Here is a 72089-nt window from a genome sequence, read left to right as displayed (position 1 = left end):
CAGGTTTAACAATAAAGTCAAAAGATAGTCAAAAGGTTCTTACATACTCCTTGAGGTCAGGTTGAACAATGAAGTCAAAAGTTTTCAATATGTATGATATGATACAACAAAGTATGTTTAAACGAAATTTTTTTAATTTATTTTACAATTTTAACCTAGTTAAATGTATTATTTTTTATTTGATTTTTTTTATGGTAAACTTATTTGGTCAACCTTATCCTAGTTAAAGGGGTTGAAATACTTATTTCATTTGTTGAATGACTTAAAATAAGATGTTGAAAACTAAGATGTTACAATATATTACTTCTAGAAAAAAAAATTAGGATTAATTTATTTATTCCTAATCTAAGAAGATTTGTGACAAAGCATTAATTATATAATATATAATCCAAAGTAGTTTGAGGTTATGCTATAAGATATGTGAGAACCAATTTTATTTCCCTTAATTTTTCTTCTCTCTGCCACCCACACCACAGGACAACATTACACTTCACTTGCACCCTTCTCCCTCTCCTCTTTCTCTGCCTTCTCTCTACCAAAAATTTGAATCACTCTCCCTCTGTTGCAGAATCCAAACTTGAAGCCAGTTCAGGATCTCCCCTCTTAGCTACAATTCCTCCTTTTCCTCCATGTAAGTTACTCCTAACCTTTACATTCCTCTTTAATTCGAAATTTGTAGAACCCCATTCTTGCTGAGTTAATTTGGGAACCATTCTCATACTTTGAACCTGCATTTCCAGCTCACTAGATTGTACAACTGAAATGCTCTTGGGTGGGAGGATTCTAGCTAGTTAGAAATATATAGAGGTAAGGGAAACTAACCTCTCTTCTTAAATTGTATAGAAAATTCGTGGATGAGCTTGAATTACGTGTTTGATTGAAGAATTGATGTTTGAATTACATGATTTGGTGAATAATTGATTTGTGCTTGAGGAAAACTGATCCACTGCATGTGGGAACATGTCCGTGACCTGGTATTTTCGCCTAGGCGAGTGACGATCGCTTGAGCGAAAACACCAGGAGACGCACCTCTGTTCCTGCGCGAAGTCTCACTTAGGCGAGTTGGAGTCGCCTGAGCGAGAGACGATCTCGTCTAGGCAAACCAACCTAGCCTGAGCGAGTGTTCGCCCATGTTTTCTTTTTTTGCCACTGTTAGTGTCTCGTCTAGGCAAGACTGGCTCGCCTAGGCAAGACTAGCTCGCCTGAGCAAGATGACCTCTTGCCTAGGCTAGACTTTTTAGCCTGAGCGAGAGCTACTATAGTAGGGGTGTTATAGTTCTGTTTTCATTAGTGAGAATGCATGTTTTAATGTAGCCTTGTGCAATCTAGACCCTGTATGGTTGGAATGTCACTATTGATGTATTGTATGACGAAATTGGATGAATATAAATTATGAGAAGTTGAGGTTGAAATGGAATTTCAAGGGAAATTCAGGTGGAAATGTAGTGTGTGTAAGGATGTGAGGAATCTATAATGGTTGGTATCCTGAAACTCCAATAATCATTCAAGCTCAGATAGAGCATAATGGATTATGTCGTGAGGAGTAGCAGGAGGTCCTCGTCGTTGAACTTGATCCAGTTCTAGACGTGAAGGGGACTTACCTTGGGAATGGTCGGGTGAATACTCCATGTGTCCAGACTCTGCAGAGTCTGAGAACCGTTGCAGGTGCAAGCCACCAAGAGCTCCAACGTCGCTTACACAATCCGGATATTGAGTCTAGAACTTATGATTGAATTACATGCTATGAATGATATTTCTAATTGTGAAGTGTATCGATGTTTTCTCATTTCAGTTAGCTTACCATTCTTGTTTGTGTTTGCCTGCTTTTGCATATTATCCTTTTGCAATGATCACCTATGGTTGGTGTAAGCAGAGCAGAAACCAGATGGAGATACCCCCTCCTGAGTAGGAGTTGGAGCCTTGCTGGGAGTGTCCGCTATAATTATAGGTTGCTGCTGTACATTTTGGGGTTTGTGTAGTTTAGTATCTTTTCCACCTACTCTTACCTTGTATATATATAATGTGGCTTTTTGGAGGACTGTACTAGATTTACATACTATGTGTGTATGACTGTTATCCCTACTATATGCTATGTTTGATTAGGATATAATGTTTTGTTTGATAGTGTGAAAAACTATTAAATGGGATGTTACAAGATATACCTCAGTTATCCTAGTGTAGTCAACCCTACAATATAAAAAATTCCAAGAATCAAAGGTTCCTAATATCCAAGTCATACAATTTCTGTTTAAAAAGGAAAATTGAACAAAAATGATACGTAAGTGAGGATTGATACAACTATACCAGCTAAGTAAAGAAAAGAAGATGTATAAAACTAAATTTAATTTTTCAGATAATTTATTTCTGAGATCTAAATTTGTTGTTGTTTGATTTAATAACTAAGACACTGTAACATCATTTGGAAATAATAAACTGTAGGATTCAAAGTTGTTCACTTTAGTACATTATTCAATTAAATTGGTGATTTATTTATTAGAATATGTCTGTCAGTACAAAGCAATATTTTTATTTTAGTATTTAATATGAATATTACAAATGTAATTAATATTTTGAATTTTATTGAAAGTATTATGTTCATTACCTTCCATTTCTTTTATTCATTATTCATTCAATCCTTTTGCAAGTTATTAGTTAATGAATCTAGAATTTTATGTGCCTAAAATTATAACATTTCTTGTATTTTCCTCCATGGAAGAAGTATGAATATAAATTGTACTTAAAAATATCATGTTAAAAGATTTAAAATTAACTAAATAGTATACCCTTTACTTATTTAACTACACAATTTGTTCACAAAGATATTTTGATATGAACCAAACTGTACCTCATTATTACAAACGGTACAGTAAAGGGCAAATGCATGTTGAACAAGTGGAACTTAAATTTGTATAGAATAAATATACAACGTTCATATCCTATATATGCAATCAAATCAATTGTTTCTTTATTTAATCCCCTTGCCTTTGGAAACTGTCGTTCTCCTCAAAAGTAAAACCCCACAAAACATTTTTGTTTTTACTAGGAAGACTTTGCATTGCTCGATGAATATTAAAGGGCATTGGTCATTTTCAAAAAGCATAGAAATACACACTTATAGTTCCTACGTAAATGTAATTGGCGTGAGGTTGTTTGATTGATATATATGAAAATGATAAATGAATAAAACAAAAAACATGCATGTCGTTTATGGACAATTATTTGAACTTTTAAGGATTGCATGTCCAAGAGTATTGAAAATGAAAGTATGACAGTGGGTTAGAGATGGGATTTTGTGCTATCTTGGTGCACTAAACTTTGTCCGAAGTCATGCCAATAAGATAGCATGCTCTTCTGAGTTCGTTCATATCTTTATTGTATCATTTACGATGCATCCAAAAGTAACTTATATAAATATCTCATTTCGTGCATTCCCGATGGAAGTAAACTACCATCTGTTTATGTATAAATAAGAAAGGAAGTTAGACATATTAAGAAAAATTAATCTACTTGGAGTGTACGAAGGTTTAGTTTAGAGTGATCTTTTCAGAAGATATAAGGTTCATTTAATAATGGGTTTACAATGATAAACTAAGAGTAACTTCTTCGATGTTAAATGTTATTTTGGAGGATTTGGGAAAGAAGAACTTGTAGGTTTAATTTTTTCACTAATAAATATTAACAACTCAACATTATCTATAAAAAAAAGGAAAAAAGTGATATTTTGGAATGTATACAAATATTAAAATATATAAATAGTACCATATTAGATAAAAGTTAATAAGATCACAATATATAAAGAAAAAAACTCACAAATTTATTATGAGTTTTATATAAAGAAAAATACTCACACATTGATTATGAGTTTTAAATAAAAGCTAATAAAATCACAGTATATAAATAAAATTACTCACAAATTATTTATGAGTTTTAGATTGAAAGTAATGTTTTAATATATAAATTTAATATATAAATTTGTTTGAATATGAAAATCTTTGGTGTCTCTCGTAGAAAAGATCAAATAACTCATGCATTGGATTAAGTATTCTTAATTATTTATATGAGTTTGTTATGGTATTTTAATTCAAAAACTCAGGAATATTTCGAATACATCGTTTAAATATTAGCAAGAACCCTTTAATCTATTAATAAAAAAAATACAATGATTAATATGTTCAATTCTAAGAAAAGTCATAACTCTTAGATATAATTATTTCAAGTACATGATAATTATCATAAGATAATAATAGATTCTCATATTCATTTAAAAAGAAACATGTTATCACTAGAAGGGTCAAATAGATCTCAATAATTTCTCACAATTTTTTCTTTCTTTTAAAAAATGGTGATTAAAAAATGGTGATTAAGAGGTCACATTTACAAAAGCTAGCCAACACATTGTACATCTATTATACAACGGTTGAAATGTTGAGATTTGTAGGATTATAAAATATAAGATATATGTGATATATGTTAGGAGTTCGATAGTTTATTTTATTTTATTGATGTATTCTATAAATAGAGTAAAACAGGACAAAATATCTAATATAGGTAATATCTCAATTTTTATTTTTTAAATTTAAATAGTAACTAAATATATTTTTATTTTTATATATTTTTAAAACTGAGATTTTCTAAAATCTAATTTAAATAAAAGATATTAACCAAATATTTGCAATTACGAATAAGTGAAATATTTAGTCTTGACCCCAATGCTAGGTTATATTAAATTTTCTTTTACAACTTAAAAGGTTCTATTAACAAGAAATTGCTTACAAATATTTTCAGGACCATTTCTGACATACAATAAATATACAAAGAAAGGGCATTCTCTCTATTGTCTTATTAGACAAGTTATATAGAATTTGCACTTTAGTCATATTTGAAAAAAAAATACATGCACAATGCATTCATCTTTCAGGTAGAATCACTAATTCATTATACATGGTATACCCTTTATTTATAGACATATATATAGAATGAGATGAAAGACATGTTTTCTCTAGAAAATGGAGTTTTGAATAATGCTATTAAAACACTTATGGCAAATTGTTAACAAATAGCTTCTCAATTTTTTTCAGGGTTGCTGGATAATTTTACAAAATACATTCATAAGCTTATCGAAAGGGATAACTAACAAAAAAAATGTTATGTGCAATAAAAGGATTAACAACAAATTTTTCTATTGGTTCACTTTAACTTTTTTTCTACTTCCGCTCCAATGCCCACAAAAAAAGTTCATTAAGATTAGAAGTATTATTATTGTCACTTATGACTTACAAGGAGCATATGAACTCGTAGCTATTTGAATACAAGACACCTCTCTAAGTTAAGTACACAAAACATCTCTAGTTTCTTGTCTTAGCCAATCACAATATACATACTTGCTACCTATTGTCTAAAAGAAATGCTCCATTGCCCTTTTTGGTACTCAAAGGTATATGTGAAAAACATTCTCGTGGATATTTTTTATTTTTATTTTTTAATTTTAAATAATTTTTTTTTAATTTTTTAAATATGAACTCAAATAATATTATCACAAATATGTTTGATCATTCTAAAAGTAAATTCTACTTCAGTATAAGTTTTAAAAATTAATCTTTTTAAAAATAACTTTAATTTTTAGGTGTAAATAAAAATAAAAATATATAAAATAAATTTCTAAACAATTCTTCAATATCTCACTAATAACTTTATTTTGATCACTTGATTTTTTTAAAAGTATTTAAATGCAATTCACTAACGAGGATTAATGTGTAATAGGTATTAGTGGGTTAGATACCATCACTGGTGCAAAAATAGGATTTAACTTTGTCTAATATGCTATGCTTTCAAGAAAAATGAAGTTTGTAATGACATGATGATATTTTTAAAAATATTTGTACAACTATAGGTAATGGTTCAAAGATAACTGAAGCCTATACCTTGATCGCATGAATATAGGCCTTAGTTCTTTAAAGCCTATAATGACATAGTGACATTTTTAAAAATATTTGCACAATCATAGGCTTTGATTCTTAAAAAAACTGAAGCCTGTAGTTATGTAAGTATTTTCAAAAATGTCAACGTGTTTTTAAAAGTCTTTTACCTGGATGTCAAAGTATAGAATTCAGTTCTTGGTTAGACTCTGAAGCCTATATCCATTTGCATAGGATAAATTTGTGAACTTTTAACTTGCGAAAGGTCTTGTTGCATATTGCCACTTCCTTCTTTCTCCTTTGTCGTTGTAATTTCATGTTTTTCCTTCACTACAGCCTTCAACAAGGTTTGTTTTTATGTTCATTATCATTTATCTTCCTTATTTCTCGTTTATCTCTTCCTTCCGTTCTTATTTTTCTCTTCCTTCTCCGAACGTTGTTTTTCTTCTTATTTTGGTGTTGCCACTGCATTTTGAGGTGTCACAACATTGCAGGTTCGTGTTGGTCTTGGCCTATTGCATTTGGGACACCATAATATTGTTGTTGTCATGGTTGTTCGTTAGCTTTTAAGCGTTTGGCCTTAGTCTCTCTCGCTTTTGTTGTCACTCTCGTTTTTGCTCATATTTGACTAAAGTCTGTCGCTTTTATTTTTTTAATCGTTTTATGCTTCGATTGTGATACCAGTCGAAGCCTATTCCTAAAGTATAGACTTTGATTAGGAACTGAAGCCTAAACCTCCCTTTTCTCACTTTGCTTAGATATGCTTCAGTTGTAGAACTAAAGTATAATTGCGAAAAAAATCAGTTCCAAAATCCTTTGTTGCAATAGTGCATGAATTATATCCATCTAATCAATAAGCAGGTAATTAAAATACCTATAATTATCATCCATGATTATTCATTTAGTATCCATTATGAATTTTACACATAAATTCTACAAGCATGAATTTTTTGCCATGTACACACATAAAGAAGGAGACACTATTAAAAATTTTCATATTACATGGAATTTTTCTTGCAAATTTGTTAAAAGAATTTGTAAGAAAATACTTTTTTATACTATTTCTTCTAAGAATCTTAATTGGCAGGTAATTCCTTCGTGGGTAATTATTTCTTACAAAATTATAAAATTCGTAAGTATTTCTTACAAAATTTGTTGTGAAAAGTATTTTATAGAAAATATTTTGGAAAAAAATTGGCAGCAATTTCTTGCAAAATTTTTTTCATAACAAAATTTATAAGTATTTCCTACGAAAAAAAATTCAAAACAAAATTGGCAAGAAATATGAGTTTTTTTAGTAGTGAGAGTTGAGTTGTGTATTAAAAGGTTTTGCGATATTTTGAAAGATCAACATTTGACAAGTAGTCAAACAAAGTTTTAATTTGACAAATTCACTATTTATTGGAAGTCCCACATCGACTAGAGATAAGGCCAATTTATAGCATAAAAGTGGGTGCAAACCCACTTTACAAACTAATTTTGAGGGGTTGAGTTAGACTTAAAGTTCACTTTTTACCATGGTATAAGAACCATGAGTTAGAGCCTATCCTTGCGAATTTTTCTTTGTTGGGTCTATTGTTCCACGTGCTATTGGGCCGCTATCGAACCATCCATTAATGTCTAGTCCAACGATCAAGATGTATATGCCTCGGCGTGAGTGAGGTGTATTGAAAGTCCCATATCAACTAGAGATATGACCAATTTACAATATATAAATAGGTGCAAACCTTACCTTATAAGCATATTTTATAAGATTAAGTTAGGCTTAAAGTTCACTTCTTGACACTATCAAAATAACTTTCATAAATCTTATTAGGAAAACATTATTTCTTTAATGTTAGATGTCATTTAATAATATGTTGTATGAAAGAGATAAAGGTAAAAAAAGATTTACTCTTTATCATTTAATAGTTATTCGTTTGGTAATAAAGACTATGTCTTATTATTGGTCAAAACGATCAAGTTCCTTTCACTACCCCAAAATTATCAATAGACAACATCCCTTAAAATATACTTATTTAATTAAGCGCTCTAAATCAAAACACGAAACAAAAGACAACACTTTATTAAATAAGCTCTTTAAAATTGACTACCCATAGATAACGCTTTATTGAAAAGGCGCTATCTATATTCTTTAAGTGCTATGTGTTATGATATCAATAAATATCGTTTAAGTAAAAAAGCACATTTATTCATTAAAAAGAAACTTCTGCGCCCATATACTCATTCGTCTTTTCTTCATTAGCATCCGTCATGTAGAGCTTTCAACGTTAATTGCATCCATTAAAGCCATTAATTTTTATTCTCAACGACAAATGACAAACGTGTGTTTCTTTCGCAATTGTTCACAACTCCTATTCCTCTGTAATTTGTTTCATTTGAGCGATGTTGTTGAAAGCTGCAACGCAAGGTATGTTGCCATGTATTATGATTTCTTATGTTGAGAGATTTTTCATTGAGTGGGTCTTTTATGTTGTTTGTTGTTTGAAAATATTTTGGGATTGAAGCTTATCGATTAAGGGTTTGGGAAACTCATCCTTTAGCGATTTACGATCCTTTTCTCCCCTCTAGCCGACGATGTCTACTTCCACGATGGACCAACGACAACAGTCCAGCGGCCACTACAATGGCCCTTCTTTCGTCTAATTACATTATCTTCTACAAGAACCAAAGTCTTTTCCTTTCTCCTTCTGCCTTCTGTTTTGTTGATTCTTTATATTTTTTTTTATCTATTTTGGCCACTAATGTGAATATAAATATGCACTCTCGTTGAAAGAAAAACATGGGTATCAAACTCTTTGTAATTTAGGGCATAAAATTGGGTAGATTATTATACTACTAATTAGTAACTTTTGTCAATACTTATTTTATCATTTGTATGTCATTTCTAATATGTGCACTACAAAAATTTTATATATTAGCTACGGAAAATTTTGTAACTGATCCGTAGTTGAACCATTTTGCGACAGATTAACTATCAAATTGCTAGGGAATTTTCTGTAGCTAAATACAGGTAGCTAATTAGAGAGGGATAAAATCCGTAGCTAATATGTAGCTAATTCATAACTAATCCCTCTCTATGCCCTCTCTAATTGAAGTAAAAAAGTTTTACAATTTCTAGCTAATTCGTAGCTAATTCATAGCTAATCCCTCTCTATTCCATCTTTAATTTAAGTGAAATAGTTTTAAAATTTCTAGCTAATCCGTAGCTAATCTGTCACAATTTTATTGTCGCTAATTCGTAGCTAATTTGTCGCAATTCTGTTGTCGCTAATCCGTAGCTAATCTGTCATAATTTTGTTGTCGCTAATCCGTAGTTAATCTATTGCAATTCTGTTGTCGCAATTATGTTCTCGCTAATCCATAGCTAATCTGTCGCAATTCGGTTGTCGCTAATATGTAGCTATTCTGTGACCAATTCCATAGATTCTACCTTTCCTATTTTCACCACCTGTTTTGATCCAAACACCAGAGTCAACTATAGGATGCTTTGACGTGTCTTTCCCATATTTTTCAGTCATAGCATTTTCATATGATTCCTACATCAAATCAATATGTTAGCAATATTATATAAATAAGTAGTTTAACATTTATAAAATAAACACATTCTTACAATGAAGCTTTTTGCTTTGTTGGACACATATTGACCATCTTTTCGTTTGTGAACTTTGTTGTATAATTCACCATAAGAAATTGGGCGTTTGTATTCTTCTTCCTGTAAAAAAATGCAATTTATGTATAAAAACTTATTACTTTCCTTAATGACAGTAAAAGGACATATTCATCTTACTTTCTGCCATGTTAGTGTGGAAGTTGGTTTATATCAAACAAGTACAATATAACTCCATCTATCTGTATCATATCTCCTTTTAGTAAGTTATCAGCTAACCAATTCCAAAATATTTGTTTCTTTCTATCAAGTGACCAACTCATTTCTATCTGATAGATAATTGCTATCTGATATTGCATTTTGAATGTGACAAATCCATGGTGATACAAGTGCTTTTCCACATTAAATGATATATCCCAATAATGATTCCTACATTTTCCACATGGACAAGGAATGCGCCCTGTTACATAAGCAAACTTCAGATCTCTTTTAGCTACTTGAATAAGCCATCAACGACATTTCTAAATTCCTCAGTTATACTACCAAATTGATCTTTTCTTCGCAACATCCATCCTTTATCAGGTCTCATTGTCCTTGTAGATAGTTTAAATATTGGTCAACATTTTGAAAAGAATGGATTGACACTAATTGAAGACATAATTAAAATTAAGAACACAAATTACTTAAAATAAAGTAAATACAAGTAAACACTCATTGAGTTTATTATTTACATGCAAATAACTACTCAGTTGTACTATGGCACTTTAGATATATTCGGGTTGAAACCTTGCACTTCACTTTTTCTTTAATATATTTTATCCTATCTTAAGTAAAATATTAAGTTTCACAAAAATTGTACCTTTAATAAACAAAAAGATGAATTAAACTTTTCGATCAATTGTGTTTTTCGGTTGGAGTTTTTTTTTTTATCATTACTGAATATAAAGTCAAGGTTTACTATACCTTCTAAACTAAGAAAAACTATCACATCACCCTATTAATTTAATGAAAACAAATTTTTCTTTCCACGGGCATGTGGTGACATGTTTTCAATCATTTGAAAAACTAAATCCAAAACAAAAAAGACTTAGATTTCTTCTAAATTTAACTCTTATAGTTTCTATTTGCAATTTTTCTACGTAGAAATGAGACTAATATTTCTGTTATAATTTTTTGACTAACGAAATATATAAAAAAAATAATATTAATTATTATGTAGTTGGAGTTGTATTATTATTATTATTATTATTATTATTATTATTATTATTATTATTATTATTATTATTATTATTATTATTATTATTATATTAGCATAAAACAAGGCATGGCCAAGTAAGCACACCGAGGCTAGTAAAATGACTTTAGCACTTTTTTGAAATCAGCTATTAAGATAATTTTCTTACCTCATAGATGGTGATCGTTGATTAATCAAATAAAATAGACATTTTGATGGTTGAGTGAACTCAAATGATGCAAATTCTATGGTTAATAATAATATGTCTTAATATATTATTAAATCTCTCAAATTTCCAGAACTTCTTAATAAGCTTTTTGAATCAAAAAACTAAAATTCAGTAATTAAATTTTGAAACTAAAAATCTACTCCATCTGAAAGTTTGAATGAAGTACTCTTTTCCCCTAACAATTAGGTTATAGTCACACCAGCGTATAATTATTTCAATGTTAGTTCAGGTATTTTGGGTGAGAAACAAAAATTGAACCATATAATCCCTAAGCCAATACATTTAAAGACAAGAATCAATCTAGACGAAAGTCATCCGCATGAAATGGAGAAGAAACCTAACCTTTTTATTGAAACAAACATTCGTAAAGATCAAACTTAACAATGAAATTCCAAGCGCCATGATGCAGTACAGTTGCGACGGAGCGGAGCAGTGCAATTCCAACGGTGCAATGCAATTCCAACGATGCAATGCAAGTCCGATGTGATGCAATGTATGGAGATGGGGTTGAGGTGCAGTGGTTGTTTCTGTAAGACCTAAATTAAGGGTTTAGAAATAAGAGAGGAAGGACAAGAAGAAATGGGAGAAAGAAAAACTTCCAAAAAAGACTTCTGGAGCTTTAAAAATTGAAAACATTAAAATATATAAAATTTTCACATATTACTAATTTTTATTTTTTCTAGTGAAAAATAAAATAATATATATAAAACTGTTGCAAATATTTTAAAAAAAAGAAATACAAATAAAAATAAGTCAACATAAACATAAAATTAAATTTAAAGTATAAATATTTATATTCTGTGGTTAAAAATAAAACAATATGTAAAACTACAAAAACATAAACATATGCAAAATCTTTATGTTTATGGAACTGGAAAATAAAGTTTTAAACAATTCTAAATACAACAAATATAATTTATAAATAAAAAAATTAAATTATATATAAAAATAAAGTATATTTTTATAATTTGTTAAAATATCGATAGCTTTTTAATTTTTTTAATAATTTTTTTTTCTTTAGATAGTTTTATTTTTTAAATATAAATTATATTTGTTAGTTACAGACAATCTCTTGTCTTATTTATTATATATTTTAATTAAATTATTAATATTTATATTTATCATTAATATTTCAATATATATAATTATATTTAAAAAATTAATTTTAAAATATTTAAATTAAAAATAATTTTAAAATATTTAAATTAAATGTAATTTTAAAATATTTAAATTAAAAATAGTTTTAAAATATTTAAATTGAAAGTAATTTAAAAAAATTTAAATTAAATATAATTGTAAAATATTTAAATTTATATATATATATATATATATATATATATATATATATATATTAAAATTTAAAATAAATTTAGTATAATTTTAATTGAGAAACATTAGCTACAAAAATATTTTTTAGTAAATTTATAGCAATCTTGCTACGAACTAGGTACAAATTTATTTCTTCGCTATTTTATCACAAATTAGTTAGAAATTAGTTATAGATATGTGCTCTAGTAAATTTGTAGCTATTTTACTACAAAAAAACTACAAATTGTTTCCTTCATTATTTCCTCGCAAATTAGTGAGGGATTAGTTACAAATATATATTATGATAAATATGTAGCTATTTTGCTATAGATACACTACAATTTTATTCTTTCACTATTTTCTCGCAAATTAGAGATAGATTAGCTACAAACATTTTTTTCTCCCTAATTTTTCTAGCAAAATAGATTTTTTCTTGTAGTGGTGTAGTGTGTTGTTAATTTCTTGTAGCATTATTTATGTCAAGACTTCTTTTATTGAAGTTGTGTTGATGCTTTGTATATTTATGGTTGCTCCTTTATCTTATGTATAGATCATATGAGTTGTCATAATTTGGATAAGATTAAAGCCTCCTTCCTACTTAGAGTATGTGAAAACTGGAGATGTTTTTCTTTCCTTGGGTATATTGTAGTTCAAAGTTTAGTTTCTACAATTCTTCCCAATTCTTAAGCTTCATATAGAATGGTTAATGATAAGGTGTTAATAAAATCATAGTTGGTATATTTTATATGTGTCGTACTCAAAATGTCTTGGAGAAATGAAGTTCGTAACTATTTGGAATTGCTTTGTTGCATAGGATCAAAGTTCTTCTATAATATGAACATATTTATACGAGAAATATATCATGTAAATAGTTTGTTTTATGGATTTTCTTACATTTTTCTTACATAAAAGATGATAAAACATGTCTACATCTTAACTAGAAAGGAATCACTATTGATCTTAGAAAATGATAATAACTCACTCTTAGTAATAGTTTTATTATTGGCTTAAATATACATTTGGTCCCTATTTTTGTTATTTTTATTCAATTTAGTCTTCATTTTCGTTTTATGTTCAATTAGGTCCTCATTTTCGTCAAATTTTGGTCAATTTGGTCCTTTTGACTAACAGCGTTTAAATAGTTAACGTTTTTTAACCGTACGTGTCATGTGTCAGCTCTTATTTTTTTGATAGCATTGACACGTGGCACAATTGTGACTTAACACATGGACAATTTTTTTGAAAATAAAAAAATTAAAATTTTTTTACAAGATTTTGAAAAAAATAAAAAAAAATCAATAGTTGACACGTGACATGTACTATTCAAAAACGTTAACTATTTACACACTGTTAATGAAAAGGACCAAATATACCAAAATTTGACGAAAATGAGGACTTAATTGAACACAAAACGAAAATGAAGACCAAATTGAATAAAAACAACGAAAATAGGGACCAAATGTATATTTAAGCCTTTATTATATTTGTGTGTGTGATATGAGAATAAGAGTGATATGTTTGCTTATTTTTTATTTTAGGTGATACTGTCAAAAATTTTACATTCAGAAGAGATGAGTAATACTCGCTCAAACATTCTTGCTCAAGCTTTATGTCTCCTAGAGTATCCATGTTATGTTAGGGCAATGCGATTTGGAGTCAGTCACAAAGATTATTTCCCGCCCATAAATTGTTATACACAACAAGAGCATGATATATTGTCTGCTCAAATGAAAAACATGATTGAATGAACGACACAAATGGAGAATGAGATTATTTCACTTTGGGAAAAGGACACATCAAATATAGAAGAACCTGATATTGGTGTCAATAATGGCCAAGGGAGTTGCATAATTTCATCAAATAATTTTCTGAGGTAACTAATTTTTCTTCATTAGTTTTAATATTAGTTTAATTTGCTTACTTAAAATTTTTTATAGCTCTCCATATTTACTCACATTAGATATTCTGTTATAATTATATTCTTTTTAAATATTTTATCTTATAATTATATTTTATAATGTAAGGGGTCTTAAGTTGTAAATTTTTTTTATCATCACCATTATCTTGCTTGGTTGCTCATTAAAAATTGCATAATATTAAAAGTTATACTCTACATGGTAGATCTCTACCTAATGGACATGTAAAAGTTAGTGTACATATTGCTATGAAGCCAAATGTATCCTTGTCCATACCTAATGCTGACGATGATATAATGACATTAGGACAAGCAATAGGTCCATTTGTGACATGGCTAATCAATCTCTCACATGTTGTTGATATGATATGTTTATAATATTAATTCATAATTATTTATGAAAATATTTTTTCTATTACCTAACTTGTTTAATAGATGATATTTTAGGATTCCACTCTATCTATAAAGAAAAAGACCAATACAAATGAATTTGTCGAAATTAAAAGAAAATGTCAAAGGAAAATTGACCATTCAACATACTCCTCATAAAGTGATTCATCCAAATATTCCTTAATGATGCAACTACCTCTCTTCATACATGAAATTAAAGTCTATAGAGTCACTTTCCCCAATAGAAATGGAGAAAGACATATTTGGACTAGATGAACATAAAGAAATCGCTAACGCAAAATTTATTGGAGAAATCATTGAATGCATGGTTAGGTGCAACTACAATTTACAATATACTACTTTTTATCATTAACTTTAATCTTTTATTAGTAGTTTTTATGATATTACTAATATCTTCTTATATTTTTCTTTTATAAGGTACATATATCAAACATTTATTATGCCAAATTATAAGGAGTTCTTCTTTTTATCACTCCAAATAACACCACATGAACTACTAGTGAAAGATAGAATGAAAAAAATAGTCAGTATCTTTTTCCTTTTATAATGGGGTGATTGATACGTTTGTTCTTGCACCTATCAATATAGGGCAATAATTTTTTCCCAACTTTATCAACAATGTATTATTTTCAAAGTTAGATGCACGAAATCTAATTTTGTTGATTAAGTTCAAATTTTAGCCAACATTGGGTCTAGCTTGGAATCAATCTTAAAAGGGATATAATTCGTTATCTTGACCTATTGGCGAATGACATTAATGAGGTAAGATTTAAAGAAGTTGTTTGACATGTAAGAATATATGTGTGATTCACATATATGTATACTTTTAATTGTATTTTTTTCTTTCTTATGTATACTTTATTTTTATTTATTAACTAGGGTTATACAAACCTACAAAGCTCAAAGAGGATATATGGTTTCAAAATCTAAGTTAAGCAATATGAAGTGGACAATAATTAAGGTAGATTACAATTGTTTATTTGAAAATCAATTTATGTTGTTAATACCAATTATATTGATGTTTTGTACTTTTGGTTTTCTAGTGCCCAAAACAATCCAACGATAATGATTGTGGGTATTACATTTGTCGTTATATGAAGGAAATTATCACATTGTGAAGGAGGGATAGATGTAAGTTATCTTGATTGTATATATAATTCATTTGTAGTAGAATTTTAATTGACTAATTTTATTTTATTTTTCTTTGTTGTAATATTTTCTTAGTTGTAGATGTCAACAATATTCTGACAATCAAATCATTGAAGTTAGGGAAGATTGATGTTTTTATCTCATTAGTAAATGCTTAGTACATGTTAGTATGTTATGATTGTATATTGCCTTGTAAAATTAAGTCATTGCTCATGCCGATTTGAATCTCTACATTTCATTTTAATGTTGTATCTAGTTGATGACAAGTAAAATTTCGTTTTATTGCATGATCAGTTGGCTATGGAATATTCTAAGAGTATGTTAGGTTCACATATACATTGCTAACAGATTGTTTTCGATTATTATTGATTTTGTTATTGTAGTTGTTTTGGTACTACAACTTTGGTTTTGACTTGATGGAGTTATACATTGATCCCTAATTCTACTAGTTTTGGTTGTTTTTGACATAAAAAGAGTTTGTTGATGCTAAACTTATACTACACTCCATGGATATGTTTCAAATTGTTGCATTTATTCCAAATTTATTCTGGAATTTTGGTTTTGCTTTGGTTACTTGGTTCCAATAAGTTGTTATTACTTCATTCAAGTACATCCAATACATGGTTCTAATTCTTGTTTATGGTTTAGACGATCTTTACTAGGGTATGGTGGGCTTGTTAGTTTCGTAAGCTGATTGTTCTATTGGTTTAGTCCTTGGTTAATTAGCATGTTAGTTCAAGCTTTTATTAATATTTTGTTACTCATTTGTGGCTTGATATTGGTTGACTACCATTTTGGGTTAGATGCTTGATTTGATATTGATTGCTAGGATTTTTTTTGTATAAGTGTTTACTATCTTTAAAATAAAATATTTGTCTAGCTAATGCATGCATATTTTTATGAATCACATTTGGTTAGATGTTTTATTGGTAGTTGTCATATATGTTTTTTTTTTTTTTGCAAATATAACATTAAAATAACAAGGAATGAACGAAAAATTAAATAAACTATAAAAAAATTATAGAACCTGAAAAATATATCATATTTGGTTTTAATTCTAATGATAAAGATATCATATATTTTATTATCTTTTATTATTATTAGATATTATGGTTTATGATGATACATATTATGTTTTATTTTTTCCCTTATATCATGAGATATTGTACTCTGTATATTGGACAAATTTCTAATAAATTGGTATGCAAACTATTATTCTCATACTTTAAATAAAGTATTTCTCTTCTAACTTTCTCTTTCTCTCATTTGTGTTTTATCAAACACTAACATAACCAATAAAGAGTTCTTATTTGAGAAAATGCTACCTATTGAAGTAAAGTTATGGAACTTGTGTTTTAGAAAACTTTGTCTATTACAGGACAAAGGAGATATAGAGAGCTCTTTTTGTAGAAAACACTTTTAAAGAATATATAAAAAGCGCTTGTGTCTACAAGCACCATGTATAAAATATCATTAGATAGTATTTTTTTATAAACGTTCTATATTAATAAACATTGATCCAATAGAGAGCACCTACAAAGCGCTATCTATTAGCAAAGAGAGAAAAAAATGCTCTCAATTAAGCATTTTGAAATACCAGACTAACTGCAAAATACAAGATGTGTTTTCTTTGGACCTCAACCATCATCGACTAAACAACCAAGTATTCTCTAGAGCTCAATCACACGACTCCCAAATCCACACGACTCCCACTTCTATCATACATTTTTTTTTTCTTTTGACCTAATTACTTTCAAAGTTGAAATCGAAAACCCTAAACGGAAGTTGAGCACGAAAAGAGTAGATGAACTCAGCACAGAAGCCACGTTGTCCATTAAAACTGTGATTTGGTAGGGTTTGAAGGGGACAATGAGCTAATATTGTGACCTTTCAACTAAGGATCCGGAACCCACGAATGAAACACAGGACAACACATTCATCTTTGAGATTTCAAATCTTTCCTTGTACAACTCCTATTCATCACCGTTGCTGCTAAAATCGACAAAATCATCATCAATTGCCACCATATGTCTCTACTTCATGTTTGGTTTCAAATTTATATTATGTGAAGAAAACTAAATATTCGAAGTGATTTTTTTTTTTTTTTTATAAATCCCTGCTAAAAATTATAGTGTATTTTGACATAACTATGCTAACATCTCAAAATACACCAATCATTTATCATCACAAGTAAAAATTTATTAAAAACAAATGACAGAGAAATCAAACCCCACTCATATATATATATATATATATATATATATATATATATATATATATATATATATATATATATATATATATATATATTTCAAACAATTCTAAATTTAAAAAAAAAATAGTTTCAATATAATTGTATTTGTTAGACATGATGGGTATGTTTCGGTTTCTCTATTTTTTTTTGTTTCATTCATAATATATTGCATGAAATGACACATGATAGATAAATTCTAAGATATCAGCTTAAAATATAAAAGTTCTCAGTAGTACCTAAAATGATTTTTTTTTTTAAAGAAAATTCTTATTTTATTACAAAATTTATAAAAACATTTGAAAAAAAAAATTACTATTCCTTTTAAACAAGAAAAAGTCTTTCTAAATAGAAAACCTCTAATAATCAATTTAATCCGACACAAATGCATTTATATATATGTTTGAGTTGTTGTAAATTTTGATATTCTAGTCCCAAACTCTTATTATAACATGTTTGTGAACTCATTTTATATTGGTATTTTTTCTACTTTTTTCGGCGTGCAAAATTCTTGTTATGCGAAATTTATGAGTTATATATGCTATCGAATATGTTTGGAAGGATAGATTTGGCCATCTTTGATTGGAATGTGATTCAATTTTGGTGTGTAAATTTTTTCTTCTTAAAATATAGTTCCTTAAATTGTTAGAGGTAGATGGAGAAAATGTTTAACTCTTTGCTTATATTTTATTATTTAATTTTTAATAATATTTTTTATGTCAGGACAAATGATATATGTACTTTATGATCATTGGCGGAAGATAATTGGGGCTAAGGACTCCCTCAAAAGTTTTTAAATTTATTTTTTATATATAATTTATATATTATATATGAATTTTATATATTATTATATTATATTATATTATATTTATATTTATATTAAATTTTGAAATGTTTTTTTATCATTTAATTTATATATTATTTATTTATGTATTTTGGTTGTTTAAAAAATAAAATAAAAATTAATTTGATAGAAGTTTATTAATAAAAAGGAACATAATTTTGTTTATGTACATAAGAAAGTATGAGAGTACAAAGAAAGATTAAAGAGATTAAAGAACAAAGAGACATTATTATAATATATCTCATAAATCAATATTAGTATTCTATTATGATTTATATATCTTAAATTTATGATTTTCCTATTCTTATTACGATGTTTCTCCCAAATTAAGTTTTTTTCAAATTAGTATGAACTCCGATCAAAATTTTAGGAATTTTTTTTTATGAAATTGACATCAACCATGATTATAGTTTTCCTTAGATTAGTATAATTATAAATTATGAAACTTAGGGATTTTTTATTTTCGATTTAAATTTGTAAAATTTTATGATTGTATCTGAGTTGCATTAAGAATTTTGTTACACATAATAAATTAATTGAATAGTATTAAATTGGAACAGAGTGAATTAATGTGGAAAAATTATTTAAGTAGAGGAAATGAAGAATTTATTCATTTAATTAAAAATATTATATATAAAAAAATTTAATTTGGCACCCTGAAATTTTTATTCAAGTTCCTACATTGTTTATGATGTCAGCATAGATAAGATCTCAAAAGACATAGTATTGTCTAGCATAAACTTTTGAGCGAAAAAAAATATATTATTACAAGAAAATATCTCAATTACAACCAATTTTGGAGATTAAAAGTTGTTAGTTACTCTAGTGATCAATTTGGAAACTAATTTACAAAATAAAAAATTATTGTTTACTAAAATAATCAATATTATGAATAAAACATTATAATTGGTCGTTAAATTGATCACTAATTAATTTTAGACTAATTTAGATACCAATTCCTTTCGTAGAAAAAATCTGAAAAACTCTTAGTAGCTAATATGTTGTTACCAATTTTCTTTGGTAGATAAATTTTAGAAACCAATTTAAAGATCAATTATAATTTTTTTATTCATAATAGCTAATATTTTAATAACTAATTTTTTTATTTTGTAAATTGGTATTGATAAATAACTAAAATCTTTTAATCATTAAAATTAGTTATTAATGAAATATTTTATTGTATATGTTTGTCGACTTTTATAGTAATAATAATATAAATTATGTTAGAATCCTTTTAATTAGTTGACATTATAAAAACTTCTACATCGAAAATTGTTTATAAACTATGTAACCAAAAATACAATTAAGGAAAATATTTATGATTCCTACGTGGAGTGATAAAACTGAAGGATAATAGGCAAAGAAAAGTTGTTGAAAAAAAAAGTATTTACAAAAATGTGGAGACCAAGTCATGATGATATTTCCTTTACTAGTTAGTATAGGTAGCAAGAAAGAATAGCTTTTGCAACATAAATATTTGTGTTTGACAATTTCATAATTTTTATCTTCACCTACAAAATTAGCCAAACACAAACAAATAGAGATTTGCATATTTATCAAAAAGGGTATTTATTGCCTTCTTCCATCATAATTTGTTTTGTCTGTATGCATATGATATGACCTTTTCTTTATGAATTTGTCTCTTATCTTCTTCGTTTTGTTGCCAAAACTTTTACTCAAATATCTGCATCCTACTTTTTTTCTTCACATGCTCATCATTATTATGATCATCATGTACATTTAGCTGCATTGTCATTGGGTACATGTACTATTAGTATAAAAATTTGAATGTTCTATAATAAAGAATTGTAGTTAAAGCAAGAGTACGAAGAAAAATAAAGTATTAAAGATGGAGCATGAGAGAACTTTAATATACTTTTATTTATATATTTATATATATATATATATATATATATATATATATATATATATACTACAAAGAAAATATTTTATTAGTAATCAAAATTTTAGAGATTAAAAGTTGTTAGTTACTATAAGAACCAATTTAGTTACCAATTTATAAAATAAAAAAACATTGATTATTAAAATAGTTACTATTGTGAATGAAAAATTATTATTGGTCTTTAAATTTAGGTAGCATGGTTTTGGCTATAAAAAAGAGTTGGACATTAAAAATTAGCTACATAAATGAGTTAGTTTCTAAATTAGTCTCTAATTAGTTAATGATCAATTTAGTGATCAATTATAATTTTTTTATTTATGATAGTGACTAGTTTAGTAAACAATAATTTTTAATTTGTAAATTGGTATTTAAATTAATCACTATAGTGACTAAAAAATTTTTGTCACTAAAATTAGTTGATAATAAAACACTTTTTTGCAATGATATATATATATATATATATATATATATATATATATATATATATATATAAATTTTAATCTTTTATATTTTTCAATTTAGTTTTTTACAACTTTATTTCTAAATTGAATTTCAATATATTTTGAAAGAAATCATAAATAAATAAAAGTAATATGTATTTATAAAAAAACAACAATTAAATTTTACTTTTAGTTTTTCATTCTATTTTTTAGAATTGTTTTGTTTTTTTCATTATAATAAATGTGGTCATTATAGATAACATTTTTTTTATTGAAGAATTATATCTGTATATAGAGAGAATGGCTAATTATTTGTAGACTTTATTCATAATTTGTTTTTGTACAATTACAAGAAAACTTATCTTCTATTATTTTCTTTCTCATCTATCTCCTACTATAATCGAATCTCTTGAATTGAACCTGAAATTCTTTTTGATGAATAAAAAATTAGATCATCTAACAAACAAGTAAGAATAAATATCGAAATAGTTTCATAACTCAAATCACAACCATTTTTTTTCTTTGCCAATAGAGAAAATGTCTTTAACGATGATTCAACATGCAATTGTTACTTAAATCAATAGAAAACCTAAGGTTCCAATGACAACTCAAACCACTACTACAAGAACATGCAACATTACCAATGGAATTTTATCAATAGAAAAAATTGTCAATAAAATATAATTTATCGACGAAGTTTACTTATATATTCTATATTTTTAATTATGGACAAAAAAATTTGTTAGTAATGGATCCACCAATAAATTAGAATTATTATTGTTATGAATGTAAATATCTGTTGGTAATGGATTCGTCAATAATTTATAATGTTTATTATCGACAAATATTTTTGTTGATAATTTCTTTTAGCAAAATATGATTTAAAGTTCTCGCTTTGTGCTTCAACCATGCCATGGTAAAATCCATCGATAATTAAATATTTTTCAAACTTGTTGGTATCTTTTGAAAGTTTGTTTATAAATTATTCAATAATATATCTTTTTGGAAATTATTCATCAATTTTTTAAAATCTATCTGTTGGTAATTGTACTTTTTTAAAATCCATGGACAATTTTGTCAGTAAAATGGGCCCCAATTTTCTCACCAACTCTGATGATATATTTGTTATAAATTAATCGAATATGGGTGAGAAGAAGGATAAGTAGGAGGTGGTGGAGGAGGAGGAGGAGGTGATGGAGCCTGATGAGGAGGAGGAGGAGCACGACAAGGATGGTGAAGAGGAAGGTGAGAACCTAGAGGCGACACTAACAACAACTACAACAACAATGACGATGACAATGGAAGAGGAGAAGGAGGAGGAAAAGAGGAGGAGGCAGACGCAAAAAAGGAAAAATAAGAAAGCAGGAGGATGAAGAATAAGATCAAATATTGATATTTACTAACGAATAAGTATTGACAACGAAAATCTATCGGTAATTATGAGAGAGAATCATCGATTGATAATTACCGATGAATTTTGTTCATTGATAGTCACCAACGGATAATTACTAACGAGTTTTGATTGTTGGTAATTATCTATTCAAATTTATATCCATAGGTAAATATTATTAATAAACATTTTATCAAAGATTATTTTGTTTTTGGTATGCCGTCAATAATTTTGATGAATTTTGGTGAATATGAATAGATTTTTTTGTCTATAAATCCATTTTTTTTGTAGTGCATATAAATATTGTTTAAGATGATAGTTTTAGTGACAACCATCATCATATTAGGTTCACAATAACCTTAACCAATAAAAATTTATTGTTGTAGATGATGATGGTTTCACAACAATCATTTCCCAGCAAGTGCATTGATACGTAGTAGTATCAACAAGTGTTGTATCCATCAGAATTTAGCAAGTATATTGGTAATTTAATTTTTTGGGTTTTTGGTTTTAATAAAGAGTGCAAGTAAAAATAGATTAAGTGGAGTAAGGGCTATGAATTGATTTCATCTCATCTTCTTCTACTACATCACTACAATCTTGTTTACTTACTATGCAAATCATTCAATGTCTTGAGAGTACCCTCTCTAGGTAGATCTAGGTTCATCCTTGATACACTAGAACCTAAAGACATCAAACCCAATGTTATTCCTCAACTCCTGATAGAATGAGTCCTTGCTTTAATGTGTAGGACTATCTCCTCCAGCATCCCCTCTAGCTACTAAATAAGCAATAGTACAAATATGATGATTGATTGGACCTTAGTACAAATATAATGTGTAGGACTATTCAAACTAGTGAAATAAGATGAGTCATCAATTCATCCACACAAGTTGAAACTGGTCTTCCAACTTAAATTAAACTCGTGAAATAAGATGAGTGATCAATGTAACATCCTGGTCGAATATTACTAATTTAAATAATTAAAATAGGAAAAAAAGTATAAAATCGCATTTATGATAATTCCTTTTCCCAAAATGCAGAAAAAGTTTAAAACATTTATTATACTGCAATAATCCAAAATTCATAAATTATAGTTGTCGATTACAAATTCCGAGACTGGTAAGGTAAATATATCCAAAATGTTTAAAATTTGTAAAATAAGAAAACATCATAAAGGTTATTCCCCAAGCTAGCTAGCCCTTCTCCAGATCTATGCTCCACCAGCACCACCTGTAACATCATCTGCTCCCGTGTAACAAGTTACACGATCATCGCCAAATACAAGCAGATAGGGTGAGCTAACAATATAAATTTATATATACAAGTCACATATATGCATACATTCATCAGAGAACTCTATCCTCTGATTCCTTACCACATGGCCACCACCATGTTATCCAAGTTCTACGTCTTTAGATTATATTCTCAAGATACCCTTTGATGCTTCCACCTATAAGCCACAACTTGTAGAACAAGTGCGAAAAACCTGCTACGAACGACACTCTATAACGCCAAGTGGAGTTCCCGATGCGAACCATAGTTCGTAACGTCCCAAGACTACCAAACTAGCCGACCAATGTCGAAGAGGGCAATCTTTATGGATCCATCCGTATGAGCCATAACTCGCACACTCACACCAGCAACACTCGCCAATCTGAGCCACAACTCAAAGATTCCTCGTGTTCATCCGCCATCCTGAGCCACAACTCAAGAGATGTTATTCCAAGCCACAACTCAAGAAATATCACATGTTTACCCTCTATCCCGAGCCACAACTCATGGGATACCGTTCCGAGCCACAACTCAAGGAACACTTCAGCAAGTTGATCTTTAAGGTATCACCCAAAGCCCTGTAGACAACGCACATCCCAACATACAATAGTTCAACCACTGCATTATCACTTGGCACTACTCTAGAGTTGCCAAGCGAAATTCGGTTCCAAACCGCTTGGCGAAACCCATCTATCGCTAGGCGCTTCAAACATCACTATCTCTACAGGTATCGCCTGGCGAAACGACTCCCACTGCTAGGCGCCACACGTTCCAATACCCCACTAATTTTACACGAGAGCAGATGATGTAGTAGGTGGACCTGGTGAGGCATAGAGTCGAAGCATTGGCTATCTTGGGGATTTTTCTATAGAGTTTTATTACTTTATTGATTTTAAAGACTTTATAAACATTTTATTTCCATCAGAGTTGGAACTTGTAGTGGATATCTATAATCTGTGGTTTTGGCATTTATGGAGATTTAATAAAGGTTTTCATTTTCCCTCATTTTTTGGGAAAAGGAAATTTAAATTAATGCGTTTACATTATCTGTTTTATTTTATTTTATTTATTTAAAATTCGTAATATCCGATTGGGATGTTACATATCCATGTTAACTTCTGCAATCTTGTACTTGGTATATCATCCAAAATGTTATATCCCTAGTAGGAACTAGAATTAAGGCTTGTCGGAGGGTTCTTAATTAATGTAAGTTTGTAAATTGATGTTAGTTACTAAAACACTAATTGTTTGAGATGTATGAGGGCTTCATATATAATGAGTAGAACTATGATGCAATGAGATTAGTTAAGGATATCATAAGTGTTAGATCACTAAATCACTATTGAAAATAAAATAAGATAAAAAGTGATGCAGAGAAGAATGCACACAAGGATTTATACCAGTTCACCTCTACCTACGACTATGTCCAGTCTCCTAAGCCACATGTTTAAGAAATTTGCTAACCAACACCTTTGACTAGCACGAGAATAAACCTCTCTAGGTTACAATGAGAATCTATCTCTCTAGGTAGCCCTTGTTAACCCTCTAAAAAAATACGAGTACAAATCTTTCCAAGTTACAATGAGTTTAACCTCTCTAAGTATCCTTTCTCAAATTTTCCATTGAGATAGAGAACTCATAATTAAAAGACCAAAGTATTCTCTCATATAGGAGAGAACAATCATGCTTACAAAGTATAGCTCCATTTAGTGAAAGATTTACAATGGTTTACACCCAACCCAATATCACTCTATATAATGTGTTGTGGCTTCAATCATCTCAATATTCTCTTAGAGTATTTGATATGTAGAGTATTTATCTTTCTTGTGATTGGTTGATAAATATATGATAACATTCACATTATTCTTCAGATTAAATCTTCAATCAAATCTTCAATTAGAATATCTTCAAATAATGTCGAGACTTGTTGCGAAACTCTCTTTCTTGACTTGATCAACAATTTCAACATTCATATTCCTTTTATCAATTCAAGCTTGATCTTTGTATCACATTATGATTTGATAGTTTTCTTTTGCGTCATCTAAACCTAAATCATTTAATGTTTGTCATCATTTAACTCGTTTAGTCATTCTTCCATTGAAGTCTTCTAATGGAAGCACTCTCTAATAAGGATATTCAACATTCAACTTATTGAGTCGACTTTGACTCATCTAACACCAATATTCATCTAGTACCTTTGTGTGATTGTGTTGACTCGTCTAACACTTTGCTTGGGCTCATCCAATGCTCGTAGGAGTCTGATGCCTTGTTTAATCATGTTGACTCGTTTGGTCAATGATTGTGTCAACTGAGTCTACACTATTGAATGCGTCTTTTGACCTTTATCGTCTAACAACTTGTGATTGTTCTAAGTTAGCAATTTTGAGTAAACTTTTCTAAGCTTTACTTTCTCGTGTTTGCTTCAAACTTCAAGCTTCATCTTTCTCTGTGCTACTTGTGCTTTTGCAATACTTTCACTTCCACTAATTGGAAAAACATTAGTTCAACAAAGATATGTATTCACAATAAAGAACGTGGTTGCCTAATGATTATTTATGATAGTCTAATAGGGTCTTTGACCTAGTTATCATTTCCTATGTCTAGTGCTTATTCGAATGTTTAATCTTAATAATATTTTGCCATCCTAGGACATTATTATACCAACTTATCTTCATTATATATTTTGTTATTATCAAAACCTACTTACTATTAAGCTCGTCTAATGGGGTTTTCTAACATCTAATTGCTAACAATATCACCCTTTTGTTGTTAAAATTATTATTATGAAAGATGTTAATTTACTTGAATTGAAAGAATTGTTGCTTTCCAATGCCTACTTATGATATCACTTGTTAGGAAACTTAACTATGTTGATACCACTTGTTGATTTGATTTATCTTGTATTAATACCACATATTGATTATACTTGATTATATCAATATTACTTGTTGAACAAACCAAATCAATATCAAACGTGAATATATCATAGCAATATCATTCAAGTAATTTCGGATAAAACAATATTATACCATAGTAAACAAATCCAAGCAAACATCAGAACAGACAATGCAATCCAAACAAATCATGTTTTCTCCAATATTTTTGCATTTCTTCTAATTTATAACACTTATGTTTCTTACCACCGTTTTTATGTATTCTCTCGCTTCGTGTTACGATTTAAATTCTTTTTAATTAATTTCATTTCCCTTATGTCATAATTCTATACTCCCTCTTATTATTATATTTCTCTCTTTTTCATGTTTCATACACATTTAACTCCCTTTTTGTAATGATGAAGAAATTACAAGGGATGAATTACATAATACATGACAGAACATATTTGAAGCTGAGAGGATGAAGGCTTAGGATTTGAAGATGACGATGCATATAGGTTTGAGATTAGCTCGATGATTGTAGATTTAATGAGGTCTATAATGTTTACCGTCATCAATTTCATCCATTCATTATGCTTATCTTTAATCCTCTTCATTCTAACATCTATCCTTGCATCAATATCCTCTTGAGGTGGAGGAAGTTAAGCTTCAAAAATTACTTTCGGAGGCGAGTTAAAGTTCATTCTTCCAGAGGTTTTGGCTCTTCAAAAATTTGTTTCTAGGGAGTTTGTTGTTGTATGGCTTTAGATTTAGTCCATACACATACAATGCAGACAATATTCCTTTTCCTCTTTAATTTCTCCATTTGTTCAACATTGTACTGAACTATTGTATTTGTCAAGAACTCAAGGGACCCATATGATAACTTTTTGTGGTTTTCTCCCCTACTTCTATACTAACCCTTTGCGCCCCTAGGTAGAATATTTATGTAGAAGATGACTTTAAAGTCCTAGTCCTTATGGAACATGGTGGTAACATCGTCTGGAGAGAATGTGTGAGCTAGAGTGAGAATAGAAACTGCTCCCTTGGTGTAGTGTCCTTCTTCTACCCTTGGATTTGTAGGATTGTAGGATTAGGAGGCCTCATCATGGTACATCCTCCTGAATCAATTCCTTAAAAAAATTCCTTTTAATAACATAACACAACAGTGATGACCAGTTCCTCTAAGAAGGTTGTGATGCATCAACTTTGTGGGAGAAAGAGGAACGAAACATCTCTATTTTTATTTTTGCTCATATTCAAGGCCTTTATTTTGGGATAAATGAAGTTTGGTGTGAAATTGAGAGAAGTTATGCCAAACATATAGATATTCGCTAGGTGGTTGGCTATAGTCTTTACATCATTAGGGGAAATAAGATAGTCAATGTCATTGAAGTCATACATTGGGTGTCTAATATGTATTGGCCATATTTTTAGTGGATTATTAATCTTTAGTTCTATACCTACACTTATGGTTCAGAGTTTAGGGCGACGTGGGAGAGGTTGAGATGGTTGAATAAGGTTGACATGTTCATGGTGGACAATAGGTGGTGGGTAAGGAATTTTCTCTCTACAAATATTTTTGTGCTAGGGTTTTTAGTAATGTCTAACAGAGGCCATGTCCTTAATTTAACATGTACATGGGATGTGATTTACATGGTCTACCTTGTATCAATCTCTTACTTGGGTATACTTTAACAATTTGTAAGGGTATTACTAGGTAGAGTAATTCTTTGTTTAAGGTATCTACTAAGATTAACTTGTCTGATGGTTGGTACAAGACTAATGTTATATCAGGGTTTTCTATTATTGAAGGAGAATGTACATGAGATATATTTGGAAGGTCAGCTAAGATGGCTTGTATTATGCTATGTGTAGGGCTATCTACATGTGATGGAAAGCTAATAGGCGAGGGGGGAGGAATGCATACCTATATGCTTAATTTAATTTTCTTCTACAAGGAAGCCAATACTAGTCCACCATCATCATCATTTGATGATTCCTCTTGTAGGACTAATTTTCTTATGATTTAGTAGGAGCTCCAACTGTTGAGGAATATTTGACTTTCTTGGCTTGTCTTTGTCATGAAACCTGATCTTCTCATTTCATCCAGTTTTTGTTGTTCCTTTTTTCAATTTTGTCACATGATTTTCAATATTTTTTAAACTTTCATAAACACCAATGTGAAGAGGACTAAAATTTTCCACTTTGTGATGCATGAGTTTATCTAGATTCAAAGGTTCTATAATTATCAATTGTAAGGGTAGCTCCAGCTTGATAATGTCTATGGAAAATACAAGTTCTTCCAAATAGTAAGTATCCTTTATTATGAACTTTAATTCCTTTATTTTTAACTTTTTAACATACACTCCTTATTTTCAAAATATTTTGTTGATAAGAGCTTGGTAGTGCAAATAACGTCTCCCTTGTTATTCTCTTAATAGTTATTATGACACTCAAATTGAGCAAATGAGGTAGTTTGAAAGGAATAGCTTTGAGAAGGTGGTAAATCAGGTTTTCGCTAGTTGACTTACAATATTTCTTGATTCATCTTTTGGAATCAGTATTTTATTGCAAATTTGGTGCCATATCTTTTCCATGGGGCAGAGCATATTGTAGTCAACCTTTACTATAAACTTATTTTCCTTTTGGTGTTTCAGATAAAGGACATTTCACACCTAATAGCATGTGCGATAGTGTATTGATTCAAGGTAACACTCCATCCCAACACATCAGATACAACATTGTAGTCTACCTCAATTCTTTTAGTTCTTCCAGAACTCCTTGAATATTCCTGATTGAGGTCATACCCCACCAAATAGAACATATAAATGCAATACTCAAGAGTTAACCAAAGGTCGTTTCCTAGTAACCAAACCTTTCATTCAAAGCTTTCCAGATTGCAATTCAGCACAAAAAGGGGAGAATGAGGGGTTGGCAGATTCAAATGCTCATAATATATTAAATGAAATGCAACAGTGATTAAAACGTACTAACTTCCTTGATTCAAATGCAATTCCACTTATACTAGGCCACCAAATTAACATCTCTGCCTACTCTAAATCCACTAGACACTAACCCACTAAGCGAGAGATACAATCAGTTTCATTACGCAATTAAGTAATGCATACATCCATGAATTCGTGACAGCCAAGCTACATACATTAAGCATGAACATAACCCAACCCAAATATATGAACTTAATCTGTAAATTAAGCATAAATAGATGAATCACATACACTCTACGAATTAAAGATAAAGAGAAAGCAGATTTAACAAAACCAACAGAACCTCAAAGCTTCATTGGATTTTTCACCACGGAGTCAATACACGAATTTAGCAAGCCATGGAAATGGAGCAATTAAACACTTCAAAATGGAAATAACAAAAATAGAACATCAAACCCTAATTTGGTTCATATTGAAACGCAAATTCAAGAGCAAATGAGATTTCTAAAGCTTTAAAGGAACAAAAGTGACTATTGTGATATAAAAAACGAAAACCCTATACATGGGTGCTGTTCCAAGTTAATACAATCCAGAAAACGAAATGCCCAAGCTAGCAAATGAGCTGAAAACGTAAAACCCACATTGGGTGTTGTCAACAATGCATAAAAATGTTAAAATTGAGTGCTAAAACGTGAAAAATGAATAAGGCACCTCCATAGGTCACCAACCAAAGCTTAAGGACGTGGAAATGGAGAATGTAAAAGAAGATTGTGGCTACCCATGAGAAAGAAGACCTAAAACTCGAGGTCACATCACCACAGACCAACAAATTTACAAAAATGTCATTCTGATCAGCAGAATTACAAAAATGCCACTATAGGCTGAAAATGCTGACCCAATGACGTGAAAATGTTGGTGCAAACATGGCAATGATGTTGAAATCACGTGACAATGATGTAGAAATCACCTGGCAACTCTACCTTGACCTTATGATAAACATCCAAGCTCCAAAATTTACTTCACAAATTACCTAAAAGTAATTAGAAACAAAAATTAGACCAATTAATGCCAAATTACACAAAATTCAGAATAATGGCCCAATGAAACCCAATTGAGGAAAATGCACTAACAAAAGACAATTAAGCACTAAACAACCATCAAGATGGGCACAAAAATGTAATGAAATAAGGGAAAATAATGACTTATCAATTCCAAGGTAAATTTCTGAGGTTACAAAAAGTAACTTCTAATCCTACATTTTTCAAAACTTTTGAAGAGCCCTAACCCATACTTGCTGAATTCTCAAAATTTAGAAAGTGTTATACGAGGAGAGTGCACAATTCAAGATTTTTCCATGATAAATAGTCTTTGTTAAAGAACTAAGATCACTTAGGAAGGCCATTAGCATAAAATGTGATCGTTTATTAAAAGATATACTAAGAGGGTTCTGAGGTGTAAGAGTGTGAGATTTCTCTAGGGTTCAAATGAGGGAGTAAGGAAGAAGAAAGTTCTAAAGGTTTTGAAGAGGGTTTTGTGCCTAATGCAATAGTCGTGTAGGCAACCCTACCGAAAAGAGTTAATTTTCTAATGAGAGAGTAGTGCCATGTTTGATGAACAAAACATGTCATAGTATGACCCTAAGGTCATCTAATACATGGGACATCTAAATGTTTAGGTTGTCTAATGCATGAGGTCTTACACATAAAGCATCTAATGCTCGCCACATCTAACGCTTAGGTTGTCTAATGCACTACATGCACATACAGTCTAAGGCTTAATAATTTGAGACAATTTTTATTTTAGTCTTTCTTTTAATGTTTTCTTATACAACAATTTTTTGATTTAATATATGAAAAAGGTTTCTAATTTAGCTGACCAGGAAAACTCATTCTTCTAGGATGCTTTCTTCCATAGATACCATTTTTGCTTTTCTTCTTGCTAAGTTCTGTGTATATAAATTTTCTTGTTATGAGTCGTAATCATCCACTTTCCAAAAGTCTTATCATCAGTGCTCTCCCTAATTGTACTTATTTCCTTTCCCAAATCATTACATTCTAAATTCTCTTTCTCTAGTTCCTTTCTGAGATTCTCATTTGATTCTCCTAGAGAAACATTCCGAGCTTGAAATTTATCACATTAAATTTCTAATTCTTTAGTAGATGCAAGCTTCAATTTAAACATACCTATCTCCTTACAGTTTTCTTTGCATTGCCCTTTTAAGATTTTTATATGCATAAAGTATTCTTGAACAATTAGACAAGGAATCATAATAAACTTCATGAAGAGATTTTATGTCAAGAAGATCTACCTGTTCATCATCTGAGTCATCAAAACTAGCACTTGTGGTATCTTCCATTAAAGTATAATGTACTACCTATTCTAATTCTGACTCAAATTTCTGTCTCCATCATTTCTCCATTTTTTTTCCTTGATAAACTCTTCCTAGATTTCTTTGGCTGAGATAGTAACCTAGTCTAATGATGTTATTTTTAGACAATGTACATATCAACAAATGTTTGACTTTGGGATTTTGATTAAAATCTTGTCTTCAACCATCATTCAACATACTTATAGGAATTAGTATTTCATTCCCATAATAAAGATAAAAAATATTATTCTCAATAATCTCTAACAATTTGATATCCATACTCTTAATGTAGGTCATCATTTTTATCTGCCAGAAATTTATCTTTTTCTTGTCGTACATTGGTGGATGATCTACAATAGATTCTCCCTTGCTTATTTTGTCTACTTCGATCTCTCCTCTTGTTTTGTTAAGAACTCCTTAGGACTAAACTCTGATACCACTTGTTGGTGCAATGTGGCTCTAGAAGAGGGGTGGAAGAGGGGAGTGAATAAAGTCTATAGACATTTTATAATCGTTTGTGCAGACGTACTATTGAAAAAAAAAGATAAAAAGTAAGGTAGAGAAGAACACACACAAGGATTTATACTGGTTCACCACCACCTTAGGTTATGACTAGCACGAGTATCAACCTTTCCAGGTTATAACAAGTATCAACCTCTCTAGGTATCACCAGTTAAACCCTTTCCAGGAAACACGAGTACAAACCCCTTCAGGTCACAACGACTTTAACCTCTCTAGGTATTTTTTTCTCAATCTCCCTCTAAGATTGAGAACTTACAATTACAACGATCAAAATAATCTCTCACGCAAGAGAGTACAATTACACTAATAGGGTTATAACTTCACTAAGTGAAGGATTAATAATGGTTTACACTCAACACAATATCACTCTATACAAAAATGAATATGACTATAATGCTCAAAGTTTTTCCTTCAAGAATTGATATGCATGTTGAATTCATCATATTCTTCATATCTTTTTCTTTATTCATTTGGAAGTTCTTTATATTACATTCAAAGTATATTGGTTCATGTGAATTATCACTTGTTTCATTTTTAGCCATTAAAAAATTTAAATTTCAAAAGTAATGTGTTGTGGTTTCAATCATCTAGATATTCTCTTGCAGTCTTTGATCTGCAAAATATTTCTCTTTCTCATGATTGGTCAATAAATATATGACAACATTCACAGTATTCAATCAAAGAATGTTTCCTTCTTCAACTATTCAATCACCTATGATATTCTTCAGATTAAATCTTTGATCAAATCTTCAATCAAAATATCTTTTGGTAATCTTTGATCAATTTCAACATTCAGATTCCTTTCATCAATTCAGGCTTGATCTTCGTATCACCTTGTGATTTGATAATTCTCTTTTGTGTCATATGAACATGACTTATTTAATGTTTGTCATCATTTAACTTGTCTAGTCATTCTTCCATTGAAGTCTTATAATGGAAGGACTCATCTAAAAGGTATATTTAACATTCAAATTATTGAGTGAACTTTGACTCATCTAAAACTAATACTCATCTAGTACTTTTGTGTGATTGTGTTGACTCATCTAACACTTTGCTTTGACTCATCCAATGCTTATAGTATTTTAATGCTTTGTTTCATCATGTTGACTTGTATGGTCAATGATCTTGTCAGCTGAGTCTGCACTATTGAATGTGTCTGATGACCTTTGAACTCTAACAACTTGTGACTATTACAACTTAGCACTTTTGACTGAGCTTGTCTAAGCTTTACTCTCTTATATTTGCTTAAGACTTAAATTTTCATCTTCCTCTACACTACTTGTGCTTTTGTTATACTTTTAGTTCACTCATTGGACAAACATTAGTCCAACAAACATATATATTCACAATAAAGAACATGGTTGCCTAGTGATTATTTGTAAGCGTCTAACAAATTGTTTGACCAAGTATTCATTTCCTATGTCCATTGCTTATTTGATGTTCAATCTTAATCATCTTTAGCCATCTATGGATATTGTTATTTTAGCTACACACTCTTTCTTTTAGCTACACACTATTTTTTCTCTCTTACATTGAAATTCGTTCACATCTTGAAGATTCTTTCCCTGTTATCACAACCTTTGTGTAGCTATGTTCAAATGATGTATGCCAATTAAGTTTTTTTTATGTTTTACATTTGAATATTTCTACTCCTTTTTAATATTTTTCTTTATTGTTTATTATTTCTCACACAAGAATGTTTAACTCTCAATCTAAGTGTTTACTTGCATAAACCCTTTATTTACTAGGTAATATTTAACACTTATTAGATCTCTAAGTTATTATTCTTTTTATCATACCACTAATTATACAAATTCCTTTACATGATTCATTCAATGGTCTATCAAATTATTTCTAAGACACACATTTGTTAACTTTTACTTTTTTGAATATATTTATCTTTGTTAACTTAATCATTCATAATACCTTTTTGATATTTTTATATAATTATTTTCATTTTCTAACAAATTATCATAAGTGTAGTTTTATCACTGCAATTGTATAAATAAATATCATTTACTATAATATAATAATTTAATGTCATTTTTGTGAATCTTGTTTATCATCATCTAACATATATTGAAGTTTAAAAGATAAAAAATCTATGTTAAATTTTAATTTTTATTAGTTTAATTGTTTTTCTTTGTGTGATTTCATTCTTATGGTGTATTATAATTTGTATTACTGTATAAAAAGACATTTCATTATAATTTAAAGAAAGTAAAAAGACATTTAAAATATTTTTAAATTTGAATATCTTTTTTTCTAATGTTTTAAAAATATTTTTAAATTTTATCAACCTTGTTTCATCAACGTTTTTAAATTTGATAAATGTTTTGATTCTCATGAAATTTTATTTGGTACTTTTATTTCAAATGTATATAAATTATAATTTCTTTCTAAATATTTGATATTGAAGAAATGAGAATACCTCCTTTTGATATTAAATATTTGATAATATTATGTTTTCTTTGTCATAATTTTTTATTATTTTATAAGAATTAATTAATTGATATTGAAATAGTAAGAAAACGGGTACAAGTACATGTATACCCGTTACCTAATAGGGATAGGGATGTGACAAAACTTCTATACCTATTGAGTTTGGGTATGGGGATGGGTATGTGATAGTGAAACTCGTTCCCATCCCTACATTAGTCTTATATTGATATCATTGAAACTTGTTGCCTCAAAGCTTGAAACATAGAAATGTTGATCTAAACGACTGTTTGTATTTTCTTTGAAAATGAAAGAGTTCAAATAAAATATAAATATAGAAATAATAAGATATAAATAATGGAAGCATATCACATTTAAATTTCTTTCCATGTTAAGAGTCTAACAATAACACTATAAAGATATATACTTCCCATATGAAGCTTTTTCCATATTTTCTTCTTACAACATACATATTATTTCTACATATAGTTTCAATTGAATCATATAAAATGATTTGCGACTACAAATTTGATTATGCATTCTTATTTTAAACATATATGTTTAAACAAAAATATAGCTACTACAAGATTGTCTAGATGCCTTAAGGGTTTATTTGATAATTTTATAAGTTGAAGTCATTGCAAGACACTTTTTACCAGACTCATAAGCATAAAACATTTATATGACTTACTTGTGTTTAGGGGTGGCAAAACGGGCCAACCTGACCCGTTTTTGGCCCATTGAAAACCGGTTGGGACAGACCAACTCGTTAAGAGAAAAAAGTCTAGAAACTTCAACCTGTCTCGTCCTATGACGAGCTAACAGGCCAGCTCGTCTGGCCCATGATTTAAAAAAATGGCAATTAATCTCCATGTAACAACTCCCCAAACAACATAATTTCCTATGATCGCAAGGAATTGAAATCTTAAACTCCTTTTAGTGAAGAACATAAAATCTAATTGATACCATTAAAATCTAATAACTACAAAGTAAAAGGTGTAATATCCCAAATATATACTACAATGATTTCACTATCATAATACCTAAAATTTTAAAATACATTTTTATATACAATGTATTAAAGTTATAATTATAACTACATAATTTATATATATATATATATATATATATATATACTTATATACATACATATATATATATATATATATATAAGTTTATCTCTTAGAATAAATAATGCAGGACCAACGTTCAGTAACAAATAGAATTTCAATTAATAAAATTTTTATTCCTGTTATGCAAAATCTAAGATAGGATTTAGTGAATTTAATGATGGAATCTTTAATGCCTCTATATAAAGAGGATAGTGTAGTGAAAGCAATAGGAGGGAAAGCAATGAGAAAAAAACATTGAGAGTGAGAGAAGCACATTAGATAAAAGAGAAACGTAACAATAAGACTTAAAGGAGAAATAAGAGTTGAATCGTGCATTTATTCAGATCTTTTTCAATCTTTGAGGTAAGGGAATGAGACATTTATCATTCTACCTTTTGACTTTTATTTTTCTTATCTCTTCATCATTAATTTTAATTTTATATTTACCTTTAAGTGAGGTGTCCCTAACCTCATTCTAACTTATATTTAGTTCTCATTCTTGTTTATTTATTTATATTCATCTCCAATTTTGCACTGGTCCTATTTATTTAATTTATATTACTCTCATTTGTTTATTTATATTTACCTCCAGTCACGTACTGGTCCTATTAAATAATTTATATTTATTTCCAGTCACATACCGGTCCTCGTTATTTATCTATATTTGTTTCCAGTTATGCACTAGCACTAATTATTTATTTATACAATTATATGGTTTAATAAAAAAATAAAATTTATGATAAATAAATATTTGAGTATTGTAGTTGGAGCTATGACCTTGGGGATTTAAATGAGTGGATATTACTCAAGATGAGATGTTCTTGATAGTATTTGAATTGTTTACATCGTTTGACACATTTTCGCTTCAATGTTAACTCAAATATTATCATAAAATGTGTTTCAAATGTCAAATAAACTTAACAAAATTTGATAAGAAGGACTAAATCCATGCATTTCTAAAGATGAAGGACTAAATTGGTATAAAGTTTCGAAGAGGGACTAATTCCAAAATTCAATGAAACTTGAGGGACCAAAAACATATTTAACCCTATAAAGTATAATAAAAACCCAATTTTCATGAATCTGAAAGAGTTTTAATTTTATTTTATTTTCTTGAGATATGCTATATTTTTATGTGATATTTGTCTCACTTCCCTATTTTATGATTGTGTGTGAAAAAAAAAATTATAAACTTATCATAGATGACTGCTCCTAAAATGCATGACCCTTCTTCACTGACATTGTGGCTGTTTTCTCGGGGAATGCATGGCAAACCAATGCAGTGAATAATTCTGTGACATTTTGAGGAATATGAAACTCTACTATTACTTTCCTTTTTGTTCTCAACGCACCGATTGTCATTGAAGGACAAATCAGAGTTACCTTCTATTTACTCCCAACAGTCCAAGTGAATCCTATCCATAACCTTTTTCCTCCACCTATTTGGCATCCAGTATATGAGGGGGAAAGTGTAAATAAATAACATTCTTTCCTATTCTAGTGTAAGAAATATAAGATGTAATAAATGGTGTGGAAATAAGATGCATGCAGTATTGTAAATATATCTATGTGAATATTTTAAGTATAATTAGATGTCATTGTATAATTTAGCCTCTAAATTTTATATGTATATTATAGAAAATAATAATAATAAATAACTAAATAGAATTTTTTTTTAGGTCGTCACAAAAGGGAACTAAGATCAATTGGTAAAATGGCATTAGAGTTGGGAATTGACTTGAAAACAATAAATGGATAATGTAAAACAATGCATAAACGGGGGAAGCATAATGGTTATGAATACATTGTCAGTTGAAATGTTAATACATATTGTTTTTAATATTTAAAACAATTAAGAGGAAAATAGTTAAATATGCCCTAATTATGTACTTATACTAATCATTCTTTTTAATGATTAAAAAAGTCATATTAAAATATCCATTCCATATTTTCAACAAGTCGACATATGCATAAGCCTCTAAAATGGAAACATTAACCCGAGAAATGATGATAAAATATTGTAGAAATGGTAAAAGTTGATGAACAAATATCATTGCTAAAATGTAAATTTAGATTGAATGAAAACAAAGCGGTGGAGGGAATATAAAAGAGAACACAAATGCATGCATTGAAGAGTTGAAATTAAAGGATAGAAAGAACCATGCACATTGAAGAGAAAACCCATAGAAGAAAAAGCTCCAAATGTCAAAAACTAGAAGAGTAGTTTCACGAATAAATTTCCTAAGTAAGTTATTTGAACTAACTAAAACAATGTTGAAACATTGTTGCCTCTATTCTACTGCATCTTTTTTGGAACAATTGCAATCAACTTTGTCATTCAAAATTCACGTTCCATTAATCTAATTCCAACCCGACAAATTTTAACTCAATCTGACTTTTTGTTGAAAAAGGCAATTCAATAAGTGAGGATGCTTTACGATGAAAATTCAATTCAATAAATTAGAAACAAATGCCAAATGTCATTATGTATCACTTTTAGGATCATTATACGCAGTATTGGAACAAGTCTCCTCTACTTTTTTATCTTTTTCATTGTCTTTATCATCTTTAAACAAAATAAAAATAAGAAAAAATTATCATATAAAAAATTGTGTACGAGAATAAAAAGGAATTGAAGACATCTATAGTATACAATTTACCATCACAAAAACCATGCTTCCAACTGGAACTACAAATAATTGCCTCCACACTTGTTGACAATAAACAATTTCTATACTTATTAAGAATCCTGGAATCAATGTTGAATGTTGATTCAGCTACGACTGTAGTAATCGGGATGTTTAGCAAGTCCCTAGCCATCAAAGCAAGGTTTGGAAAACATTCACTATTATTCTTCCACCATTCAAGAACATCTATAGCTACTGAAAAATGAATATCCAATGTTGGCTCGTCCACATATGTATCAAGTTTATTCTTTCCCGTTTTAGCTACTAGTTGAAGTTTACGTTGTTGCGATTCCTAACATGATAAACAAAAGAAAAGTATATTAATATGAAAAATAATTATTATTAAATTAGAAGAAAGTAAATAACTTACATCAAATAGGTTTGGCTTCATAGAAGATGGGGATAACACATCATTCAAGGTACACTTTTGAGCATTTGAAGTTAAAGTCTTTGAAGAATATTGAGAGAATAAAATGTATAGTTTTTCCTTTATCTTCTCCATATTGTGTTCCTAACAAAGAGGGTCAACCTTTTCAAAGCAAAAACTCAATGTTACTAATTTCCTCCTTGGGTCTAGAATTACCCCAAATGCAAGAACAATATTGTATTCAACCCAATATTTGTCAAATTTCACCATCATCTTTTCGGCCATATTTCTTATAACTTCATCTCCATCTTGCACACTCTCCATTAAAAGGCATTAAATTTTCCAAACTTGAAAAAATACAAGTTGGATGTAGGATAAGTTTAGCCACACATCAAATGGGGGCAAGAAAACACTGATCTTTTCTGCTCTTTTCCATGCCTCCTCAGATGGATAATACTTTTAATTCTCATCAACTAAGCCTAAATTTGCAAAATCTCGTTGGTATTTAACAACACTTTGAAGCATAAAAAATGTTGAGTTCCACCTTATAGGAACATCTATACACAATCCACTTGATGAATCAATGTTCTCTATTTATTGAAGGCATTCTTTAAATTTAATCATTCTGCTTTCAGAATCCCTAACATGCTTGATGCTCCCCCTAATTTGATCTAAAGCATCACTAAGTACCTTTAACCCTTCTTGTACAATCAAATTTAAAATATAAGCAGAGCAACGCACATAAAAGTACTATCCACTACAAATCAATGAATTATTTAAAACCAACTAATTTTTTAAAGTTTTCACCAATACATCATTGCTAGAAGCATTATCCAAGGTGAAATAATATATTCTCTTTCAAATTTCCCAGTCATGCAAACACTCATTTATCTTCTTAGAGAACTCAAATGCAACGTGAGGTATAGGGAAATGGAAAAAAGTTAAGAATTTTTGTCCTCAACTTCCAATTTGAATCAAAGTAATGCGTTGTTAAACTTATATAACCTTGGGTAGTGCAAGATGTCCATAAATCAAAGGTTAAACAAATCCTACTCATAATGTTATGCAACTCACCCTTCAACTTCATCTTTTCTCTCTTAAATATTCTCAATATGTCCTTCTTAATAGTATTCCTAGAAACAAGTGTTGCTTCACGAGACAACATTTGGTCTATTTTCTTGGCTTTCAATTTTCCTTGCATGTCCACCATCATTTGACCCACATAATCAAATTTACTTTTGGTACACTTTTCAATATGACGTTTTAAATGGGAAGTCCCATATTTAGAATCACCAACTATATAATTTTGGTTACACCCATTACACTTTGTCCTCTCTTTTCCATCCTCACAAACCCCAATCTTAGTAAAGAATTTCCAAACATAAGAGGATGATAACTTCTTCTTTTTCTTATCACTTTCACTATTTTGGTTATCCTCTGTCACATTTATTTTTTATGATGTTCCTATTACACAAAACTCAAACTGAAAAATTGAAACGCAGCAGTAGTAAGCATCATAATAACAACAATAAAAAATTTTCCAAATTGATACAGTAGAGCACCAAACAAATAGAAATAGCAGAAATGGGGACCAAATAGATAGCTAGTAGTAGTAGAGCACCAAACAAACAAATAGTAGTAGCGCACAATTCATAGGACCAAACATATAACAGTGGTAGAAAAGGGGAATCAACAAAAAGATGGTAGAAAAGGGAACAATCAGCACAAACAAAAATCCAATGGTATGGCAGTAGGAGATGACAACAATTAGGGTAGAAAAGGGAATCGAAAATCCAAAATGACCAATGGCATGACAGTAGTAGAACATGAAATTAGGGCAGAAAAAGGAATCAAAAATTGAAAAATGGGAACAAACATGTGCGGTCGTCAATGTCCCTTACAATGGGGGTCATGACGTTGTCGTCACTGTCCTCCACCATGGGAGAGAAGACGTGGAGTTCCATTGTGGGAGAGAAGATGTGAAGTGGAAGAGATCGCATAGAAGGGTTTATTGTTATTCATGTTTCGTGGGTCACTGTACGTCGTCATCGTCTTCCTCCATGGGTCACGTTGTCGTCGTTGCCAGTCACATGTTCGTGGTTCGAGGTACGCGTCTAACTTCTCCTCTGGTGCACTCTGGTGGAACGAGAAAAATGATTTGGGGAAAGGAGGAAACTTTGTCAGAGTAAAATGAAGTGAAATCATTCCATTCACAGGCCAACCCTTCATCATTTTTTTTCACTCATGGGTTACGGGCTAGTATGCAACTAACTCGTCATACAACCCAATGGGCTGATGGACCAGGCTGGCGGGTTAGAACATGCCACAAGTTGAAGATCCTGACCCAACCCATTCCTTTCCTAACGGGCTAACGGGTTGGCCCGTTGGGCTCAACTTGTATTGCCACTCCTACTTGTGTAAGTATTTTTTACCATTGAAACATTCTTGAAAGAGACTTGACTAGGGTTAAACCAAGTAGGCTTTTCACATATTTAATGTTTGATAGTTGTAGACTTCATCTAGTAGTAAGGTCATCTAGTGAGTGTAGATGCATTTGGTTAAAGGTGATTTTCCCACTACATTGATCCAATGTGTGTCTCTTGTCAAATTATATGAGGAGAAATATGTTTCCAAACCTAAATACTACCATCCTCATATATAAAAGAAATCCTTAAACCTAAAGACAACCTTATATATTAGCAAACCATTAAATCCACTAGCATACCTTCTCCTAGCCACCAAACCTCCAACCATTTTTAACCCACAAATATTAAGAAGACGAACACTAGTAGAAATGCAAATTCACATAAAGAAAGGTTTGTGTTATGCATGTAATGATAAATTCACACTTACACATAACCATTTAAATTGACAATACTTGTTACTTCAATTAAAGGAAGATGTTGTTGGATAAATTCTTCCTAACCCTCTTGATAGTGGTGGCAACCCTAACTTTTCTATGTCCCACAAGCATTTTCTATCATAATATTAGGAGCTTTGGGTTTTTTCGTAATGGTGTTGGTATCAACTTTCTACAACCCATACTAGCTTAATGTTTTTGACTTCCCATTGCACCAATTTCTAACTTCCAAGTCTTGGTGGGAAATATAATACCTTAGTTCTTGAAGATTTAACAAAGGAATTCAAGGTAAAAATCCAAGGAAATTCTTTAAAACTAATAGTTATATTTAGGAGATCAATTTGTCTCCTTTCACGGTAATCAAGTAAATCTTCCAACCTAGACTCACTTCACTAATTGCCATTGAAATGAATGGTTGGATTTGCACATTGATATAGAGCCATAACTAGTTTTTGGCTTCATACTTACAAGGTGATTTTCTCAACACCTACACAGTTAACCCCTCTCATATCTCATAACCATTTTATTCCATTGATGAAGGGTTTTGGACCTATCAAGATGAGAACATAAAAGTATCCCTATAGTCAAAGAAAAAACTAAAGTTATGGTACAAGACATGCTCAATGAAAGGTTGATTGTCCCACCAGTGTAGTGAAGGTTTTCTATGTTGGTTAAAAAAGACTTTCTATGCCAATTTTGGAATCAACATAGATACAACCAACATAGGAAGTTTCCACTTTTTATGTTGGTTCTAGAACAACCGACATAAAAACTTTCTATGCCTCTTCTTCATCACATGAAATTCATATCCACTCTCGTTTCATTCCCAAATTCTCCATGAATGCCTAATTCCATCATTGCTTGTTACCTTCAAACCCCAAATAATGACGCAAGATCTCAAACCTTCTATCATATGCGACATACTTTACCATGACCTTCTTATTTTGGGTAGCAAGCATAACAAAATTGGGAAGCCCAACCTTCTTAGTTCTACTAAGGAGTTTAAAAAAGTAGTATCCCAACAACAACTTCTTTTATTTATTTATCCTTCTTCCTGACTTCATGTTTCTGTGGATCGTTCTTCCTGTATGGACTTTTTGTTAGAAGAATTTGGGGATGTTTTCCAAGATCCTCCCAAGGGTTTACCTTTACCCCCTATAATAGGTATTGAACATCAAATCAATTCCATCCTTGGTTCTTCTCTTCCAAGTCAACAAGCATATCAAACCAATCCTTAAGAAATCAAAGAAATTCAAAAACAAGGTGAAAGTCTCCTTGAAAAAGGGCTGGATTCAAGACAACATGAGTCCTTGTGTTATGGTTGTTATTCTTGTTCCAAGAAAATATGGGAGTTGGTGAATGTGTACTGACTGTCAAGTCATCAATAATATTACTATCAAATATCGATACCCCATTCCTTGGCTTGATGATCTTTTGGATGAATTGCATGGGTCCCAAATATTTTCCAAAATTGATCTTAAAAGTGGTTATAATCAAATTCGAATAAAGGAATGGGATAAATGGAAGACTGCTTTTAAAACCAATTTTGGATTATATGAATTCATGCCCTTTATGTTAACGATTGCCCCTAGCACCTTCATGCGTTTTATGCATCATATCTTACATCCTTTCATGGGTCAATTTGTTGTTGTCTATTTTGATGATATTCTCATCTACAATCGTTCCATGGTTAACCATACTTTGCATGTCAAACGTATCTTATTGGCCCTTCAAAAGTTCTCCCTTTATGCTAACAAAGATAAATGTGCCTTTGCTCTAGATCATGCCATCTTTCAAGGCTTTATTGTCAATGCTTAAGGAGTTTGTGTGGATCCTAAAAACATCGCAGCAATTAAGGACTGGCCTACCCTTCTCAATATAAGTGATGTAAGAAGTTTTCATGGGTTAGCCAGTTTCTATCGACGTTTTGTTCCAAATTTTAACACTAATGTTGCATATCTTAATGACATAGTAAAAAAAAGATGTAGTGTTTAAATTCGGACCAGCACAAGAACAAGCTTTTGAAACTTTAAAAGAGAAATTAATTGTTGTGCCTGCTTTATCATTACCTAATTTTGCTAAATCTTTTGAAATTGAATGTGATGCTTCCAATGTAGGCATTGAGGTTGTTTTGTTGAAGGGCAACCACCACATTTACTTATTTTAGTGAGAAACTTAAAGGTGGTCAAGTCAATTATTCTACCTATGATAAAGAAATGTATGTACTTGTTCGTGATTTACAAACCTGCCAATATTATCTCCTTCCAAAAGAATTTGTGATCCATATTGATCATGAATCTCTTAAATATTTAAAAACCCAGAGTAAGCTTAACAAGCACCATCCTAAATGGGTAGAATTTCTTGAACAATTTCCATATGTGATCAAACATAAGCAAGGTAAATCTAACATAGTGGCTGCTACTTTATCTTGCCGATGTACTCTTCTTTCTACCTTAGCCACTCAATACCTAGGTTTTCATCACATTAAGTAATTGTACCACCATGATCCTTATTTTTCTTCCATTTTTCAAAATAGTTTACCAATTAATCTTACTCTTTAAATTAATTGGAACTTCCTTAAATATACCCATTGCATATCACCCACAATCTTATGGTCAGTCTAAAGTATTGAATAAGTGTTTAGAAATGTACTTGAGATGTTTAACTTATGATTTCCCCAAAGATTGGTTTAAGTTACTTCCTTGGATGTAAAAATGTATAATTCTTCTTATCAACACAATATTTGCATGATCCCTTTTAAGATTGTTTATGGTAGATATCCTCATACTCTTATAAAATACTCTATGAATAATATTGATCCAAATTTAGTTTAGGAACAATTGGTACCAAGGGCGTGATTCTCATTAAACTAAAACACAGTGTCTTTAAGGCTCAACAACATATAAAGAAGTGGGAAGACTTCAAGAGAAAATCGTGAGTTTCAAATTGGTGGCACATTGTTAGTGAAGTACATCTAATGTTCCACTTTTATCAATTTAAAACTTGTAAAGGAGAACATTTTCACCCATAAGAAGGAGTGGACATATTGTCGTGAGAGGTTACCTCTAGTTCCAAAGTAATAATTGATAGTTAGGTGAAACCCTTTCTACTTAAGAGTGTAACACCCTAAATTCCATGATTCAATTATGACTTAGCCACCGTCATGAGACAATTGATGTCATCTGCAACAATCTTTCCCTCAATAATTGTCCTGTTGGGGATCAAACTCGTGACTTTGACTTTAATACTAGTTATTTAATCAAGTGTTTATCGTCAGACCAAAAGTTTTATTATTAGGGTGCAACTTTTTGTACTTAAGAGTGGAGCAACTCAACTACTATGATACGATTGTGACTTAATCCACCTGCCCTTCTACCACGAGATAATTAATATTACTTATACATATATCTCATGTCACTTGGGAGGTTCATGCCCTATTAACTAAAGCATACATGAATTTCAACATTGAGGACAAGGTTTTTTTAATGACAAACATAACAAATGAATAAAAAACAAAGGTGACAAAGGCTAGAATAAAGAGGTAAACAAAGTTAATTGGTGAAACAACTCATGATGACCATGAAGAGGTTGATCCACATAATAATGAAAAGATAAGAAGTGCCAAAAATTGCATAACTCTAGGATTGAAGAATTTTGATTGATTGAAAACTTATATTAAAATTTTTCTACTAGTATGGCGAGGGGATGAAATGATGTTAATTTCCCTTTTTATGCTCTTATCACTAATTTTCTATGTCTATTAGTTTTTTTTTTTCAATATTGCTATTGTGGGTAATTGTAAGAAATTGAGTAAGAAAATATACAAAATAATTTTTTTCTCTTCTAATTGTTAGCATATGTCCATATTTTAGGTCCATTTGCTTGTGACTTTTAAGGTTAGCTTCATGTATTATATAATACACCTCTTGTAACAATTTCTACACAATCAATAATACAAAATCGCCTTCTTCATATATTTCATTAATTTCTACTTAGGATCAAAAGCCCCAAATGATCCATGATTAACAAGAGATTATTGCAATTCATCTTTCCTAAACCCTAAACCCTAAGCCCTAAGTCTCTTTTGCTATTATTTAGACATTTCACCAGGTTTTATTAGTTTTCTACATACTTTGTTTCATTTGATCACTATTTCGTTTTCTACTTTGAGGAATTTTTGGAGGTTTCGCACCATGTTCTTTGTACCATTTTAAGGTATTTGCAATCCTCTAATATTGGGTTTCTATTATGTTTTGTTTGTTGCTTCCATTGTGTGGTTCGTATTTCTGTTTTGTATTCGATTTGTTATGACTACTCGTAAAGATGATTTCTCTTCAGTTTATTAGTGTGCAATTGGGTGGTAAAAAATATTTCTACTAGAGTTATGTTCTGGAAAAATTTCTTCGGGGAAAGTCCATGTGGGGTTATGTTTCAAGTGTTAAGGAAATTTCTATTGACAGTCAAGCTGATGACTATGCTACTACTTTAGAGGTATGGAAGTTGACAACTATAAAAATATCACTTGGGTCAATAATTTTATCATGCATTCGATTGACGCTCAATTGGAAAAATATGATATTATGGAAGAGGTATGAGATCACTTATCTAGATTGTATACACAGTCTAATTTTTCCAAATAGTATCAACTTGAGACAAATATTCATGTACTGAACAAAAAATGACATGAGCATTCAGGACCTTTATTTTACCGTGAAAACCTTATGGGATCAACTTACCTTGACTGAGCTTGTAGAATTGAGTGCTTTTGCACCCTATATTACTTATAAGGAATCACAACATTTGGTTCAATTCTTATGGCCTTATGTAGTGATTTTGAAAGTTTGTGTGGTTCAACTTTTTCATCATAGCCCTCTACCTTTTAGTGATGATGTTGTTAATGAATTATTAGCAAAGGAAATTATACTTGCTTTCTAGTCACAGGCCGACACAACCTTGCAATCTCAAGGTACATCATCACCAAATATATCTTCTGACAAATGGATCATTGACTGAGGTGCCACTAATCATATTTCATATCATTTGCCTTATTTTTGTTCTGTTATCACCTAACTCATTCATGTCAATTACAATTATTAACGGTGATTCAGTTTCATTATCAGGTATTTGGATCATTGTCACACTATCTTTGTCTTTATCTAATGTTTACTACACACTTGGTCTTGCTATGAATCTTGTGATTCTGGATATAATGTGTATTTCTTGCAATCTGGATGTTTTATACAGGACCACACATCTTAGAAGGTGTTTGGGATAGGTTGTAGGCAAGGTAGATTTTATGTCTTGAATCAATTTAATGAGTTAATAGTTGCAGCCTCTAGTGTGAATTTATATTCGTTTCATTTGTCTTCTTCTTGTTCACCTTTTTATTTGTGGCATTCTCGTTTATGTCATGTTTATGCATCTTGTTTAAAGTTTTTAGTGTCTACTTGAGTCTTGGGTACTTTGGATAGTCATGATATTTTTTATTGTAGTGGTTGTAAATTGACAAAAATTTTCGCTTTACCTTTAAATAAAAGTATTTCTTCTTTTGCTACTTTTGATCTTGTACATTTTAGTGTGTGTGGACCTTTTCCTATAAAGACTCAACACTCTATTACCATAAAAACCTTTCATTGTAACTTGGGGGTTGAATACACTTTTAATGCTCTTACCACTTTATTTGCCTCTAATGGAACTATATATCAGACCTCTTGCACTGACACTCCTTAACCAAATGGCATTGCTGAAAGGAATCATCATCTTGTTGAGACTACAAAATCATTCTTGTTATTTGTTGATGTTCCAAGTCTCTTCTAAGGGGAGTTATTCTTACAGCAACTCATGTTGTGAATCAGATCCCGACTTCACATAATTCTGGTTTGTTTTCTTTTTAAAAATTGTATGGTCATGCACCTAATTACTCTACTTTGTGTGTATTTGGATGTACCTATTTTGTTCTAAAACCACATGTTAAGCGTATTAAATTATCAGCTAAGTTTGCTTTGTGTGTCTTTTTAGGATATAGTTTTGGTCAAAAGGGTTATTGTTGCTTTGATCCAGTTAGCCAAAAATTGTATGTCTCCTGTCATATTGTGTTTTTAGAACATATTTCATTCTTTTTTATTCCAACTAGCTCACATTATTTGACTATATCTGATATTAAAATTGATCATTTTGATATTGATGACATTACACCTACTTCCGTACCAACTCCAGAACTTGTCTTAGAACCAGTTAAAAGACATTGCACTAGAGGTTGTACTTGTTGATTCCCCTACTATGCTTGTTCAATCATCTTTTGAGGTTATGGTTCCTCTACCACGTGTTTAATCTAGTCGTAATTGTAAGTCTCCTCAACTACAAGATTTTGTTTATTCCTCTTATTCTTGTTCATTTGTTGCTTTTAATACCTTTATTTATCGTCTTCATGAGCCTTCATCATATAGAGAGGTTGTCTGTGATCCACTTTGGCAGAATGTTATGGTTGAGGAACTTATTGCTTTACATCAGACCCATACATGGGATCTAGTTCCATTGTCACCAGGAAAACTTCCTATTGGATCTTAATGGGTATACAAAATCAAGATAAAATCAGATGGCTTAGTTGAAAGGTATAAAGTTAGACTTGTTGTTGCAAGTTATACCTAAGAGTATGACATGGATTATGAGAAAATATTTTCTCCTATGGCAAAAATGACTATTGTTCATAACTTGATTGTTGTCACTTCTATTTTTCAACGAAAGATTTTTCAAATGGATGTGAAGAATGTCTCTTTGAATGAGGTTTTACATGAAGAAGTCTACATGACTCCACCACTAGATGTCTCTCACAAATGTGGTGATATGGTGAAGTTTGCAAACTTCAAAATGCCCATTATGGTCTTAATCAAGCACCTCGTGCTTGGTTTCATAAGTTTTCTACATTAATTTTTTTTCTTGGTTGTGTTGCTAGTCATCATGATTCTACTTTATTTGTTAGGGAAATCAATGCAGAAAGTATTTTGCTATCATTATATGTTGATGATATGATTATTACTGATGATGATTTTGATGAAATTGCATCTTTAAAAAATGCATTATCCCATTGTTTTGCTATGAAAGATTTGGGTGTATTGCGTTACCTTTTGGTTATTGAGGTTTATTCTTCTTCCAAAGGTCATCTTCTGTCTTAGTCTATGTATATTGTTGATCTATTTGAACGTGCTCGGCTTATTGACAAGGTTGTTGATACTCCTCTTGAGACAAGTGTACGATATTCCCTATCAGATGGTGTTCCTTTAATTGGTTCTACTTTATATCGAACTATTGTTGGGAGTCTAGTTTATCTAACTTTGACTTGTCTAAACATTGCACATATTGTTCACATTGTTAGTCAGTTTGTTTCAACTCCAACAACAGTTCATTGGGATGTTGTTCTTCGTATTCTCGTGTATCTTCGGGGCACTCAGTTTTAGTCTGTCTTGTTTTGTTCTATGTCATCTTTAGACTTATGTGTCTATTGTGATGCAGATTGGAATGGTGATCATAATTATTGAAAATCTACTACTGGGTGGTGTATTTTTTCTTGATGATTCACTTATATCATGAAAGAATAAGAAACAAGATGTTACATCTTGATCATCAATAAAAGCTTAGTATCGCGCCATGGCTTCGACTACTTGTGAGATTATTTAGCTGCGTTGGTTACTTGCAGATATAGGTGTCTATTTGAAAGATCCTACGTCTCTACATTGTGACAATAAAAATGTTATTCATATTGCTTACAACGTTGTTTTTCATGAGTGAACCAAGCATATTCAAACAGATTGTCAATTTACTCGTCATCATCTTCAAGTTGACATTATATATTTACCATTTGTTCTTTTGACTATATAAATTGTAGATATATTTACCAAGTCGCACTTTGTTTTATGTTTACATTTTTTATTTAACAAACTCTCAATGCATTTAGTCTTGGCATTGTGATTTTGAGGGGATGTTAGGGTAGGCCCATGTTTTAAGCTCATTTACTTGTGACTTTTAAAATTAGCTTAGTGTATTATATAATACACCTCTTGTAACAATTTTTACAGAATCAATAATATACAATTCCCTTCTTCACATGTTTCTTTAATTTCTACACTAATATATATATATATATATATATATATATATATATATATTGATGTTATCACCTGTTCTAATATACAAAAACTTTTTTTTTCTATGTTACCTTTGTTTTTTTCTTCTGATATACAAAAACAACAATAAAGACTAGACTCTAAACTAGTTGAATCAAGTATCAAATTTATACCCTTGATATACACTAATATGGGGCAAATGAAAATGAGAAGGCCATAAAAGCTTGATAAATGGATCAACATATAAAAAAATCATCTTTAGAAATGGATTGGGAAGAGAAACAAACAAATATATATATATATATATATATATATATATATATATATATATATTTTGATTCTAAATAAAATGATCAAAGTTACTTGCAATTATAGTGAAAAGAAGAAGGGTTGTAACTGAAGAAGAAAATGGGAGTTATAATGATATAAGAAATATATAGATGTTTGTGAAGAATATGGGAATATCTGATTTGATTAGGATAGCCTTGAGTGCAGCACTAGTGAAGTGTCTTTATGCAATCATTGTCAAAAGCCACCAACAAAGAAAAATACACATTTCTGCCAAAGGAATGGATTCATCAAGGCCTTATACAGCAACAAGACAAATCAAAGGGTCATTTTCTCCTGTTCTTTTCCCACAAACAAAAAAACCCTCCTTTTCTACAACTTTATGCACCAAAATATTCATTTAGTACATCTTTCAACAAATTTTATCATACATGTCTAAAAGATACAAATATGAAAAGAATAAATGAGTTTCTTTACTAGTTAAAATTAACTCATGAGTATAAAGATTTTTATATATAGTTTTTCTAAATGTACTTTTTAATTTGTGAGTGAGTTAATTTATATGAGTTATTTAGTTTGATTTGAGAAGGCTCGCCTAAAAACAAAAACAAAAATGAAGATATAATAACTGAGATTATAATAATATATGTATATGTATTGTTTTACAATTATATTCAGTTTTTTTTTCACTTTTAAAAATATCTCACTTCAAAAGAATCTAATTCCATAAAACTTAAACCACAAAAGATTTAGAGCAACTATAGTATAAATTGTTCTAACTTATTTAGTAGTTTCAAATTTGTTCTAGACATTCATACAAATATCTAAAATTTTCATTGTTAACTAACGTCTGTTAAAAAATTTATTATATTAATAATTTTTAATACAATTTCTTCTTCCAAATACATTTTGAATATAACTTGAATCAACAACTTAATAGTAGTTTGATACAATTTTTAATACAATTTCTTCTTCCAAATACATTTTTGTCACTGACATGAACACACCCAAGAGAAAAAAGAACATTTAAAGTTTTAAGAAAACATGATTCGTTATGATTTATGTGCTACCCCTATTAAGAAAATGGATGTGATTGATATCACTTCAATGTTCGAAAAGTTACCAAATTGGAGGGTTTTACATAAACTGTAGTAAACTTTTTTAAAAGTGTGTAACTTTTAATGTTGATCGCAGGTGTAAATGAACTTTAGCATATAAAAATCCTATGCTTGCTAAAGAGAGTAAATTACAAACCATGCAATAAAATATTATTGCAACGTGTTTTATAAATGCTTTAAATATTATTATTGATTTTAATTGCCATAACATGTATTGTTCTTAAAGGTTCATGCTGATATTATTTAAAGAAAATAAAAAAGCACTATTTGTTTATAATTTCTTTTTATTTGTTTGTGATTAAGATTACTTAATTCTGATTGAAGTCCAGCATAATAAAGTGCACGCGTGAAGATCAGTTTCAGAAAAGCATTGAACCTTTTTCCTGTGACTGACAGTGATAACAAGAAGCATTCATATATACAAATTCATTGTGACATGCAGCTATGTTCACTGTATTTAGATTGAAAGAAAAACAATGGATAAAATATGCATCATACCCTAAAAGTATATATGAAGTTATCATGTTAATACTTAGAAAGAAGTAAAAATAAAGTGTAATCTTTCAATAAAATAAATTAATTTTTTAAAAAATATGTGATTTAAGTGTAATATTATAATATATTTAAAATTAGAGTGATGTTACATATTTAAATTTTCATATTTATTTAACATTTTAAGAACTCGTTTTCTGTTAGTTTCAAAAAAACTAGACTTACCATGTTTTAAACTTTAAATGATCAAACTAATTTTAGAGATAAAAAATAATTAGTTACTGTAATAACTAATTTAAGTATTAATTTATAAACTAAAAATTATTAGTAACTAAAATAATTTATAAATTAGTCATTATAGTGAATTGGTCTCTAAATTTGTCATTAACATTAGTTATCAAAGTTTTAACTACAAAAAAATTAGTCTTTAAATTTATCCAATTAACAATCAATTTAGATACAAATTTAAAAATCAATTTTTGGGTAGCTAAAATCTTAGTAGCTAATATTAGTTGTAAATTTAGAAACCAATTCACTATAGTAACTAATTTAAAAACTATTTTAGTTACCGATAATTTTTAGTTTATAAATTGATATCTAAATTGACTATTGTAGTGACTAATTATTTTTTGTCGATAAAATTGGTAATCATTTGAAGATTTTCTTGTAGTAAACATTTAATTTGAAAAAAAAAATTATATATGAGAAAAAAGAATTAACAACAACAACAATAATAATAATAATAATAATAATATATTATTGTATATGTTTGGCTGTAAAATATTAAAGCAAGGAAAAATATAAAAAGATTAATGAGTTTTATTCTTTTCTTTTTCCTCTTAATTTTAATGTTGAAAATATTCTGTCTGTTTGTTTCTTCCACTTAATTTTGAAGTTGAAAATATTCTGTCTCTTTCTTTTTTCCTCTTCTAAACAATACATGAGAATAGATTAAGAGCATCTTCTAATCAAAGATAGTAAGCTGGCATTCCATTCTAGATCTTTGGTTGAGAGAAAACTGCATAAATAAATCAACACAACACTTTGGAATCAAAAAGGAAAAAGCTTGCAAAAGCATTTCAGCGGTGTGCACTGCATAATAATTTTATGATAATAATAATAATAATAACATGCATTGTTCAAGTAATAAAACAAAGGGTTATATTTTATTGGTGCACATGTTGTCATGTCATACATCGTAGCAGAATAGTTTAGAGAGGATAAGCAATAAAATATATGAAGGTTCATGCACACAATAGTCATTCAATGTTCCACCATTTATATAAGATATGAAACTAGAACCTTTCAATTCAATTAAGAGTCACCTATATCAAAGAGGGATAACAGTTGGAATCAGAATCAGTAAATACCTGCAAAAAAAAAAAAATCTAAATAAAGAGAAATATTATCTAAGAAATTTGAATTTCTGCAAAGTTTTTTTTTTTCATATGTATGCAAAAAAAAAAATCTAAATAAAGAGTAAACTTATCTAAGAAATTTGGATTTTCTGCAAACTAATTTTGATATGTTAAAATATATTAAAAATATTTTTAAGGTCCCAATATATTATTGATATTCAACATAATACAATAGTGAAAAAAATTAATTACAAATTTGGACTCAAGGCTTAATGACAATATTATGGAAATGAATATGGATACAAATATATCTAATATAATTTTTAAATTAAAAGCTAATACTAACACTAAACATTATTTTGATGTTAAAAATTGAAAACACTAAACATGAATTGTTAATAGATTGTCTAATACTTGTATTTATAATTATGAATCTAAGAAAAGGTTTATTCAGTCCTCTAAGAAAGCAAAAAAGAAAAAGGGCTCAAAGCTATTTCATATACATAACATCCACGTATATGATGATTATGATGATTGATACTTTATTAAAATGTATATATATATATATATACAGAAATGGGTATGCATGCATCTTATCAAAACCCACACCAATGTCATCCTCATTACGAAAAATCAACTTTTGAATTTTATAGTGGAAATTGAAATTTAAAGAGAAATACATTTGAACTTGGAAAATCATTCACTCAACTTTAACTGTGTTTTCGATTTGGACCAGTGACATAGCACATTGAAATGAGGACAAATTCAATATAGTCCATTGTCCATTTCCATTGGCCAATTTCATCTTGTACCTCCGTAATTTCAACCTTAATCCCATAATTTTTTTATATTTTAATTTTATAATTTAGAATATTAATTTTACATTCCAAAATACATAATTTTGAATACATCTTTTATAATTATTCCAAATATACGATCTAAACCCTAAAATACAATGGACAATCTAAAATATAAAAATTATTTGTATTTTGAGTTATACAATCTAAAGTATATTTGTATTTCAGATTATTAATTCAAATATATTTTTTATTTTATATTCTGTATAATAAACAATATAAAAAAATTTTGTTTTAGATTATATATATTTCAGAACACAAAAATTTTTAGAATGCAAGTTGAAATTATGAAGGTAGAGAGGTGTAGGAAGAAATGAGCTTCAAATTGTATGTGTATTTTTATTTTCTGCTGTGGTTTGGATTAAAGCCCAAAGTACAGAGCAGTTGTTGGGCTTTGTCTTGCTCCATAAGGCCTTAGAGTTTTGTCAGTTGCATGTGTACGTAAAATGTTTTGCTAGTAATAACATTACCGAGGTGGAGCACGGAACAACATCGTCATGGTCCTGTTGTACCTGGTTCTCCAAATTTCAAAAGAAGCTTCTTCACTCGTGGGAGTAAAGTTCTGCATCTTACTCTAAATTCCACAAGGAAAAAGTTTCTTCAGGGCTTTGAAATCCCAAACTGTGAATGATTAGAGTTTACTATATGGAATACTGCATTAACCTTACTATCCGCAGGTAAGTCCAATTTATATGCCAATCTACTTTACTTTATCTTTTATTCACCTTTACTTCTCAGTTCTTTCCATTTTTATCTTGTAGAAAATGAAACCTAGGGTTAAAAGTTAGGCTATTATTTTAATATAGTAGTCATTGTTCGTTCTGTAAGAAGGAAACAGTTTTTCTTGTCGACAATCGACTATTCTCAGTAAAACTGAGCAGCAAGAAAGATAACTCTTGTAATCAATTGTAAGTTTCTCTTAGAACTCATTTGAGTAGCCAGTTTTTTGAACTAGAAAACAAGATATAACTCTTCTCTATGAGAATATATAGTGCACGCCAACTATCATAGATATCTCAGGTATTCCCAGTCAATTAGTTCATACTTGTTTAACCTAAATTATCATTATCAAATATCATGCTTAATTATAAATGTTATAAATAAGAATACAAAGACAATGTTCAAGAATATAGTGATCTTTGAGCATCACTGCATAACTTGCCGAGCATTACTCATTACTTATCCATCCCCGATTTTCTTATCAACACCAAGATTTTTTATAATTTTATGGATGGTAAGGATATTGTGCTGTTTGCAACCACCTGATTACATTCTATGAAAACACTCACAACAGTACTAGCCGTTATCATTAGTAGTTTAACACTCCATTGGAAAGACCCTATAACTATTGTTGTTCTTCTACATGTCCTCACTCTAATTCAATTAACATGTTCAGTCATCTCATTATTTTAAAAGTAAGAAATTATAACAAAAATCCTATCATTTTGTTGCAATATGTTTTGCAAGATGTTTTCTATTCATAACATACCTCTCTCCAAACAGTGAAACACCTAATCAACTTAAAGATCAGCATATCCCCTCTCTTCCCATTTCTCTTTATCCATGTATCCATGTATATGGAACATATATAAAAATTGTTATCACAGTGAATGAGGATGCAGATTCTATTGCATAGAGTCTCCAAGAATCTTTCAAGTACATTCTTTTCTTGATTGTAGTTAACCAGAGTAAAAAAAAATGGTAGGGTGTGTACAAGGGCAGAATAGAATTCTCCATAAAGGATACTTGCACCTCCAGAACAACTGGCGACTAAAATGAAGAGATTATCCCTTTGTAACTCACTGAACATCCTTAAACTGTTGAATGTCTAACTGCTTATATACTGAAAAAATATTTACTGTCCCTTTTCTGTAATCTCTCTGATAAACATCTTTCTCCCTATAAGAAATAAAACATAAGAACAAAACTATAATTTAGCTTAGAAGGGAGTATGCAGAACAAATAAAAAGGAAAATAAAACAACAAAAATAAAATGCCACAGAAACAAGCTACCAAATGTCTATGCCCATCTGTTTGGAATCCCCTTTAAAAAAATAATGTGCTTTACACCAAAATACAAGCAATTGCCTAACCAAAATCAATACATAAGCCACGAGACCTCCTTAAAAATAAAAGTTACTTCAAAGAAATGCAACCTAGATAACACATTTGCAATATAACATTAGTCTCTTTGCTGTTACAAAAAAACCACTAAAGCTAGTCACATATTTAGCCCAAGAACCTATGGCACGGCCAGTACAGTGACCATCACTAAACTATAGGTCCTAACATTGTATTGCATGAAGAAACAGCAGCAAGAACAAAACATTCAAAAAAATGCAACCTTAAGTTTCAAACTAATAACAGGGAAGGGCCAAGAGCAGGAACCACATACCAAAATATGTAAGTTGCCACAGACAAAATTGAATCCTTAGAAAACAGGGGGTTTTCTTGCTGGTTAATGACCTTCTGCTGCTTTTAGAGGATCTTGATCTCTCTTGTGGGTTCTCAACTTCTTTACATGCCCACCTCGCACTGGTCTTCTTTCAGAAACTTCTAACGAATTCTTCTCCCCGGTTTTCTGTGTATGCTTCCCAGTTGATCTTTCCCTTCGAGAATCTCTCATAGGCGACCTTTCACTCCCAGAATCTCTCAAAGGTATTCGTTCCCTTCGAGAATTGCTCAGAGGCGACCCTTCCCTCCCAGAATCTCTCAAAGGTGACCTTTCCCTTCGAGAATCGCTCCGAGGCGACCTTTCCCTTCCAGAATCTCTCAAAGGTGACCTTTCACTTCGAGAATCGCCCCGAGGCGACCTTTCCCTTCCAGAATTTCTGAAAGCTGATCGTTCCATTTGAGTGTCTCTGAAAGGTGATCTTTCCCTTCCACAATCTCTGAAAGGCGATCTTTCCCTCCCAGAATCTCTCAAACGTGATCTTTCCCTCCCAGAATCTCTCAAAGGAGATCGTTCCCTCCCAGAATCTCTAAGATTCAATCTTTCCCTCCTAGAATCCCTCAAAGGCTTGTCAACATCTAACTTTACTTTCCCGTAGTCCCTCTCCCTTCTACCAGGAGCAATTTTCTGACTACCTCTCCAAGACCTCCTTTCATCATCATCATCATCAACATCGGTTTCACTGGCATCCTCAATTTCACATGCCTCTTCTTCATGCTCCCCCACACTTTCCTCATCACCCTCACCCCCTCCTTCACCCACTTCAACGGCTTTAGCCTCTGCCTCATGCACACCACCCTTTCCTTGAACCACCTTACCCACTTTCCCTTCTTCACTGACACTATTCATCAGATGAACATACTGATTCCTCAAATTCATAACCGGATGATCCTCAATCAGCGCACCCCTCTTGTACCCCTCTCTCAAAACAACAGTATAGGTCCCAACCTTACTAGACACATAGAAAATCCCCGGATGCTGAGACAACGCCCTCTTAAACCTCGACCTCAACCCCAACCACTCTCCAAACTCCAACAAACTATCCTTCTCAATTTTCTTCCCAACAAAAACATGAAGAATTTCATGCAACACACCCACAACCCACCTATCAGACTCATCACTGGTAGGTGACAAATGAGACACATTCTCATAAGGAGACACATAAGGCAACCTCTGCCACTCCCTCAACCACTTCTCATACTTCTTATCCATCTCAAAACCAGTAGAAAACTGCACGGGAAACACCAATTGGCCATCAAATTCATCTTTCTTGTTTCGGTTCTGGAGAATCGGAACCGCCAGGTCGTGGCTCCAGCAGACGAGTTCCAGGAACCCGTCTGCAACTCGAAAGCAGTCCGGAAACTCCGGTACAACCGTCTCGGTGTAGTCATCCGGTAGGCCAAGGTCCCAACGCAAGTGCTCAATGAGTGGCAGTGGGATTTTGTGAATTCTCGCAATCATCAAGAGTTTCAAGAGCCTGTCAGCTGATTGGTGTTTGAACTGGTGTGATTGGTAGACGAGCTGCTCCTCGGCGTCGAGGCGGAGGGTTTCCGGTGTGAGGCGAATGTGGGGTTGGAGGAGGGTGGGAGTGGGGAGGAACTCTTCGAAGACGGAGGGGTACTTGCGGATGAATTCGATGGGGCGGAAGGGAAATTGGAGGGTGCTTTTGATGAGTGATAGAGGGAGGGATTTGGAGGGTTCGCGTTTGATGAGGGTTTTGAGGGAGAGTAAGGGTTTGAGGTTTTTCTCGCGCTCCACCGCGTGATCCAGGCCGCGATCGCGGACGGGCTTGAATGTGCCATCAAAGATGGTTCGGAGGTGCTGGCGGTGGTGGTTGGGAGGAGGAGGACGGTTCCGGGTTGGGGTGCGGCGGGACAGGAGGAGGAGGAACCGCGTTGCTTTTGGTTGAGGCATTGGTGGCAACGGAAGTTTGTTCGCTCAGAGAGGGAGAAAGAAGAAGGGTTTTGGTTTTGGAAAAAGGTAGGGGTTAGGGTTTTACATTTTTTGTTTTTTCGTTTTTTTTTTCAATTGAAATGCTATCCACTTACATGTCTATCATATTTTTCTAGACTTTTAATTTCACATTTTTATTACTCTAATTGTTACTAAATTTTATTATTTAATTTTTTTATACATTTTTAATTTTATATATCTTAAATATGTTGAAATTTTAATGATATAATTATATATATGATACTCATTTTACGTATTTTACCTCGTAATAACATTTTCATTGGCTATCTTTAACCTCTTATATTGCATTTGTTTTTGTATTTTATAATTTAAAAAAGAATCTCACATCTAATCTCATTTGTTTTTTCTAACTTCAATTTTAAATGTGACGCCTCAACATTTTAAAACACCCTCTCCTTTTCTTGTAGACATTTCTTTCAAACCTCTCTTTCATTCTCATTTTTTTCTTTCTCTTCTTTTGATTCAGGAACTCCCTCTAGGAAGCAATTGAGAACCAATCACCCCAATATCATCAAGAACCGTAGAAAGGTAAGGAAAATTTATGCCTTCCATCCATAAGCTATTTCTCAATTTCATGAAGTTGCCCCTTTCCCTCTTGCATGTGCTATTAGAGCCATTTTAAGGTTCTTTTTTGGTTTTGGGTCACTATTTGGGTTTTATTTTCTTTTTAATTTATAGAGTTGAGTAGAGATTAAGAGGTAAGAGAAGCTAATTTGGACGTTCGAAAATTATGGTTTGAGATTGCTTACATTTTTTGTTTGAAAGCATTCGATTAGATGTTATACATTGTGTTTATGGTATTGTTAACACTTTGACAAACGTACCAAATCTTGGAAGTATTAACCGATAAGACTAAACTATCGTTTCTAAAGATACTCGTGCAATATTAGATAATCTTGTAATTAATAACTAATTTAGACTAAAGAATATACATTTCCATAATTTGAGTTTTGTGTAAAAAAAGTAAATTTGTGCATAAACAAAGAAAAGATTAACTTTGATAGTTAAAACACTTAGATGGTGGAAAAGATGAGAAACGATATGAAATGTTATTGTTGGGATTAGATTTCACCAACTTTACTCTCATGCATATATAAACTCACACCCTTTTCATTAATATATTAATGTCGACAATGTTTTCTTAATAGGATGAGCCTATCTTTCCTTATTAAAATTCAATCCCCTGAACCTTTAACAAACAAACTCACTTTATGAATTAGGTTTTAAGATAACCAAAGGGTCATGTCCAGCTTATGTAAAAACAGGGATTAGTGGAACAAAACTTCCTGTCATTAAATTAAACACAAAAAATGAGAATTAGTGGTATAATTAGATTAGTGTAATCCCAAAATATATTTATTTACAAAAGCAAGATAAAATTAAAGATTAAGAAGGTTAAAAGTTATAGAAGATTTGATTTTGTTAATAAAATATGAATAAGATAATGATAAAAAATAACATTATAAACTCTCCCAAACTCGGAACCTTGCTTGTCCTCTAGCAAAAAGGTAACTTGGCATAGTAAGACATCAACTCAGCTATTGTCTCACAACTAAAACAAATCCACACAATCAATTTAGATGTCATTCATGCATGCTCTTCTTTGGATTCACTTTAACAAGAAAAATGCTTGTCGCTAAGTTTCGGCTATGGTGCTCATAAAAATTAGTTTATGAATGCCTGTTAAAACATATAAGAGATGAACAATTTTGACAGAAAGTGTTAACAGGATCAACTAATGGAACCACTCCTCACTAGGATAAGTGTTTCACTCAAGCTTACTAGTGTATAAGGAAGCATGTTTCTCTCTTTATCATTGCCATTTATGCACAAATCAACTTCTCCATTTATTTCACTAAAGCTAAAAACATTCACAAGCATCTTAACATCACAAGGGCATTTTAAAGGTTGTAATGTGGTTGGGCTAAGAAAGATACTTGGTTTTTCTGGATAACAAAGGCACTTTGAGCAAAGAGAGCAAATAGATCAATCATGATATAACACTCTACTTTCTTCTACAAGAAACCAATTAAACTAGGTATTCTCTAACTTCCCCATATTCCATTATTCACAAGTCAATTTTTTTTCATAGACCACCAGCCTTTCAATTTTGTTCTTAATGCTCCATTGTATATTTAATAATCTCCCCTAAACTTGGATCCAATTCATGACCTCACTAACACGAAAAAGTCTTTTAATGTTCGATATTTTCGACCTTTGACGTCTGTCCAAACACCGACGTTGTAATGGAAAAGGGTGATGTCAAAATAACGTCGAAAAACAGAGCAAACGTCACTTAACGTCGGGGCAATAAGGTTCGACATTATCCAACGCAAGGGGCGAAAAGCAGCAGACGTCAATTTTTGTGCTAAATGGAGCCAAAAAATAAAGAAGTTTGATTTTTGTTGGGCTCTGAGAGACGTTAAATAACGTCGGCCATGGTAAGCTCAGATGTTAAATAACGTTTGTCAGAACACCACCAAACATCAAACTACTCTGTTTTTTTAAAAAAAAATTGGCTATTTTTACAACATTCCCACAACTGAAAATTAGCAAATTCCCAGAACAGTTTCATAATAATTTCAGCACAATTATGGAGTTACAGTTATATCTAATAACACTTAAGTTTCAACATATATTCTAAACTAATATAAATAACACCAAACTAATATGAATATCATTCTTTAAAGTTTGATATGATTTATAACATGTGAAATATATATATATATATATATATATATATATATATATATATATATATTATCTCTATCCATTCATCTTTAATTGCAGCTCGAATGATTGTCCTTATTCAAGACATGACATAATATCCACATTCCTATGAATCTTCTTGCTTGTTACACTAAATATTACAAATAAAATAAACACATATCAAAGTCATAAGTTGACATATAGAAACTAATAACTTTAAACTGAATGAGTTCTAACCTTTGGATATAATACTTTAAGTTGTTGGCCTCTAGGCTTACCCACAATTCTAATGAAATTTTGGAAACATAAAACATGTTAGTTTTTATAATTAAGTAGATACATAGGTTAGGATTGAAAAAAGTAATACTTACTCTTGTAACATGTTTTTCAAAGCAGGTGGAATCTTCCTATGGCATAAATAAAACCATACAACCATGCATTGTCTTGGAATGATGACACATAGTTGCCAGTGATACATACCATCAATCACAAGTACTTAGCAGAAATAATTAATAATACTTCATAAAATATTACTAGCAAAAACACATACGCATCAATGTATGGCGCAAAGTAGATCTCTCTATTTGACCCAACCATCCATCTTTGCAAATAAAGTTTGATGTGGTCATGTGAGTTTCCCGAAGGTTGAATGGTTTGAGGTTCAATGAATCCATAGACAGAAGATCGACCTTGGTCCACAATGAATCCATAATAAATCTACATACATAAAATAAAATTTAATGCAACAATAATATTAAAAAATCAAATACAATTAATCCAATTTTACAAATAACAATAAATATAATTTTATTTCATAATTTTACAAATATTATTATAAAAATTCAATTAAAAAAAGAAATAGGCCAAAAAAACTATAAAAAAATAGTCTAAGATAAAAATTATAATTGCAAATAAAAAATACAAAGAATTATATACATACAATGAAAAAGAGATAACAAACAAAATAATCTCAAAACGATGCAAATGGGGATGAAAACACATAATATTCGGTTGAAAACGCCTAAAATCAATTCACAATCAAATCCTAACCAGTTTGGTGGTGAAGAATGTTCGAAACTCACCTAGAGGAGGTCAGAATAATGGTCGTCGACGGGGGGGATCGCGAAACACTGCAAATGGAGATGAAAACGGAAAATATTCAGTTCAAAACGCCTAAAATCAATCCAAAATCAAATCTCAACAAGTTTGGTGGTGAAAAATGTTCGAAAATTACCTGAAGGAGCTTGGAATGGTGGTCGCCGACGGAGAAGCTTCGCGAAAAATTGGTGGCGCGACAAAAGAATTAGGGTTTTTGTGTTTCGCGCAAAGAAAACCCAAAAATTGACGTTGAGGCTGCATGGTCAAACGTTACTTAATGTCGATACAGATGGGGTCAGACGTTAAATTAAGTCGGGGCAAAGTGGGTCAGGCGTTAAATTAATTCGGGGCAGAGTGGGTCAGATGTTAAATTAAGTCGGGGGTAGAGAGCTCATACGTTAATTTTTACATAACGTCAGGGTACTGTGGGTTAGACGTTAAATTACGTCTGTGTTGGAATGGGCAGACATTAAAAAAGTCAAATAATTTATAAAAATGCCACTGGTCATTTTTAACGTGGGACTTTTTTCTGTGCAGACGTTATATGAGTGACGTTATAAGACTTTTTTGTGTTAGTGCCTAGAAAGATTTGCTAGAATTAGTTTTGGCATGAATATGAAAAGCCAGAAACCTAGCAGCCAAGGGAGGGATGGAAAACCATCATAAGACAACCATTGAATGACCATTAAGCTAATTTAAATGCCAAAATTCGTTTTAGGAACATTAACTTTCATTAACACCTAATTAAGTTACTAGTTGAGGAAAAAAGGGAGGGTTTTTGGAGCTGCCAAAAGAAAGGGTTGCAAGGGGAGAGTATTATGTTTTTTTTAGAGCATAACAAGGATTGGAAGCAAGCTTGGAAAGAGACAAGGGCTGGATTGTGTTGTGGTGCACAAGAGCTTGAAAATGATTCCAAAACTAAGCAAAGGAATCCAGGTTAGGGGAGCTATAACTCGTTATTCTTGCGTTTTAAATTTAATTGCTTTATGAATGGCATGTATATGTATGAATAATGGTTGTCACATTTGAAATTCTGGGTTTTTGGAAATTTTCCAAAAATCACCTGGCGGGAATTCAAAGCTGTCGGGCGACTCATACCAATTATGAGCATTTCCTGGGTTCCTACAAGGAACTGCCTGGCGGCTCCTAGCTCATCGCCAGGCGACACGTTACTTATCACTCAGTTATAGGTTTCTCTTATGAAGGGCCTAGCGGTAGTGATTGACCCGCCAGGCGACGCAAGCATCGTTGCTCGATTTTAATGAAATTTGGGTTCTTGGTTGAATCGATTGAGGAAAACAACCTCTTTAAACGTTAATCGATCAGTGGATGTTCGTGTAAGTGGAATTACATGGGATTGGAGATGAAAGTCGATAAAACTGCTATGAACTTTAGTTAGAGTTGAAATCCTTGGGGTTGAATGTTACGAGAATAATTGGGGTTTGAACTAATTCGGAAAATTAATAATGGATGCGCTGAGGATTCGAATCATTATAATTAGAAGCTGGATTGCATGAAAATTGATGGAAATCCGCATGCCAGGGGAAACTAGGAAAAGTTGAGGTTCGTAGGCACAAGGGCAGAGCTGCTGAATTCCTAGAACTGCAGGAACTGCCTGGCGGCACCCAATTGGCCGCTAGTCGCCATACCAGAGATGTGTGGTGTTATGATTCACAAAAAATGTTATTTTTCGTATTTTTGCAGAACAGAAACCGCCAGACGCTGGCTCTGTACTGCCAGGCTCAATGTTCTTAATTGTTGGGTGCTAGGCACCACCAATTTTTCTAGTTTGCACAGGTTTCGTAAAACTGCATTTTTCGGTTCGTTAACCGTCGATTTAGGTGAAATTTTGACAGGTGGTCCATAACATGTAGTTCTTCACTTTGAACGGTGGAGATTTTATTTGGAGGTCATTAGCGATAGATATATGTTATGCACGATTGCTTATTTTGGAGTCTTTAAAATACATGAATAAACTCTTAATAATTCAAGTAACTTCTAATGAAGCATGATTGGGTTATGTGGTAAGTCTCTATCAATTTGAATGTCCCTTTGGTTTAGTCACATGTGGAGAATTGGTTATTGGTGAATGCATGTGTGTCAATATTAATTTGCATTGATGCATAGGATTATGTGTTTAAATTGTTAGAGTGTTGCTGCTTATATTTGTTTGAGCATGCGTTATTCATAAGTTAGAATTGAATGCTAGCATGGTTTTAAAAGGGGAATATCTATATGAAATGTGAATGGATTGATTTTACTTTGTTCTGGGTGCTTAAAAATCAATATTGTGCACGTACTAGTGTAGCGCCTAGCGGTGGTGTTTGACCGCCGGGCGATATCTACAAAACCAATGGAGAATTGAAGCGTGTGGCGCTTGGCGATAAGGGTTGTCCTGCCAGGGGATACTTGTAAAAAGAGTAGCATCAGAGGTTCTTCGCGCCTGGCGGCACGTGTCCCCCGCCAGGCGGTCTGGAAACCTTTTGCGCTTTGCAACTCGTGGGGAGCGTCAGGCGATTTTTGATGAAGCAAACATTGTGTTTTGCTTGCTTTGGATGTGCGTGGTCTACGAGGCTTTGGGCGATATCTCAAGGGTCAAATGTTGGAGTATTCTTGGAGTTGTGGCTTAGGATGGAGGGTAATACGAACATTCTTTTAGTTGTGGCTCAGAATAGCGAGTGTTCTCGCATGTGTTCTACGAATGGTGGCTTGTAGGTTGGCAGCAACGATATCTTGAGATTTTCAATCAAAGATGTAAAATGTGGATTACATGTTGGCGGCCATGTGAGATGAGACCAAAGGATGAAGTTCCTTGATGTGTGTGTTTTGTTATATAAATTGTTGTATATGTTTCTATCCATTTTTAAGCTCACCTTATCTGCGTGTGTTTGGCGATGATCGTGTACACGATACACGAGAGTAGATGATGTTGTAGGTAGTTCTGGTGGAGCGTAAAGCCGAAGCGTGGGCTAGTTGGGAAACTTTATGGCAACATTTTATCATTTTATTAGTTTTAAGGATTTTATTGTAATCATTTGAATTATAGAACTTGGCTTTATAATGAGACTAATTTTGATAATGTATTGTGGTTAAAAAAAATTGGATTTGAGTTGGTTTTATCAATGTAATAAAGTTTTAAATTTCTCGCGTTTTCCGGAAATTATATTTCAATAACTAAAGTTTTTTTATTATTTCTTTGATTTATTATTTAAATTTTTAATATCCGGACGGGATGTTACCGGTATAACTTTAATAGTTCTAAGAAACCCCATTTGTATAAATAATTAATAGAATCTCAAACAACTTTTCTGACCAATGATTATTATGTTTGTTCTAGATTCTTTAAAGTTTATACCGTAATTTCTAAATTCCTTTTGCTTGATTAAACTGAATGGCAATAATTGTATGAAAATGTTAGTATGAATTCCATGTTAGCAAGAATTCCATGTTAGTATGTATCATATTCTAAAGTTTAATTGATATATAATATTAATTAATATATGTATTGGATTCTCTAAGTGTTTCCCTATCACTTTACCATTTAATTGGAGAAAGTTTTTCGTGCGAAGTTTCACTAAATTTCCTAGCCTTGGGGAAAATAGAAGTAGAGAGAACATTCAGGAGTTGAGAACCTCCAATAGAGGTGGGTTATTGAGTTAGCATTTTATCTTATTCATGTTCAATTTAAATTTAAATTAAATGTTGTGATATGAAGATTGATTTCATTATTTTATGTTTTAGTTATATGTTATTACCTAATATTTGATTAAATAATAAAATGTTACATGTTATTTCATTTGTGACATTTTTAGGCACTTATGTAAAATTTTAAAAGAAATTGACTTTTATGTTGTGGTAATTTTGTATTAATGGAAATCCCTTAAGGTAGAAAATGGGTGTATAAAAGATTGGATGCTAATAAACATTTGACATATGAATTTAGAGAAGGAGTGTATGAGTTCCTACAATATGTTATTGGTTAAGAAAAGTTTGTAGAACAAGTGAAATGTTAAGGTGTCCTTATGTTAAATGTACATGTAAAGTTTTCCAAGTATGTGGATTAGTTGGGTTAGATCTTTATGAAGAGGGATTCATGTCTAATTATTATTGACAAACAATTCATGGTGAAGAATTGCCATAATTCGTCCAAGTGGATGTTTAAAGTGCAAATTATCGAACTTGTTAGCAAAGAGATAAATTAGATCATTTCTATTAAATGATCATGGATCATGTTGGACCCTTAAATGCCCATTGTATGCAAGTAGAAAGTGTAATTGAATCAGAGTACATGAATGAAGAACCTGATCCTCAAACTCAAAAGTTCTTTGACATGCTTATCGTTGCACAAGCACCCTTGTGGAAAGGATGTGAGAATCACTCATAATTGTCAGCTTCTTTGTAAGCTCTAAGCTTGAAATCTGATTATAATATGTTTGAAGGATGTTTCAACAGAATGGTCCAACTTTTGTGGAGACTATGCCAAAAGATCATTAAATGATTAATAATTTTTTTGAAGCTAAGAAGTTAGTGGCAAAATTGGGTTGTGGTTGTACAAAAATTTATTGTTGCCCAAAAGGATGCTTGTTGTATTATAAAGAAATTTCTCATAAAAGCATGACTAATTGCTCTATTTGTGGAATGGATCGATATAAGATAATAACCAGGGGAGGAATTGAAAAGAAGATTGTTGTAAAAAAGTGTGGTACTTTCCTATTATCCCAAGACTAAAAATGCTATACTCTTCAATGGCCATTGCACCTCAAATGAGATGGCATAATGAGAATCAAAGGAACCTATCTATTTTGTGTCATCCATCTGATGCATAAGCTTGGAAATATTTTGATAGAATGCACCCAGAGTTTAGTCAAGACCCAATAAATGTCATATTAGGTTTATGTGCATATGGGTTTAATCCTTTTGGTCAATATGAAAAAAGTTATTCTTGTTGGCCAATTATCCTAACTCCATACAATCTTCTACTTTCCATGTGCATGAAAAGAGAATTTATGTTTTTGACAATTTTAATTATAGGTCATTCAAATCCAAAGCATAAGATTGATGTGTTTTTACAATCACTTATAGATGAGTTATAGATCCTCTGGATTGAAAGGATGTTGACTTATGATGTGTCATTGAGGCAAAATATCACAATGAAAGCTACTTTGACCTAGACAATGAATGACTTCCCATCTTATGGCATGTTATCAAGTTGGATGACTTCTGGTAGATTCGTTTGCCCCATATGTATGAAAAAGAACAAAGGTATTCTCTCTTAGTCATAACCACAAGATCTTCTATTTTGATTATCACTGTCAATTCCTTTCACTTGATCACCCATTTAGGAAGGATGAAAAGGCATTCAAGAACAAGTTTGTTGAGACTGCCCCCCTCTTCCACTTTTGTATTTGGAATATGGTTGTACAATTACCACCATTCATTAAATTACAAGAAGAGAATATTCCTGAGTATGGTATTAAACATAATTGGAAGAAACAAAGTATATTTTGGAGGTTGCCATATTAGGAAACCCAATTTTTACGTCATAATATTGATGTTATGCACTAGTAGAGAATGTCATGAATGTGTTTGACATTGTGATGGATATCAAAGAAAAAACTAAGGATGCAAACAATGCTCGATTGGATGTAGCAGAAATATGCAATTAAAAAGATCTAAAATTGAAAGACATTGGTCGTAGCAAACTTATCAAACCAAAAGCAGCATATGGATTCACCAAATCTCAAAGAGTATCTATTTGTGAATGGGTTAAAGAACTTACTCTTCTATATAGATATATTTCCACTTTAGGTAGATGCGTTGACCTTAGTAAAGGAAAGTTACATGGGATGAAAAGTCACGACTGTCATGTTTTCAGGCAATGTTTACTTCCAATTGTCTTTGACTCATTAGCAAAACCAATTTGGAAAGTTGTTGTTGAATTAAGTCTTTTCTTTATAGAATTAACTTCCATAACATTAAATGTTGAACACTTAAGGATTTTGGAAGAAAATATACTTCTGTTGTTGTGTAAAATGGAACAAATATTATCACCAGGCTTCTTTGATCCATGGAACATCTTCCAATTCATCTTCCTTATGAGGCAAAAGTTGGTGGTCCAATCCAATATGGTTGGATGTATCCATTTGAGAGGTATAAAATTACTAATCACTTTTACAACATTTGTTGTTTATTCCTTCATTTTTTAAGCAATGCAATTTACATTCTTTATTAGGTTTTTACATTCCCTAAAAAAGAAAGAAAAAAATAAAGCTAGGGTGGAGGGCTCTATTTATGAAGCTCACTTGGTGGAGGAAACCTCTACATTTGCCTTATTTTATTATCGCGATCATGTTGAAACAAGAAGGACTAGAATCACTCGTAACCTTGTAGTAAGTGAGGGTTCTTCATGTAATCCTTCCATTTCAATTTTCAATTATCTAGGAAGAGCAATTGGAAAATCCATGACATATTATCTTAACCAAAGAGACATGATGTTTCCTAAGTGTATGTTCTTCAAAATTGTGAAGAGGTTCAACCATACATTGAGTAAGATGATGTTTACTCCTTTCACACGCATGTTAATTATGTTAATTTGTGGGGTTTGAGTAATTGATATCTTCTTTGCAGTATTTATGTTGAATATTTACAAGAGATTAGTCCAACAACTTCTGAACTTGAAGTTGGTCGGGACATTTCATCCTATTTTGCTACATGGTTCAAACAATATGTAGGTGTTTACATATTTGCTAGTTATACAAATTTCCTATGTAGATTGACATAGTATAATGTAAATCTTTTATTTAGGTTCTCAATCCAGAAAATAATATTCAAGATCCATTATTGGTTAATTTGGCATGGGGTCCTAAGAAAAAAGTTGAATCATAGCATATTTATGTTATCAATGGATACAAATTTCACATTGTTCTTTGGGGTGAAGTCATGAATTCCTCTATGGTCAATTAGGGTCATATTTCCATGGAATATTGTCTAACATTATTCAACTGGAGTATAGTGGCTTGACAATCATGAATTTACTTCTCTTTCAGTGTGAATGGTTTGGTAGTACTCCTAATAGAGAAACTAAAGTAGATGATAAGTATGGAATCGTTCAAGTAAAGCAATCACAAAAATATAACAAAGCATATGATCCATTCATATTTGAACAACAAGTAGAGAAAGTTTATTACACCAAATATCCAAAGGGTCACCAAGGTCGGTATAGAGTAATTAAGACAAAAACTCGTAGTAGAATTGTTGATAATATAGTAAATCAAGTTGAGCATGAGACTCCATACTAAGATGATAAGCTTTTACAACTTCAAGTACTACTACATGTTGATTTAGACTTCATTCAAGATTCTCTTGTTGATGTCAGTGGTGGGGGAGAAGAAATTGATCTACGCATCCTATTTGTGAAGGTCCCCCACTTCCTACAATGCAGGAGCATCATGTTGATAATTTTATAGGAGAATCATCTCCTGTCACCTTTTCTACAAAGCCCACTATGAATCAACCTTCACCTATACAAGGGTTAGTTGCACCTAAGTATGAGTCTGACAATGTTGTTAATCAAAGGTCATGGCTTCATGCTTAACAAAAAAGAGTAAGTAAAATTTAATTTATTTTTTATTCTTCGACATGTCATTATTTGCATCTACCATTTTGACATTATGTTTGAACAGAGATTTACACCAACAAATGGTCCTTCTACTATAATCTTACAAATCATCGAGCAACAATTTGATGAACACAACCCCAATTGGAAGAAAATTCGAATTGAACTTCGAGACAAATGATTTGGAGAGTTTAAGGTAATTCCAATTATGTTTACGTTTAAAATGCAATTTTATTATTCTACTATGTTTGTTTCCTAACTTAATTTTCATGTAGAAAAAGTATAAGTGGGATCCAAAACAAGAGCGAGTCATAAGATCAATTTTTGATACAAAAGGCTCAAGTATTCTGAAAAATGCGATGAACAAAGTTAGGAGTAGTCAAGATATAGGAACCTGAATTCCAACAATTGTTCAAGCAGCCTACATTGGAGTTCTACAAAATTCTAAAACAAAAAGTGTTGTTGCCAAGGCAAATCGGGCTGTTGAGAAGGGAGTCTCTACATATTATAGTGGTTCCATATCTACAACAACTCAGTTTGAGAAAATGGTAATCTTAGTATCTATTTATATTTTATATTTAATTTAAATACAATATATTAGACATACGTATTCAATTTTTGTTGTGCTTAAATATATGTAGATTAAGAAGCTAGAATGACCACCAACTACATGGGAGGTTGTAGAAAGAACAAAAAAAAAATTAACAACTGGAAAATGGGTCATGATAAGATCTGTGACCTTGCGTATGTTTAAACTTTAAGTTCTAATTTAATGTTTGTTACAAGTTTTCTTCAAAATAATCACATTTTTTACTTCATTTTTAGGACAAATATAAGCAATATCGAGATGAAGCCCAACAACATCAAATGCTTGAAGGATCATCTTTATAAAAATGTCATATCGTCTCCATTGATGACAATGAAATATACTTTATTGTATTTGGAGGTGGAAATAAAAAGGCAATGTGTATGGACTTGGTGCATTAAGTAAAACGTTTACTACTTCTATAGGTGCTTACTTTACCAACCAAACTCTAGTAGTTCATCAAATAAAAGAAATGTGTGAAACTACTCAAAAATTAAACGCTAAACTTATGGCAAAGGATGCCAAGTAAAGAACACTTGAAGAAAAGATAGAGCTCTTGATGAAAAATCATGAGAAATAAAGTGAATGCATGCTCCAACAAGAAGGGCATATGTGACAATAAAATGAGCAAATAAAAGTTATTTTGCAGCACATCCAATTAAAGAATCCTATGCCAACTTCTCCTCCTTATGTAGTAGCTTAGCCTTGTGATGGTAGACCATAGGACCATTACTTATAATTTTAATTGTATGATAACTCCATATTTGCTTAGAACTATTTCCATTTTGCTTTAATGTTAGATCATGTAACATATATACTTTTAATTTTTTATGTTAGTCTTTAATACATTATATATTTGAGTTGATTGTTATTTAGCATAATTAAATGTCAAAATATTATAAGCAGGTAAAAATATGTATATAAATGTAGCACAAGAGATATTGTTGATGAATTTTTTTTTGCCATTGATTTAACCATCGATTTAGCCACTAAAACATATTTGTAACTAACTGTTTCTAGTTTTTGTCACTGATTTAGTGATCAAAAAGTAATTTAATTAAAAACAATGATTCATTATTAGCGACAAAAAATAAATGGTCGCTATTTTATCACATCTGTGACTGAATTACCAACCAAAGTATTTTAAATATATATATATATATATATATATATATATATATATATATATATATACACACACGTTAACGACCAAAAAAATGAGTCACTAAATTTTTCATACTAGTCAACGAATTAGCTACCTAATTTTTGGTGGCTAAATTGGTCTCTAAGAGTAAAATGCGACCGATCTTTTTAGCAACCAATTAACGACCAAAATTGTGGTGGTTATTTAACGACTAAATTTCAATTCAGT

The 72089-nt window shown here is 30.9% G+C and overlaps 1 protein-coding gene and 2 long non-coding RNA genes across 3 annotated transcripts; 1 reads left to right on the top strand and 2 right to left on the bottom strand.

Annotated features, from left to right (window-relative positions):
* Positions 1–9374: 9374 nt before the first annotated feature.
* Positions 9375–9633, bottom strand: LOC114181377. The gene is made up of 2 exons (XR_003603806.1): positions 9529–9633; positions 9375–9454 (listed from the first exon to the last, which is right to left on the bottom strand). It is a non-coding gene; the product is annotated as an uncharacterized LOC114181377 (long non-coding RNA).
* Positions 9634–55888: 46255 nt separating this feature from the next.
* On the bottom strand, positions 55889–58713 carry LOC114182244 (protein WHAT'S THIS FACTOR 9, mitochondrial). Its single transcript, XM_028069064.1, has 2 exons — positions 56679–58713; positions 55889–56182 (listed from the first exon to the last, which is right to left on the bottom strand). Exon 1 carries the CDS (start codon positions 58647–58649, stop codon positions 56742–56744), a length of 1908 nt encoding a protein of 635 aa, XP_027924865.1. The 5' UTR covers positions 58650–58713; the 3' UTR covers positions 55889–56182; positions 56679–56741.
* Positions 58611–71278, top strand: LOC114182245. Its single transcript, XR_003604050.1, has 5 exons — positions 58611–58715; positions 59176–59237; positions 70199–70327; positions 70407–70679; positions 70957–71278. It is a non-coding gene; the product is annotated as an uncharacterized LOC114182245 (long non-coding RNA).
* Positions 71279–72089: the final 811 nt, after the last annotated feature.

The sequence above is a fragment of the Vigna unguiculata genome, chromosome 4 (genome assembly GCF_004118075.2).
Source record: "Vigna unguiculata cultivar IT97K-499-35 chromosome 4, ASM411807v1, whole genome shotgun sequence".
NCBI classification, from domain to species: Eukaryota; Viridiplantae; Streptophyta; class Magnoliopsida; order Fabales; family Fabaceae; genus Vigna; species Vigna unguiculata.
Note: the sequence above shows the minus strand (reverse complement) of the source record. Positions and strands in the feature narration are given on the sequence as shown.

Bases quoted from the DNA above. Each gene is read 5' to 3' on its own strand.
- LOC114182244 (XM_028069064.1), bottom strand. From the start codon at position 58,649: ATGCCTCAACCAAAAGCAACGCGGTTCCTCCTCCTCCTGTCCCGCCGC.